The 58,608-nt window shown below is 51.6% G+C and overlaps 2 protein-coding genes across 5 annotated transcripts; both read right to left on the reverse strand.

Annotated features, from left to right (window-relative positions):
* Window positions 1-723: 723 nt before the first annotated feature.
* Window positions 724-20,573, reverse strand: TERT (telomerase reverse transcriptase; the record flags this gene model as incomplete). The annotated part of the gene is made up of 16 exons (XM_080679110.1): window positions 724-1,626; window positions 2,070-2,207; window positions 2,960-3,084; window positions 5,217-5,278; window positions 5,916-6,042; window positions 6,389-6,577; window positions 7,219-7,290; window positions 7,603-7,716; window positions 7,936-8,021; window positions 8,568-8,663; window positions 11,553-11,711; window positions 12,517-12,696; window positions 13,514-13,694; window positions 14,928-15,123; window positions 18,928-20,239; window positions 20,355-20,573. 16 exons carry the CDS (start codon window positions 20,571-20,573, stop codon window positions 1,523-1,525), a joined length of 3,360 nt encoding a protein of 1,119 aa, XP_080535236.1. The 3' UTR covers window positions 724-1,522.
* Window positions 20,574-32,109: 11,536 nt separating this feature from the next.
* CLPTM1L (CLPTM1 like) lies at window positions 32,110-50,128 on the reverse strand. 4 transcript variants are annotated; one of them, XM_080682443.1, is made up of 17 exons: window positions 49,689-50,128; window positions 49,106-49,206; window positions 48,079-48,268; window positions 45,607-45,752; window positions 43,409-43,487; window positions 41,932-42,049; window positions 41,525-41,619; window positions 40,747-40,831; window positions 39,163-39,266; window positions 37,826-37,891; window positions 36,982-37,032; window positions 36,078-36,160; window positions 35,345-35,379; window positions 34,704-34,759; window positions 34,577-34,621; window positions 33,788-33,903; window positions 32,110-32,721 (listed from the first exon to the last, which is right to left on the reverse strand). In XM_080682443.1, the coding sequence occupies exons 1-17, from the start codon at window positions 49,848-49,850 to the stop codon at window positions 32,637-32,639; spliced, it is 1,617 nt and encodes a 538-aa protein (XP_080538569.1). In that variant the 5' UTR covers window positions 49,851-50,128; the 3' UTR covers window positions 32,110-32,636. The 4 variants fall into 4 exon arrangements, with proteins under 4 accessions (XP_080538569.1, XP_080538568.1, XP_080538571.1 ...); XM_080682442.1 differs by having other exon boundaries at window positions 45,607-45,755; window positions 49,689-50,119; XM_080682445.1 differs by lacking the exons at window positions 48,079-48,268; window positions 49,106-49,206 and having other exon boundaries at window positions 49,689-50,126.
* Between the last annotated feature and the right edge of the window lie 8,480 nt (window positions 50,129-58,608).

The following is a 58,608-nucleotide window of genomic DNA, read 5'->3' on the forward strand; positions in this document are numbered from 1 at the left end:
TGACACCTGCCACTCCGAGGCAAGCCCTTCTCACTGGGGCTCCTCACAGGGACTGGAGGACAGGGTGGACCCAGAGGTGGGGATCAGATCAGGGACGTGGGGGTATGGAGGCTCTGGTGAGGCTGTGAGGATGGCCCTTCCTTCCCATCACCAAGGCCCCAGACTGCCCACTCCCATACAAGCTCCTCCAGGATGCCAGTCACTTCTCCCAGGTGGCCTCACCCATGCCCCCATAACCTCACCTTCCACACTCCTCCAACTCCTGACCATGGACCAAGCAAGCTGCTATCTGCTCTCCCAGCCACTGCATAGAAGAGCCCCAGACCAGTCCCCAAACCTCCCGGTGCCCCCAGTAGTGGTTCTGTGTGGGGCCCTCACCCCACCAGCCAGCAATATCAGGTCCCACCCCAGACCTGAACTATAAACTTGGGGGACAGGACCCCAAGTATGTGTGGTTCCAGCACCAAAACCCAGAGCTCTGGTTTAAATCTGCTGCCTCGAGAGCTCCCAGGTCACCTCCAAGCTGAGCCAGTGTAGTCAGCCGTAGGCAGGGGAGGGTGCTGGGCTGGGGCCTTCCCGCCCACCAGCATGCTGCACCTGCCCCGTAGGAGCGCCCTTTCCATCTACCCGCCTCCTACCTCCCTCCCACCGCATCTCCACCCCAGGAGGACCCTCCGGGCCCCACCAAACCATGGGCCCATGCACATCAACTCGATACTCGTGTTTATATAGATAACAGTACTATGTGGTGCATGTTTTAATACAAGCATAAGAGAAATATTTTAAAACTAAGAAAATATACAAAGGCTCTTCTCTCACAGCTAACCCCATCCCTGGGGTGGAGGCAGGAGGTAGTGCAGGAGGGGCGACAGGCTGTGTGCTGAGTGGGGCCAGCGGAAGACTCCGAAAGTGGAAGTGGCAAGCGGGTGGGGGGTGTTGTATGCTTGGCTCCAGGAGGCCTGGGCAGGGCATGGGGACACACAGGTCAGAAGCGTGGGTGTGGACGGTGGGGAATGGGCTCAAACAGCTGACTGGGCCCTTTGCTTCTGGGCAAGTTCATCGAGACATGGACTTTGGATGCAGCTGAGGGGTCAGCTGGGTGAATGCTGCTCCAGCGGGTGTGGACGGCTTGAGTCACAGCCGATCAGCAGGAAGGAGGTCACACACACCCACCACACGTGAGCCATCACTGCAGACCAGGGTGACCCCCCAGCAAGGAGGGGGACAAAAGTCCCTGATGCTTCCCTTCCAGATGCCAACGCCCCAACCAGGCTTTCGTACCTGCCTCCTCCTGGCAGCGGGCAGCTAAAGGACAAACCTGTCACTAGAAAGTGGCAGTGGGGGGTGGGGTGTGGTTGGGAGCTGGGTGGGCTCTGCTTCCTCGATGACTTGAGGGCCGACCCCCTCCAGGAGCAGCCCAGCCAGCAGCACAGGTCTTGGGGTCTCGGGGCACAGGGGCCAGACCCTCTGGGTTGAACCAGCTGGGAATGAGCTCGAGGGGCTGTGAGAAGCTGACTGGACATCAGTCCAAGATGGTCCTGAAGTCTGTGGTCAGAGCTGGGTCGGCTGCGGCCTCCAGGGTGGCAAGCGTCGCCCTCGGGAGCTGCCGGCACAGCTGCGCTTGGGCTGCAAGATGACTGAGATCAGACCTCTTCCCAGAGGGAACCAGAGAATGTTCACCTCAGCCTCCTGGACCCAATGAGGGGCAGGAAGAGATGGCTGAGTGCAGGTCAGGCCCCAGGTGCATGGCCGAGGAACAGACAGGGACCACTACGGATGTCAGAGCATGGAAGAGGGGGGCTGCAGCCAGGACACAGGCCAGGGGTTGGAGGTAGGGCACTCAGACCAGTGGGGCTGGAGGAGAGAGGGAGGGAGACGCAGTTCCCGCAGGAAATGTCGGCCTTGGAGGGGAGGGCTGGAGGTGGAGCAACTGATTGGGCATGCTAGGCCCACCAGGTGAGGGCGCCAGGACCCTTGAGCCACCTGTACCCTATCACCTGGGGGCTCCTGTTCCCTACACCCCTGTTACTCAGACACAGAGGGGCAGACAAGGGGTGCCTTAAGCTTACCAGTCTGGAGTGCTCCCAGGAGACACCTGTAGGTGGCGCTGTGCCGAGACAGCTTCAGCAGGAAGGCATGAAAGCAGAGCCACCTTGCGGCTTCAGAAGGAAATGGGCCTGCAGCACCTTTGGTCCCCAGACGCATCCCTGGGAACAACACATGCAGAGGCTGACACTCCCACTGGCCATGTCCCAGCGCTCCTCCCACGAGAGGCCGTGTGCTCCTGTGGACGCCAGGGGTCCCTGCCGGACTGAGTGCAGGAGCGGGGGCCAAACAGGAGACTTTGTTTCAGGAGCCACCTGATAACATGGTGCACAGAATTCTGACAACTGAAATGTTTTCAATTTCTTCAAAGAAACTTCCTCAAAACAGAAATAAACAGAAAGTTGAGTCGGTCAACCTCAGGACCACAAAGACACAGCACGACCCGAGCTGAGGCTGATTATGACTGTGCATGACGAGGCTGTGGAGCAGAGACGGGCGAAGTGGATGGTGTGGGTGTCCCTCACACCCCGCCCCCAAGACAGGCAGGGGACTTGGGGCCCAGCCTCCTCCTGACTACTGCCTGGATTTGTGCAAGCACCCCCTGAGCACCAGAGAGGAGGCCCTGCCCAGGAGAAGGCAGCTCCCAAATGTCCCCTTGCGTTCCAATCAGGACAGATGTCTGCCCACACAGCAGAGGGTGGGTGAGAGGTCAGCTAGTGTTTAGCAAGTTAAACCATGCCAGGAAGTGTCGAGAGCCCAATTCCCCGAATCCTGCCTCCGCTACACCAGGCCGGAGCTGTGCCAGCCACAGGCGCCCATGGAGCACAGGCAGCTCCGTGCTGGAATCGTGCGGTGAGCACCTGGCATTTGCCAGCACCACAAGCCACCCCAGCCCTGGGTCACTTGCACCCACCTGAATTCTTGGCTTTCAGAAGGGTGTGGCAGCGTGACGCGGTGTCAGAGATGACGCGGAGGAAAAATGAGGGGTTCTTCCGAACGAGCTGGCTAAACGGGAGCTGGAGCACACAGGCGTGGAACCTGAGGAAGGTCAGGTTTCTCAGAGGAAAGTCCCGTGGCTGCAACATGTGCATGAGCAGGTGTGTATGTCTACTGGGGCCGGTGTGCACATGGCCAATTCCCTGGGCCCCTGCCAAACAACGTGCATGTGTGTCCATCAGCCAGCAATCTGACCACTCCCTTACGCTCACCCTACTGAGGTGGAGGCTTTCCCACTCCTGGGAGAGGGAAGCCAGGCCTGGGAACTGGGTGGGGCCACACCCCTGCCCTGGAAGGGGACCGTATTCTGCAGTTGGAGGACCCTCTCCCAAAAGAGGGGTGGTGCTCAATGCAGGGTGGGGAGAGGCCTCCACTAGAGGATATCACATCTGCCAAAGGCTCCAACCTGAAGCCCACGCTTGTCTGAAAAGACTGAGTGTGGCAGGTCCTCAGACAGTGCCCAGTGAGTGTCCTGCTCTGCATGCCAGGGACATTCCCTGGGCTCAATGCCGCAGCCCTGGCTGCTATGGCCATCACGTCCAGCTTTATGTACCCCCTCCTGCCGGGGAGGGCACGGGCAGGCCCGCATGCCTAACCTTCCACATTGGGAAGTAGCTAACTCTCACGCAGTGGAGGAGAAGGCAGCTCAGCACCCACTGTTGCTTTGGGACTGCCCCTCCCTGAATGAGGAGCATGGAGCTGCCCCAGGTGCCTGCTCTGTACCCAGTTCACTACAACATTCCCGGCAGGCAGGTGTCTGAGGCCAGGGCCCCACAGAGCAAGGGGGTCTACCACCGGGGACACAAGGGTGAGGCCGGGCTGAACACCAGAGCAAGACCTTCAGCAGGCAAGGTGGCCTCCAAGGACCTGGGGCTGGTCAGGGGCTAGCCTCCCACTGACTTGGAAGCATCACCTGATGTTCCTCACCCCTGAGTGCCCCGAGAAGTGAGAGGGTGTACAGCCACCTTGTAGTTGGCTGTGAATGGCCTGAGGGCACGTTCCTGTTTATACTGAGCACATCTGCAGAGGTGTCACGGCAGCTTGCACACGGAGCAGGAGTGCATGGGAGAAGATGCAGGTGAAGGAGGAAACAAATGAAAAGCAGGAGGCGGCGGCCTGGCCGCTGGGGTCCCTGGACTGAGCCTGCGGCTCCACGCCTCCCAGACACCAAGGGAACAACGGAAGTGCACACATGGCCCTCCTGGCCAAAGCACAGGGCACAGGCCCCCGGGGCTGAAGGAGGGCTTGGTGACATTTAGCAGGCATTTCCTCCAAGAGCCCCATCCAGTTCCTACGAGACGACCTTGTCTCACATGGGCACAGCCTTGGCTAACACGAACTCAGGGGCTCAAAACATAGATGCCTGGCTTCCCAGCACTCGGGAGATACGCAGACCCCTCATCCCCCCCACGGCTTACAGCCACTGGCCCTGACTTTGGGCAGAACGCTTTCCCCGTGAGCTGCCTGGTGGCAGGTCTCCCCTGGAAACCAATGAGCAAACACCTGTCCTAAGGCCAGACGGGCAGGTAGCCAGGTTAATGTCCATCTTCCGGAGGGACCAGCACAACCTGACAGTGGAACTGGTTTCCCAGCAAAGACTCAGGACAACCAGTGAATGTGTTCTGCCCCAGTTCTCAGCAGGTGGCCGCGAAACCAGGGAATGTTCTGGAAGCACAGCTGGGCCTCAGCACACACTGATGTGTGCCAGGAGTGGTGGCTGAGCTGATTGGGAGTCCACACCAGAGCCCCCTCTGGGGGGCACTGGAGTGTTTGTGGCCACAGATGGTCACTTGCACCGCCTGGATCCTCTGCTCTCTGGGATCCTCCCAGTAGGGCATCTGCCTCCCACAACCATGCGTGGGCTGCCTTCCTCACACCCTGCAGCTCTCCTCCTCAGACCTCCCCTCCCCGCACTGGGAGACAGGGACACCCACAGGGTCATGCAGCCCCCATCACCACCTGGTGAAGGGAACAGGACCTCCAACAAAGCAGAGCCTCTATGAACCACACAAAGAGGCAGCCTCTGCCATTGAAAATGCTCTCATAAATGGAAGGCTTCAGCATGAAGGCCTGAGAGCCGGGGAGTGGGTGCTGGCCCCAGGCTCGGGAAAGCGGGACCCAGGCAGCGCGTGGCTATGCACCCGTCCCCGTGGTGGCGCAGCCAGTGAGCCCACCTGTAGGCCTGCAGCAGGAATATCTTGTAAACGTTTGTGCAAACCGTCTGAAGGCCATTCACCTGGAGCCACAAGGAAAGGAAATGTTGGAAATGCATCTGAAGTTTAAATTTTTATTTTTTGCTTTATCACCAGCTCAAATGGAGTTAAAAAAAAAGGACCATTGTGTCCTCACTGGTGGCCCCTCACCCCCTGGGGTAGAGTCAGGACTCTGCTGCAGCTGCATAAGGGAACCAGGCAGAAAGGGACAAGGAGATGAGCGCCCAGACCTGCCGGGATGACGTCCTGGGCCCTGAGGCTCCAAAGCCTGAGCCCGTTGAGGCCTGAGTCCCATACCCTGCAAGGAGGAGCTCCAGGGCTGAGGAAGATGGGAGCCAGAGGGGGGATAAGGAAAAGGACCCTCAATACACACAGGGGCATCTATGCACACTCACATGCATGTATGTACACCCATATGTATAATCACACATGCACACCCATGCACGCACACATGTAAACATATACCCATATGCACGCACACCCATGCGTTCACTCACACACATGCATGCTCACACTCACACGTGCATGCACATCCACACACTTATAAACACAATACACAACAGAACCTATAAAACAGCTCCCACAGGTAGACTGAGCAGCAGGTCTTCTGCGCTCTGAAGTCAGCTGGCTGCGTGGCTCACCTGCTGGCGGCATGCTCACCTGCAGATCCAGAAGCAAACTGTGACATTTCAGCCTTAACACCGCAAAGAGCTTTCGACGCATGCTCCTCCCAGGCTTGAAGCCCTGGCTGAAGGCGAGACTTGCTCTGATTGAGGTCTGGGCATAACTGCAACACATGACATCCAGTGAGGCTGTGGACAGGCATTAAAGTGCGTGCCCTCTCTGCAAAGAGCCTGGTGTCCAGCAGGACCTGAAATCTCTGGGTTCAGATATATACTGCTTCCCTACATGCTGGGGTCCCCAAGTCTGCCATACAATTTCCTTTTACCAAAAATACTCCAGAAAACTGCTCACCCGGCCGGTACCCTCACCCACACAAGAATGACGTGCTCCTGCTCTGGACGGGGAGCTAGCACCTAGGCCTCTGACCTTTCGGGACCGTAGCCACATGTTGCACACAGAGCAGGAACGGGGCTAGACTGGCCCACGTACACCTGACTAGGCGCACTTACCTGGAGTAGTCACAGAACACCTCCAGGGTCCGCGTGTCCAGCAGCAAGCCACACCAGGGGAACAGGCAGTGGGCCGGCAGCTGCAGGGGGGCTGTGCTGCCCACGGCATCGTCTTCCAGGGGGAAGTTCACTACCGTCTTTCGCAAGTTCGCCTTGCAGCCGTACTCAGGCACTCCCCTGGACAGGGTCCTGAAGCAGACAGGCCACTTCAGCCACCGGAAGGAGAGGGACACCACCCAGGGTCTCAGAAGCACTTGCTCGATGCTACGTAAAACCCCAAGAGGCAGCGGGGAGCAAGGGCTGGCACTGAAGGGAGGCCACACTGACCCTGTGGGCCTCCAGGTGCTGGTTTCCAAAGGCTCTGGATGACCAGTGCCAACGATCAAAGAACAGGGTGGCTGCCAGGAGGGCAGAGGTTGGCAGCAGGGGAGGGAAACACAAGGCTGAGTCCTGAAGGCCAAGTAGATGCCACATGACCCTGTTCACAGGTAAGACAGGTGAGCAAAGAGCTCAGGCTCCAGGCTGAGAACTGAGACTGGCCAGATGGGATGGCAGGCAGGGCCCATGGAGGACATAGGTCCTCTCTGCAATGGCCAGTTGTGTCCACTCTGGGGATACATGTGTCCTGGTGCCACGCTTTCAGCTCCAGGCTTCTATGCTGTATGTCCAGGGTCTCAGAACAGCACAACTGTGACACATGCCTCAGCAGGGAGGCTGGGACGCCGTGGGAAGCTTGGGCACAAGGTGAGAACTACTTTTGATACAAGCAAGGTCAGCAGCATGAGGCCACAGAAGCACCTGCCGAGACACACGTGTGTGCAGACCCTTACCTGAGAAAGGCCTTCGCTTGTGTCAGGTGAGGGGTGACCAGCAAGAAGTCGTCCACTAAACGCAGGAGCACCCTGGTAGGAAGAGAGGTCCGAGGAAGGGCGTTAAATACGAGTTCACATGCACGAGAACAAAGTAATCCGTGAGACTCGGTACTGGCTGGGGACAGGGGGCAGGGGCCCCGCGATCACGCCAGCACAGCCACCAGCCGGGTCCTCTGGAAACGCCTCGTTCTCTGGTGCACTGGGAGCCACTCACAGCCTACGTCTGAGGCCTGCTCACTACCTCCTGTGAAACCCCCCGTGAAGAAAGGGCAGCCCTGTTTGCACCAGAGCATGGGAGCGGGCGAAAGCAATCAAGAGCACCAATGACAAGGAACCTGTTACCCATCCCGCTGAAGTCCAGGGAACACCCTGCTCTCCATGTCTCCGTAGCACAAGCTGCACAGCAGGGTGGACAGGATGGAGCCCTGGGGGATCCCCTGACACTGGATGTAAAACCTGGGGGGAGACATGGGCAGAAGGGTGGAGCACATGTTCATATCACAGACATGCGTGCAGACCACATACACGTGCAGACAGGTTGCTCAGAGCACATAAACATGCATACACCACACACAGAGAGAACACAGATCACACACCCGCCCGCAAAGCCCTGCCATGGACCGTCCACATGAGGCATGACTCTCTACCAACGTGCAGCAGGTAGCCCTGACTCACTTGCCCCCGATCCTTATGATGTGGTTGTACACCAGGCGCAGGAAGATATCAAACAGGCCGCTGCTGGCCTCGTTCAGGGAGCAGCTCTGGAAAAGCAAGTGGGAGGCGCATGTGGGTGAGCAGGACACGCTAGCCAGAGACACACAGGGAGGAGGAGTGTGGGCGGTAGCGGACGAGCAGGAACAGCATGGGTCATCGTGGCTCTGGCTGGGCTCAGACCCAGGGCCACTGGCCCAGACGGCTTGTGCCACACACTGACTCTGTGGCACGTGGTGGGGCCCTTTGGCCACAGGAAAGGCATCCATCCAGAGGGCTCAGAGCCATACTTGGAGGACCGACTCAACCGAAAGCGGTTCTGCAGAAAGCCACAAACTCAGGAGCTGTCCCTGCGTAGGCACAAGAAACCTGGGTTTCCCACCTGAGGGGTCAAATCTAATGCGTCTTCCCATAGCACAGGGGCACGTTTTTCTTCTGGCCTCAAGATCAAAACTGAGGGAGAAGACATCTCTAGAAAATCTTCAAGCAGTTGGACAGTAACACAGAATTCAGTGAGGTGCAAAAAGAGAAATGCGGCTGAAGGCACAGCAAGTGTCTGCTGGCTGAGGGTGGCCTTGCCGTCTGCCCACACCTACCTGCTCGATGACCACAGCGTCCCTCAGCGAGCTCGTCTTCTGCAGCTGCTGCACAAACTGTTTCATGTAAGGCTGGAGGTCCGTGAAGGTGGACACCTGCCGGCAAAGAGGACAGGTGTGAGGCAGGTGGGTGCCTCCCTCCTGAGCCCTGGCCTGGACATCGACAAGCAGAAGTCACATCATGGAAGACTAAGTCGGGATTGGGAGCAACCCAGGGAGGCCCCGCCATGCAGCTTGTGTTTCAGGAAAAGGAGGACGGAGATGCGGGGAGAGGAGAGTGTTACAAAATCACAGGACGTCACCTCCAGTCACCTCCCCCATGACTGCTGTGCTGGTAGAATGCAGAAGGAAGTTTCTTGGGGATGCTGGAGAGTCAGGAAGCAGGTGGACTTAGAGTCCCAGTCCTGGGTGCATCCCACAATCTGAGGCCTGTCTAATCCAATGAGGTGGAGCTTAAGCAAAAAGTGGGGGTCTATGACTGAAGACACTTAGGGTTCAGGGCCATCAAAGCAACTGGGATTGAGGGTCAGGTGCTGGGAGGAGGGGGCTGCAGACAAATGAGTCAAAACAGTGAGTGATTTCTTCTCCAATCCTCACCAACCCCCAGCATCAGGCACTCCGGGGAGACTGCAGGAAACCTGGCAGAAGCCGGAGCTGAGTATGGTCCTAGCAGCCACCTGGGGCGGAGGGGGCTGAGAGGAGCCGGGGCCCACCAAGGGCTGCACCCCTGCTCTCAGGTGAGAAGCAGAGGGCCACAGCCAGGGAAGGAGCAAAACGAAGAAGACTAGCCCACACTGTAAAGACGACCCTTGCAGGATTAAGGTCATTCACTACTCCAACTTTCAGGAAAATATTATCCTCCCCAAAGAAAAACATTATGTAAAAACCCATGTTTTAAATTTTTTAACTTAAAAGTTTGGCATCTCATGAAAAAAATAGTGAGGCGTGCCGAAGAACAGGCCTGTGTGACCAAACCACAAGTGCAACAGCAGAAACAGGCATGATCCTTCAGAGCCCATTATGGGCAGGGTGGCTGCTGAGTTAGGGAATTTAAAAATCAGTAAAGATGACAGAGTCAATAAAATAGGGGAGAAGACGGGGAATTTTGCCAGAGACTTGGAATGTATGAGAAAATTCACATGGGATTTCTAAAACTGAAAAATAGGATCGCTGGACTTAAGAATTCAGTAAGTGGGTTTAACCAAAGATTAGAGACAGAAAAAGATTAGTGAACTGGAAGCAGGTTCATGAGAAATTTGGATTTAAGCAGAAACAGAGCAGTTTAAAAATACCATATACAAAAATTAATTCAAAGTGGACCCAACACCTGAATGAGAAAGTGGAAACAATAAACATCTTGAAGGAAAACACATGTATAAGAAGGGGCAGGTTTCTAAAATAGAACACAGTTTCAGCCATAAACGATGGATAAAGACTTCTTTAAAATTAAAAATTTCTCGTCATCAAGACTTCCCTTGCAACTAAAACGGTGAGACAAACCAAGGCAGACACCTGACAGAGGACTCGTACTCAGAACATACAAATTTCACATGTAAGTCAACAGCAAAGGTAGACAGCCTGTCAGAGAATGAGGAGAGGACTTGAACAGGCATTCACGCAAGAAATGTCCACGTGAAGGGTGGATAGAAAGGTCATTGGGAATGCAAGTCAAGACCATACAAGACGCCGTGCCTGCCCTTCAGGGAATCCGGGCTACCCGCCCCCCAAGTGCTGACACTTGCAAGTGTGTGAGCATGAGCATGCCTGGCCCTCCTGTACTTTGGTGTCCCCATGGCTGCCCCCCAGAGCCCAGGCCTGGCCCGTGGCCCCAGTGCTTCATGGCCACTGTGACACAGGCCGCTCAGGAACACTCTTTGGTGACGTCTAAGACTAAACAAAGCATGCCTGTGGCCTGGCATCTCCACCCGAATCCACCAAATGACACATTGCAGTAATGCTCTCAGTAGTGTTCAAACCTCCCAACCCGGAACTAGCAAAGGCCCACCAGCAGCGGAGAGCAGTGTGGGCACAGGAACACGCCCCGGGCGAGGTGAATGGCAGCTGCTCCCAGGGCCCCAGCTGCTTCTCAGATTCTCTGGGGAGCAATGGGAACCAGACAGGAAGGGCGATCCGTCTGATTCACATTCACGGAATCTGAGACAGGCAGGAGAGTCTGCATGAGGGAGGTCAGAGCAGCAGGCACCTGGGGAGAAAGGGGGAGCCTCATGGCTGCTGGTGACTTTCTATCCTTTGATGCAGGTGGTGGCACCCTCTGTCCACCAATGTACAATCTCACTGTGTTGTCCACTCTGGATCTGCAACCCACACTCAGCGGACTTGCCCAGGGGTTCTTAGGTATGCCTTTCCCAAGAATTTCTGGGGGAACTCTTTCTGCACGCTCCTGCCTTCCCCACGACACAGGTTTAGGAGGTTGGGTGCCCTCACACTCCAACATGCTCATGACAATTGCTCAGAAATTCCCATATGCCAACTGGGCCTCATGTGCAACCTGAACTCCAGTTGTCCTTTCCCTGCACCACTGAGGCCTCAGGCCGCTGGCCGCTGCAGGGAGGGGCACCCTCGGACCCACCTGGAAGGCAGAACGGTGAGCAAGGCCCAGGTGTCCTGGGTGAGGTGCCCTCTGGCCCTCTCCTCACAGAGCCAGCACAGTGCCAGCCATGAAGCACCTGGCCCCACTGAGTAGCCACAGGCATGGCCTGGACTCCCGGGGGGCAGCCACGGGGACTGGCTGTGCTGCCACCTTCTCGCACAAACCTGGGGCCCTGTGAAGGCACAGCAGGCAGGAGTGGCTTGAAGAGAAGACTGTGTCATGAACAAGAGCATGAGGATGACAAGGATGGAGGCATCTCCCAGCATGGGAGCTCAGCAAGTGGGGCTCAGGGCCCATGGGGGAGGGATGGACCACAGGGGCCGACATCCATGTCATGGACACACCTCCTCATGGCACACACCTACAGGTCTTACGTGTCTTTTGAAGGACTTCCGGACGCGTCCGTGGGCAGTTCTCTGGACCACGGCATACTGACGCAGGCAGTATGTGTGCTCTTGGGGCTTGATCACATTGGCTATCACCTCCACCAGCCTGTCCTGAGGGAGGGCGTCGTACGCACCCATCACGTCCACCTGCACGGACAGAGGTGCGTTTATAGGCTGCTCACACTCACCTTGGCCCCCCGTGTCCTGGGTCCCACCTGTTCTGCTCTGCCAAGCCGGGGCCCCAACCTGTCTTAGAAAACTCTGGGGTGATAGGACACATAGGACCCGGGAGCCCCTGAACACCCTTCCCAGAGCCCCATCCCAGCCACACACACCCACCCACTGTGGAGCTCTTGCTGAGACATCCCCACATCCACCAGACTGAGCACCCCAGGGTGGCTCTGAGTCCCTCTCTCCACACCCCAGACTGTGATACCCAGGGTGGGTCTGTGTCCCTCTCTCCACATCCCCGACTGTGACACCCCAGGGTGGGTCTGTGTCCCTCTCTCCACACCCCAGACTGTGACACTCCAGGGTGGGCCTGTGTCCCTTTCTGAGTGCAGGCTGATGAGCAACAGGTCCCTGGCAGATGATCGGGGTGCTAGGGCACCCAAGCTTTGTGAGTTGAGCCAGGTGCAGTGTCATATTCTCCCCAATAGCAGGGGCCAGTGTGGAGTTGGAGTGCAGAACTGCAGAGTCCATGCCAGCAAGGAAAGCTCAAAGCTTCTGCCCCCAGGAGTCAGATGTTCCCAAATGGAGCATCTTCTCTCCTAGGTCACCTGCCCTCCCTCTCCCAAGGCTGCAGCTCCACCACAGGGACCTCACACTGGCAGACACAGGCCCTGAAAAAGCCAGCCACACTGCAGGCTCTGGCCAGGGCCCATGATGCGGAGTCACCCAGTGGATGAGCCTGAGGGTGCTGAGTGGGGTCATGTGGGGAGGGGACACCCACCTTGACAAAGTACAGCTGAGGCACTGGGTCCTGGGCCCGCATGCGCAGCACGAAGGCACGCCAGGCCCTATAGATGTCGTCCATGCCCAGCACAGAGGCGCCCAGGAGGCCAGGGCGCTGCTCTCGCTCATAGTTCAGCACGCTGAACAGCGTCTTGACTTTGGAGGTGAGATGCTGCACCTGCAGGGCCAGTCCAGGATGGCGGCATGGTCACAGGAGGCCCCCAGCCAAGGGGATCTGGCGCCCGATGGCCCCATCCCACCTCTGGGCCCAGTGATGAGGGCGGCTCTGCTTCTGCATCCCCCTGCCCACCCAGCTTCCTCAGGTGGAAGGGCCAGATAGACAACCCACCCACGCCCACTCCAGACTCCAGGGCATCCCAGGGACGCCCCCTGGAATTCCCAGAAACATGGTATAAAAAAACAAGTAGCGACACACAGGACCATCTCTCCCACCTCGCCCCCTCCCCCAGCCCAGACGAGGAGTTCATCATCTGCACTCACAGACCAAACCAGATCCCTAATCCACAGCAACAGCTTCACTTCCTTTTGGGGGAGGGGGAGACACCAATAACAACAAAATCAGCCCCAAATGCTATAGGAAGGCACTTGGAAGGGGTCAGAACTGCTGGTGACAGAGATGCCATAGGTGGAAGGGGATGCTAACCACAGGGTGGGGTCCTACAGGGTCCAGGAACCCGAAGGCTAAATGGCCCAGTTCCTTACGTCCCTGCATCTTGGAGAGCGTGCATCCCCAGTGCCACGGCAGGACCACGGGCACTGGGTCAGTCCCACGTGTCACGGGTCCACATCATGAGAACCTTGTGGGGTCTCGGAGCCTGTGCAGCAGCTTCTAGGACTGGCCTGCCTAGGAGCTCCTCCTCGGACCCAAGAGCACGGCCCACCCATGGCACCCCGGGGCCCTCCGGCCTGTCACCGGGACACCAGGCCTGGGGCTTAATGCTGTTTGCTTAAAAAAATGAAACAAAGGTGGTGACCTTCTTGTCCCCATGGAACGTTCTGGCTCCCACGACGTAGTCCATGTTCACGATTGGCCGCAGCCCGCTGGGCTTGGGGAGGAAGCGGAGTCTGGACATCAGTAGAGCAGGCCTGGCTTCCTGGTGTCGCTTGACCTCGGCTACCGACAGTTCTCGAAGCTGCACCCTATCGAAGTGTTGTCTGAAACAGAACCTCATGAGATGTGGCTCGGCAGCCACACAAGAACCCAGGTGGTCGACCTACAGAGGTGCCCGTGTCCAGGAGGCTGCACTGACACAATGACCAGACACTGCTGGAGTGCCCTCTGTGCCAGGGGCCCCAGGATGCCCGTTCCCTCTGCTACAGAGTCCTGGCTAGTACGGCTGGGATGGAACGGGACCCCTGGGAAACAGGCCCCATGTTTTGCCACAAGGAATGTGGGGGGGGGGCTACTTGGTACAACCTCACAAGGGTCAGAAATGACTCTCTAGGGACCCCCAACTCCCTGCTGGTCTTTCCCCTGAAACCTCCTCCAGGGAGAGGCAGAGGTTAAGAATGCTCCCTGAGCTGTGGCTCTGGTAGTGAAGGGAGGTTGGAGGCACTTGAATGCCCAACAGGCAAGTTGATGGTCCCCACAGTGAGGGAAAGAGACCACTTGGGATCATATGTCATGAACTTTTAAATTATTAAACAGGATGCACTGTGCATCTCCTCAGACCCACGATAAGGGCTTCCAGACCCTCTCCCAGGTGCAGGAGGACTGGGACTGGGCCCTGGTTCAGGAGTTGCTGCCTCCCTTCAGAGATGTGTGGTTCAGGCTTGGGTTTGACCCAAGTGTGCTTGGAGCCCGGGAGCCCTGATCTGGTCCTTGCCAAGCCCTCGGCCAGGCTGGTCGCAGAGAGAAGGAAAGCTTGTGTGTTGGGCCGTCACACCCCTAACCCTGATGGATTCCAATACAGCCCACATCTGTCACAGTCCTGCAAATGTACCCGAAGCAGCCACTGAGCAGCTAAGACAAATCCACTCAGAGGTGAGTCGACCTTCTGGAAGTTTCCATCTCAGGGTCCTGCCTGACAGCAGACACCTCTGACTCCAGACACTTCCCACAGTGAGTTGTCAAGCAGGCAGGTTTATCTTGTGACACAAGTCCCACTTATTCTGTGCAAATTAAAATAGAATCTGACCACACGCCCAGGATAAGTGGTTTGCTTGCACCATTGTTCCTGCTTTCGAGACCCTACAGATTACCTAGCTGCAGACAAGGAAAGAGGCGCTCCAGGAGTCCATGCCAGCAAAGACCCCTGTGGGCCAGGACAGCCCCTGGAGTGGCTGGGTGGGGGCCCCGAGGTGGGGGCACAGGGAACCCGGAGCAGGAGCCAGGGCTGTGTCTGCAGATGGGGAAAAACGGGTCACACGGTGCTCTGACTGTGATACCTGATCCCAATGCTTTGCAATTGGCTCCAGACGCTCTTCCGGAAAAAGAAGAGCTGGTTCTTCTGAAACGTGGTCTCCGTGACATAAAAAAACGACTTTAGCAGCTCAACCACGTATGTGCCCATCAACCAGCACAGGAACTTGGCCAGGACCGCTTCTCTCAGACGGTGTTCCGTGGCTGGAACATGGCGACCCCCTGGAATGAGAGGCACATGCTCACCCCACCTGCATGGCCCATCATGGATGCACAGTCACGTGTTGGTGTGTATGACTTGAGGGATCCTCACTGAGCAGCAAGATCCAGAAATGCCTGGAGTTCTCCAGGCTGGACAACAGGTGAGTGGTGGCAGTCACACCCAGCTAAGGGATGCCACGTGCTGTGGGACTCCAAACACGCACCAGGGCTGCTGTCCTCCTCTGTGGTCCTCTGCATTTTATTCTGTGAAACATCGTGGGAAGAGGTCCACGGTGTCACCCGGCTGCCACAAGGGCCACGGCACATATGGAAACATGTGAAGGAGAAGAACAGGGACCCAGAGGCAGGTGTGGGCAGAAGATAGGATGGGGAACAACAGGGTGGGGACAAAGCTGAATGCACAGTAACCGTGGGAAACAGTAACAGTGTCTAATCTGGGACATAACCAGGCCAGTGGGGAAACAGCACACAGGTTAGGGTGGGACCAGATTAAAATATGCTAAGGCCCTTATGTTGCTCAGAAGGGAAACCACTGAGGAAAGAGAATGTTGAGTATAATTTCTAGCTAGTGGGAGGCAAAACCAGAATGAGGAGTAAGGGCATGGGAAAGGCAGGCAAATGACAAAGAAAAACATGTAGGCACAACTATAATTATAGAGAAATGAAAACAAATCAGATTCTATAGGAATGTGGCAAAGACTCACACTGGATCAAAATAAACTTAAAATGTCAGTCATAGGCGAAGACACATCTAAATTATGGAGATATAAAAAGGTTGAAAATAAAAATCAAAGAATGACAAAAGATATGAGATAAACACTAACCAAAAAGAAGCCAGTGCAGACGTTCTCTAAGCTGTTCTGACAGACTTTAAGGTAAAAAGAATTAGTAGACATACATCAGGAAGATAAAACTTCTCAAACGTGCTGTGCCTAATAAAACCACGCAAACACTGTCAGAACACGAGGAGCTGGACAAACCGCCCAATGAAACAAGCGCCACTCAGCACTGGGCCCCGGGAAGGACACAGTTTCCCATAGCACATAACAAGCCCGACACAGTGAACACAGCCACCAAGCAGCCCTCCAGGACACAAGGAACACTGGTGAAGACTGTCGATGGGATTACAAAGCACGTTTCAAATAGCTCAGGTCACTCAGACCACTACACACCTGAATCGGAAATCAGTAACAAAAAAGATAACATATCCACTCATTTGAAAAAATCCAAAATACATGTCTAAAGAACTCACTGATCAAAGGAGAAATGACAAAAACTACAAAATACTTAAATGCAGTTGATATAAAAATGTGAGCAACACATCAGAACACAGGGGCAGCTGAGCAGGACCAAAAGGAAAGGCACCGCCAGACATCCACCTGAGAGGTCAGAGGACGGGAGCAGAGGAAGGATACAACCATTGGAAGAACTAACAGAATTCAAAACAAAGGTCCGGTAAAGGCCCCACTCAGACTCTGCCCTGAAGGTAAAGGTGGCCTCTACAGGAGGGACACACTTGGATGGCAGTTCAGGAAAAGTGATGGTGTGGTCGGATGTGAGTTGGAGGCAGAGCACAACCTAAGCCAGCAGCAGTGTATGCCCAGGTTAGGGGCAGGGGTTGCCACCAGCCCAAGGATAAGACAGCCTAGGGACAGTGAGTAAGCAAGGAGCCATGGCAGCTCCTGAGTTTCCATCAGGAACCTGTCTTGCGATGTCTCTAAACAATGCAGCAGGTGCGGTCAGCTGGCAGTCTGGCCTCCAAGGCTGGGGACCAGGCAGTCGATGGGAGTCAAAAGACAGCATGGCAGGAGGGACAATGGTCAAGGTTGGCTAGACAGAAGCAAAGGAGCTGGATGCTGTGAACAGAGCGCCTGGCAGGGCAGAAGGCCAGCACAGAGGAAGGGGTGTCCCAGCAGGAGAGGGTGGAAGAGGTGACCATGGACAGCCATGATTGGAGAGGTGGCTCAGAGGCCAACGCTGTCCATGCATCATTTATTCAGCCAGTGAGCAGCTGGCATGGCCCAGCCACAGAAAGAAACAAATGCCTAGGGTACAGCTTGAGTGAGCAAGGATGCCACAGAGGTCCCAGCTGCCTGGGAAAACACCATGGTGGAGCAAGGCCTCATTGGAAGTTGGGGAACAGAGTCACAGAAGTCAGACTCTCCTTTCACAAGGCAAGCTGAAGCCCCAAATACAGTGAGCGTATGACAGCTAACTCAACTGAGTCTGATGCACCTGAGGGTCACCCACACTGCTCCAGGTGGTCTGTGGGTGTACGAGTCACGCAGTATGAACAAGTTCTAGAGATCTGCTGTGCAGCCCTGCTTACACTCAGCACTGTTGTCCTGTACATGCAAACAGTGGTTAAGAGGTAGGTCTCATGTTGTGTGGTATCTTTCCATAATTAAAATAAAAACAAAACAAAAAAATAAGTTGCTGGAGGGTCACCTTGCTGTCTGAATCACCTGGCCCTGGGGTCTCTTAGGACTCTGAGACGGTGTACCCCTCTGCCTCCCTGTAGGACACCACTGCAATTGGGATCTTTGGGGATGGAGATGGGCATTTTTAAGGCCCCCCACCCCAGAAAGCTGTAACATGCATCTGGGTGGGCTAGCCTGGCTGTAACAGAGGGCTCTGAACCATCTTTCTTCTAAAGTCCTAAATGTCTTGGGAGTTGGGGGAGATCAAGTATAGCAAAACTTGGGTCTGTTCTCACTGCTTCTACTCTGTCGGGGGGGCAGGGAGGGTGGCTGGTCCCACCACCTGGCACTGGTGCGCAGACGAAGAGGACACTGGCCAAAAGGGGGCTGAGTGGTGGCTGGACCAGAGCGACCTCATCATCAAGCCCAGAAAACCAAAGTGCTGGGGGGAGAGCCAGGCCAGGTTGGCAGAAAACTTCCTGAAGTGCCCATTGCAACCATCCACTTCCCTGACATAGGAGGAACATCTTGCTGCTCCCTGGTGACCCTTTCCTTCCTAAAGATGGAGAGGGTCCTTGTGCAGGACACAGTATTTTCACCCATCCAGCTGCCTTGCCCTGGCATAGCAGCTGCACAAGTGAAACTTAAATTGGGATCTGTGTATTGGCTGACCAGATGCATCTGGGAAGCCAAAGCTTTATCTCTATTCCCCCAGCAAAAGTGGATTCTAGCCCTAGCCGGCTTGGCTCAGTGGATAGAGCGTCGGCCTGCAGACTGAAGGGTGGCTGGTTTGATCCTGGTCAAGGGCATATGCCTGGGTTGCGGGCTTGATCCCCAGTAAGGGGTGTGTAGGAGACAGCCAATCAATGATTGTCTCTCATCATTGACATTTCTATCTCTCTCTCCCTCTCCCTTCCTCTCTGAAATCAATAAAATATATATATATATATATATATATATATATATATATATATATATATATATATAGGATTCTATTCCCAGCCTGTTTCAGCGGGGCACTATTTCATGGTGATAAACATGGATGTCAAAAAGGGGATTATGAATTAACGTTTGGGACACTCAGGAGAGCTTCTGAATGCTTCCATCCTGTTGCCATAGCCCTACTCCACATGCTCCATGTGCTTACTGCCCATTGCCAGCACCCAGAACCTGCCAGCGTCCGTGAAAAGTCTTGTAGGTTGATGCAAACTGGGTGGGAGAGCGGATCAGAGGCAGAGAAACCAGATAGAGCCATTCTGCAGCAGCAAGAAGCAAGGCGGGGGGCGGGGGGGGAGGGGGAGGGGGAGATAAGGGAAGGAGGGGGCCTACTGTATTGCCGGTTATGGGGCCTGGGCTTGCAGGTCCCTGGCACCCACCTCCTCACCTGGGCTTTGGCACAGCCAGGCGCAGTCCTGCACTTTCATTTTCCAGGTCAGCTCCTGACTCAAGAGCTTGGCGAACTTCCCCAGAGAGATGAATTTCTTCACGTTCTTCAAGAATCGGCGCTCGTTGTGCCTGGAGCCCCAGAGGCGTGCGGGCACCAGCCTGCGAAGACAGGCCCGCAGCAACCTGTACACGTGCTTAGGACTGCTGTGCTGGCGGAGCAGCTGGACCAAGCGCGGCGGGCCAGTGTCCTCCTCCGGGGCGCTGATGCCCACTCCACTGCACCCCTGGTTGCTGGACCCCACTGCCGCCGCCTCCTCCACCGCTGCTGGGGTGGCCGGAGTGGCTGAGTCTCGCAGCGGGCAGTGCTCCCTGAGCAGCGCGCCGTAGGGGCACCGCGCATGGTTCCCAAGCAGCTCCTGGAACAAGGGCCTCATCTGCCAGTAACGCGTGGGAAGGCGGCGCGTCCTGCGGGGAGCCCCCCGCTGCAGGGGCTTCCAGTCCAGAAAGATGGTTTCCACTAGTCTCCGGGCCCCCGTCAGGCTGGGCTGCAGAGAGTTGAGCAGGAAGGAGGAGCGCAGCCGTTCCTTACCACCTGAGCAGTAGAGAAACTGCTTGGTCTCAGCGACCACTCGGGGACCAGGAGCGGCCTGGGGACGTGAGGGCCGAGAGAAAGGGCAGCCGGCCTCCCGCTCGCGGCCCAGCAGTGGTAAGGGGCGCCGGGGCCTGCGCGGCTCGCCCTCCCCAGGCGAGGCTTCCGTGGTGGCTCTGGTAGGTGTCAACACGCGGCGGTCGCTGGCACCTGGGCCCCGGCATGGCTCTGGGATCGGGCCATGCCTGGGCCTCTTGGCCTGAGGCGGACTTCCCCCTGCGCTGCTCCGCCGTCGCCTCGTTCGGCAGCCGGAGGGTACCCCGGCCTCCCCGCCACCTCCGCCATTCCAGGCCTGGCGCGTGGGTACGAGGCCCGTCAGGCTCCCGCCCGCGTGTCTTGTGGTGCAGAGGTCGTAGAGTGGTGGCCCGCACACCTGGTAGGCACAGTTGGGAGGCACTAGCAGGTAAAGCGCGCAGCGTGCCAGCAGGTGTGTGAGCACGTCGTCACCCACGCGGCGCAGCAGCAGTCCCCAGGCACCACTGCCGCGCAGCGTCTCAGTCACAGTGTTGGGCAGGTAGCTGCGCACGTTGGTCGTGAAGGCCATGGGCGGGCCGCCGCGGGCCCCGTCCAGCAGCGCGAAGCCGAAGGCCAGCACGTTCCTCGCGCTGCGCTCGCAGAGCCGCTGCACGACCCTGGCCACCAGCTCCTTCAGGCAGGACACCTGCGGGAGAGGGGTCTCGAGTCGCAGGGCACGGAGGTGCCCGGGAACATTAGGGCGACGGCGTCCGGCCCTCACCCCACCCCGCAGGCCCGACCAGAGTCCCCGGGAAGCCCACCTGACGGAAGTCCGGGGCGACCGGGGGTGGCTGCGCGTCCCAGGGCACACACACCAGGCACTGGGCCACCAGGGCGCGAAAGGCCATCGGGTCCCCCGGCTGCACGAGGCACCGGCCCTGGGGACCCAGGCGCCGCACGAAGGTGTCCAGCGGCAGCACCTCCCGGTAGCGGCCCTGCAGCAAGGCGCGTACGGCGCGGCACCGGGGCGCGCGCGGCATTGCAGGAGGTGTGCTGAGCTCCCACGTGTAGTAAACCTAGGCGCGCGCGCTGCGCAGTCAGAAGGGGTCCGGGGAGAGGGCGGGCTGCCCAGGGAAAGGGGCGGAGCCGGCGGGGTCTGCGCAGGGGAGGCGGGGTCTGCGCAGAGAAGGCGAGGCTGGGGGAGGAAGGGGCGGAGCCTGGACAGGCCGAAGGGGCGGGTCACAGATGGTGCTCGGCCCCTTTACCTCCCGCTCTGGTGTTTGGTGCCTGATGTTGGCATCTGGTGTCTATGAGGCTGGTGTGCCCGCTCTGCGCCGCTGCACAGGTCAGCTCCCCACCCGCGCCCAGCGACCTCTCCCAGGGTGCAGGGCTCGCAGCGAGGCTCACCTTGGAGAGGCTCTGGGGGTATCCGAGGGGACCCCTGGGAGACCTGGTGCACTCTGCATGCACCCCCTGGAGAGAGGGTCCTTCTGGTTTATCATTTTCTCACGTGGACCGTAAACTCCGGCACAGAGGGCTGCTCTGGGGTTCGGTAGAGGGGTTTAGAAGGAGGACAATATATAATGATGTACAAAGGAGAGAATGGACCCCACTGCTCGGGCCAGGCAGGCCTGGGGGGATCGAAGGCACAGGCGCATCCTCTGCCGGCACCCAGTGGTGCTCCCGCATCATTTTCAGGGCAGGCAGCGGGCAGCAGCAGTCCTTCTCCGCTGACTTGGTCTCCTTGACCAGGACTGTAATTTCTCTTTGGCTTCTTAAGCTTCTCTTGTCCCGACCATAAACAGAAATACACACAAAAAATCCGTTCCCTATTCATCACACACCTGGTCAGTCTGCCAAGGAAGGGGAGAAAGTGGAGCCACAGGCTTCCTGTGTGGCACCACCTATGGACTCACCTGCGTGTTCCCTTCATACCTGAGCCCTCCCAACCCAGAGGGAGGAAGGTGAGACTGGACAGACCAAGGCACCTCCCTATAGCCTTGCAGCTTCAAAAATAGTCAGGATCTCCGCCTTTCAGCTCAGCAGCAGAGACCCCCACAACCCTTCATCCTCCCCAGAGGCAGGAGGACAGTTTTGACAAGGGCTGGTCATCTGAACAAGGCAGTTCAGAGGAGTCACCCCAATGAGATTACAACCAGACCCAGGCACTGCAGGTGTCCACGTTTGCATCACTAAGAAGTGGAGAAGCTTCCAGGTCTGGGAGGCTCCTTGAGGTGACAGATCTGAGTTGGCAAACAGTGAAGGCTGAACAAATGTTAACCTTGCACGACAGGAGGAAACTTGCTCTGGAAATTGCTCCCATTCATGGCCTTAGCATTTACAGGCCTCCCCTCTCCCTCCCCAGACAGATGGTGTTTCAGATTTATGGTGCCCTGGGCTGTCTGCTGCCGGGTAATCCTGGGGATGAAGGGTTGCTGTTCTCTCCTTGTGCAGCTAGAGGGTTTGGGGCTGCTTCAGGAAATTTGTTCTTTTCCAACAATGCAGTTAACTCTGGCTCACCTGGAGAAACCAGGATGAAACATAATAATAATAAAAGAATAGATGGACCCAAGGCAGAAAATGACAGGTGTGTGTGCTTAGTACCATGTCCACAGTGAGGAAATCTCCAGTTTGAATGGAATTGTTCACATCCAGAGCCCTCCAGTATTGCAGCTTCTGTTCTGGCTCTGAGGTGAGAGTGATGGATGGTCTTAAATCATTGCCTCATGAGACATGATAAATGTTCCAAGAAAAAAAGTGGCATTGTCAGCTTGAGATCAAATACAACCACAAAATCCCATTTGGGGTCTTCTGGGAGGACATGGATGGGCCTTACACTCAGAAGTTTCTAAATGGAGCAGATCTGTGCCAGGAGCCAAGGATACCGATGTACCATTTGCTCACTGGGAGATGATGAATAAGAGACTGATGTCCCCAGATTTGCAACAATGTGCACAATACTGGACAATGGGTTCCTCCTGGGGAGAGTCAGGAGTCCTGACTCAACTGTGTCCCAAAGCTGCCCTGCAGCGTTGCCCACTGTGGCTGCCAGTCCATGAGCGATTACAGAAAAGCCTGTAGAAGAGTCATCTGAGCAAAGGGAGGGAGACAGAATTCCATAAACTCCAGATCAGTGAGTGTGACTTGAGCCTAGGGAGATGTCTAAATAAGTGATTAGGTTGTTGGGCTTAGCACTGAGTGATAGCCCGTGGGGGGAGGGAAGGAGCCGCAATGAAGTGCTCTGGTACTGCCTGTGCCTGTGCCCAATGGACAGCCTGCCAAGTGCCCAGTGCATGCCCCACTTGGGCACCCCCTTGTCAGCATCCTGGATGACACATGCAGCTCGTGTCTTAGACCTAAAGGCAGGAGGAGGCAGGAAGGCCAGATTGCAGAATCAGGATCCAGCCGGCTCAGTGGGTCAGGATGGGGGCCAGATGAATGCAGTGTGACATTATGGGATGCATTCAAATCGTCTTTATCAACCTGACCACAAAGCAGTGTAAAACCAAAACCTGGGCAACAGTGTGCCCTTGCCTGTGAAAACGCCAGCACGATCCCAAACCCAGCACCAGGCATGAGGACAAGACACTGCGAGAGCCTCCCAGCTCTCTGACTCAGTCTCTTCCACTCCCTCTCCTAAGGCCCCCTCAGACTGACTGATTTAGGGCCAACTGGATAATCCAGGGCCACCTGCCCCCCCCTCCCCCCCAGCCCCAACATCCTTAACAGAATCCCTTCTGCAGAGTCCCTTGTGCTGGATCAGGTCACACTGACAGGTTCCAGGACCAGGAGGTGACATCTTGGGGGCATTATTCGGCCCAGGACACTCAGCGCAGCAGAGAGTACAGCTGGCAGGGGTCCTCAAACTACAGCCCGCGGGCCACATGCGGCCCGCCAAGGACATTTATCCGGCCCGCCGGTGCCGCTGCCTGTCCTGCTTAGCAGCCAACTCGTCCCAGGCCCGCAGTGCGCATAGGAATTTGTTCATAGTTGTTTTTTTTAAACTATAGTCCGGCCCTCCAACTGTCTGAGGGACAGTGAACTGGCCCCCTGTTTAAAGAGTTTGAGGACCCCTGTTAGAGGAACCATTCAGCTTCGGGTTTCTCTCCCTGCGCCCCCAAGTGGTTAAACTCCCATAAGTCAGTCAACACTAAGCCAGAGCCAGGATGCTGACCCTGGTATGTGTGTGGGTAGTTTGATGTCACTTTATCACCCATGTAGAGTGGTGTACCCAGATGTGGTTTCTCTGTGTCCCTGCCTGCATTTGGTGGTGTCACTGTTCTTACTGTAGCCACTCTGATAGGTGTATAAGTGAGATAGAGGCTCTCTCATAGTCCTGAGAGGCCTTGACAACCTCAGGGCTGGGGGACATATCCAGTAGGGGGTCTGGATTGGAAGCTGACAGAGCCAGAGTTTGAGGCCACAACACAAGGACCTGCATTTGGGCTGTGAGGTAGGTTCCAGCTCAGAGAATGTTGGCAAAGTAGAAACATGTCAGGAGAGCTGTCATTCAAACTAGGCAGGGATTGAAAAGAGGCAACAACCTTAAGGCAAGTTTAGAAAGTGTTTTCTGGAGAAGCAAGGAGCAGAGGGAGAGCCAAGGGACCTGCTGGAGAGGGGATGGAGCAGAGGACACAGCCGTGTGAATCTGTGTGCCCGAGTCTCGGGTGGGTGGGTGGGAGGAGGAGAGCTATCCCATAGAACCTCTGCGCTTGTCTGTCCAAGAGCTCATTGTTCCAGCTGCTATTGTTACCCCAACCTGGGGGGTTCAGGGCAACCCCCAGTTCATTTTCTATCCTGGGTTTATCTAATTTATCATTGGGGAGTCTGGGCAGGTCTCCGTGAGCACAAAAAAAGAGTAATAAAACAGTGGTTGCTCTGTGCCTGTTTTATTATGCCAAAGAGGTTACTGGAATATTTAGTTCTTAGTGGTGAAAATAAATAACAATATGAATAATGTCTTTGTTTATAAAGAGCTTTACAATTCACATGCAAATTCATGCACATTAGCAAATTCGTTATCACTGAGTAGCCCTGGGAGGTAGCTAGGTAAGTGCCATTGTACTTTCTTACAGGTTCAGAGGTGGTGGCTTCCTGAAAATCCCCATAAGAATTTGGGGCAGAGCTTGGACACAAACCCAGGGTCTCCGAGCCCCAGGCCAGAGCTCACCCAGTGCCCCAGGGCGGGGACTCTGGGGGCATGGCCCTGACAGGTCATAAGAGTCACAGGAACTCAGATGCTGTTGCCTCGCCCAGTTTGACAGCTACCAGGGAAAACCAACGTTTCCCACTTTCTTAGTTGGACGAAACCTTTGATCTTTCCCATGGGCAGCTTCATCACGTTAATCCTTCTTGACCTGTTTCCATCTCCTGTGTACTTTCTCTTGCACCTTAAACCTCCTTATGAAAACCAATAAAAAAGCTCAGGGCTCAAAACCCCTGAGGCTGTCAGTGTTTACTCCTCACATCTTGGCAAACAGGTCTAGCCGCCCACGTTCAGATTTCTGCACTCTTAAGAGGTATTTGATGAAATTTAAGAAAGCAGTAAGTTAAAATTATCCACTGGGATGCCAAAAGGTGGAATTTACTTAGAGAATTAAGTCCTTTAATCACTCCCTCTGTGAGCACCATGTTCCCGGCCTAGCCACGTGCTGGTTCCCTGCCAGGAAGGCACAGGGACCAGAGGCCTCTGTGAGGCGCGTCAGAAGCAGGGTCCTAACTAGGGTCTTGGAGAAACTTGGGGCTGGGAAACTCAGTGACCCCGGGGCAGTCTATTCCCACCAGCAAGAGTGAGGGGAAGATAGGGACAGAGAGGAGGCAGTGACCTCAAAGACAGAGCTTCTTCTGAGAAGAGTGCTAGTGATTTTATAAAAGGAGGAACTAAACTCGAACTTCCTTACAAGTAAACTCACTCAGTCACTGCTTAAGATGAAAGCCAGATATAAGCCACATGCCAGGGAATGTCCTCGATTCCTCTTTCTGGCATGTGCCACATTAGCCACTGTCATCTCTGCCATGATTGCAACAGGCTTCTAAGTCCTTCCATTCCTGCTAGCCCTTCTCCAGGGAGCATCTAGAAGGATCTTTGAAAAACATAAATGCACCGCTGGCATGGCTTAGTGGTTGAGCATCAACCTATGAACCAGGAGGTCACTGTTTGATTCCGGTCAGCTCAGGTTTCGACCTCTATCCCCAGTGTGGGGCGTGCAGGAGGCAGCTGATCAATGACTTTCATCATTGATGTTTCTATCTCTCTGTCCCTCTCCCTTCCTCCCTGAAATCAATAAAAATATATTTAAAAAAAAGAAAAAGAAAATCACGACTAAGAGCACGTCACATCCTCCTCATACCTGCTAAGACCTGTCATTGATCCTAGAATAAACCCAGGCTTTTTACTCTGGCCTTCAGAGATGCACATTGCCTGGTCTCTCCACGCCCGCCTCCCATGCTTGCCTTCAGCCAGGACCCTTGAAAGAGTCATTTTGTGCCCGTGTTTGCCAAGCAGATATGACATATGGGATCATTCTGGAAGGACTGACATACATTTTAGGTCTGGAGGTTCCCACAGATGAAGTTTAACTTATGAACACACCATCAGAATCCTCCAAACACAGAAAACAAAGTCCCGTGAGAGTAGGCAGAAACACACAAAACACAGTGAAACAGATGTCCAAATTCTGCAGCAACTTAAAAGATTTGTCGTGTAGTGCAAATTTGTTTCATCTATTTAAAAACAAAAGCAGGAGGGTAAGGTATGACTGAAGAGCAAGGCTATTATAACTGACCAGGAAGATTTAAAGAGAGTCCAACAGAATGTCTAGAATTATGTGTATCAATGAATGAAATTCAGTAAGATGAACTAAGTACCAAAGTAGAGACAATTAGCAACATGGAAATGATGTAACTGAAAAAACTACACAGACTTCAGCAGAGACAAAGAGGCTAAAACAGGAAGAGGTTAAGAGATTAGAACAAAATCGCAGGAGAGAGTCAGAAAGTGTGGAAGCAGCATTATTTGAGAGAAAATGGCTGAAATTTTCTATTGTTGACGGAAGACACAAATGCAGTGTTAAAGTGCATTGCGTACCTAAAGAAGGGGCTACACAAATGTCAGAAAGAACATCTTAAATTCAGATGAAAGAAGACACATCACCGACCAAAGCGACAGTGGCTCTAGGGAAACACCTGCAGATAACCAGGGGAAGTCGCCATTTGACTGAGTGGCCCCAAAAAAACATCTCTCTCCAGAATGAGAGTGCAACAAAGACATTTTATCTGAATAAATCTTGAAGGATTTACCAGGAACCGAATTTCTAAAGGAAGGAAAGAAATGTGAACAAGGAAACATGCACATGTATAAAATAAAAGGGAGATTTGATTGGCGAGGCTCAAAAAAAGAAAGCAAGCTAGTAAAAGACTGACATTCACAGCACTGAAGTTTGAGGGCTGATCCGAGGTAAATGGCCTCACGGGCCAAGCTGGGAGGCCTGAGGTCACTTCTGTTCCCAGGTGTGTGTGGCACTGGTATGGCTTCTTCCCTAAGAGTCAGACGGACTCCACTGGTCCCTGAGTTTTCTTTGTGGGAGGGCCTTAATGACAAATTCAAGTTTTTAAATAGATAAAGGGCTACTCAGGTTACCTGTTTCTTCTTGAGTGAACTGTGGAATTTGTCCATTTTGTCCTGTTGACAATAATGGCATAAAATTACCCATAATATTCTCTTATGATGCTTTAAATATGTGTGGAATCTGTAATGATGTCACTTCCCTCATACCTGGTACCATAATTCATGTTTTCTCTCTTTTTCTACTTATCCTGGCTGGAGGTTTACCAGTTTTATTAATCATCTCTAGGAACAACCTTTTGAGTTTATTGATTTTCTGTATTGTTTTTATTTCTATTACATTGATTTTTTTTCTCTAATATTTATTATATTCCATTTACTTTGGGTTTAATTTGCTTTTTTAGTTTCTCACGGTGGATGTTGAAGACACTGAAACCTTTTTTCTAGCCTAGGTTTTCAGTGCAATGAATGTCCACCTTCTGCTTTAGCTGTACGTTCATCTATACAAATATCACAAAAAATTAAAAAAATATAAAATTTATTTCAGAGTGGAAGGGAGAAGGGGAAGAGAGATAGAATCTTCAATGATGAGAGAGAATCATTGATTAGCTGCCTCCTGCCCGCCCCACACCGGGGATGTTCCCTGATCAGGAATCGAACCATTACTTCTTGGTTCATAGGTCCATGCTCAACCACTGAGCCACACCAGCGGGGCCAAATATCACAAATTTTGATAATTTTTGTTTTAATTTTGATTTAGTTCAAAGTACTTTCTAATTTCCCTTTTGATTCTTCTTTGATCTAGTAATTGTTTCAGAACGTGATATTTAATTTCAAAATATTTAGAGATTTTTTTTTTCCCCAGAGATCTTGTGCTTTCAATTCCATTGGGGCTAGAGAACATTGTAGTTTTAAATTTATCTAGGCTTGTTTTATGGCCCAGAATATTGTCTTTCTTGAGTAAATATTCTATAAGCTCTTGAAAAGAATGTGTGTCCTTCTGAAGCTGGCTGAAAATTCTTGCAGACTTTCTGTATACTTGTTCTATCAATTACTGAGAGACATGGGGGAATCCCCTGCTGTGGTTTCCACTGTTTCTCTTTGCATTTCTAACAATCTTTGCTTGATATATTTTGAAGCTCTGTTATTGGGTACATAAATATTTAGAATTGTTATGTCCTTTCAATGAACTGATACCTTTATTTTTATGAAAAGACTTTATTTTTATATTTTTATACTACTTTATTTCCTAGTAATGTTCCTACCCTAAAATCTGCTTTTCCTTATAGTAATACTAGAGGCCCAGTGCATGGATTCATGCACCAGTGGGGTCCCGTGGCCTGGCCTATGTTCTCTGGCAATTTGGGTCCCCTCTGGGGATATTGGACTGCTGGTTTTGGCCCGATCCCCGCAGGCCAGGCTGAGGGACCCCACCGGTGCACAAATCCATGCACCAGGCCTCTAGTATGAATGTAAGATCCTTGATTAATCTCTCCCTGCCTTCACCCCTCCCCCTTTCCCTCTGAGATTCATCAGTCTGTTCCATGTTTCCATGCCTGTGCATTGAGCGTCTGCCCCCTGGTGGTCAGTGCACGTTATAGCTACCGGACAAACATTCACTTAAGCTTTTATATATATAGTCAGTCCAGCTTTCTTTCTATGGTGAATCTTCTCTTAATGCGTTTTTTAACCTATTTGTGTCCTTGTATTTCAAGTGGGCTCCTTTTTAAAAAAATATATTTTTATTGATTTCAGAGAGGGAGAGGGAAAGAGAGAAACATCAATGATGAGAGAGAGTAATTGATCAACTGCCTCCTGCATGCCCCCTACTGGGGATTGAGCCCAGAACCCAGGCATGTGCCCTGACCAGGAACAGAGCCATGGCCTCCTGGTTCATAGGTTGATGCTCAACCACTAGCCACAACAGCTGGGCTCAAATGGGCTTCTTATAAGCAGCATTTACTTTGGTCTTGCTTTTCCATTCAGTCTGGCAATCTTTGCCTTTTAATTAGAATGTTTTAAACCACTTACATGTAATGTGATTATTGATAAGGCTGGGTGGGTTTCAATCTACTACATTGCTATTGGTTTTCTATTTGTCTCATCTGTTCTTTGTTCCTCTTTTCATTTTTCTGCCTTATCTTGTGTTGGGTGTTTTTTATGATTCAATTCTATCTCCCTAGTGTCTTAATAGCTATAACTGTTTTATTTTAGAGGTTGCTGTAGGGTTTACAGTATTGTCTTTAATTGATCTCAGTCAACCTTTGGGTTATATCACATCATCACGTTTAGTAGAAAAACGTTACAACAGTTTCTGCTATGGCCCCTGCCTGCATTTGTACTACTGTTATCATACATTTCACTTCTGTGTATGACATGAATCCCACAAAACAGTTACTATTTTTGCTTTAAGTGGTCCATTATCTTTTAAAATAATTTAAATAAGAGAACAATCTCTACATTTACCCACAGTTACCTTTTCTGGCTGCCTCAATCCTTCCTGTGGGTCAGACTTCCACCAGCTGCTGCTGGGAGGATCCCTGGCACAGTTCCTGTATAGCAGGTTGCCTGTGATTTCTTCTAGCTTTTATATGTCTGTGAAAGTCCTCAATTTTAAAATACATTTTGAAATATATGTCACGGAGTAAAGAATTCTATGTCAGATTTTTCCCCCTTCAGTATTTGAAAAGTGTCTTCTGGCATGGCTTGCTTCCTACAAGAAATCTCATCATTTCCTTTGTCCTTTGTATGTCATGTTTTCTCTTGGGCTGCTTTAAACTGGTACTAGTGCGGGATTCTGCGCAGATGCAATACAGGCAGGGCCATAGCAGAAACTGTCTTTTTAGGCACAGGTGCGTGTGTTGAGGGGCCCACCTGCCCAGGTATGGAGCCCACTGGCCCAAATCAGGAGCTTTGGTGTGGCTCTGGGTCCTGGTCCCTTTCAAGGGATCACTTTTACCCAATATTCAACTTAACAGCTAAGGGTTCTGAGACATTCTACTGAGTGTTGGAAGAATGCTCCACCCTGAAGCTGGAAGGGACTTTAAGGTCTCATGTCAAACTTGTTTGATTTAAACTCGTTTATCTTAAAAAACGGAGGCAGGCTCTGAAGTGATCCCTGCAAGTAACTTATTAACACATACGACTACAGCTTTTTAAAAGGAGCTATTGATTAAACATTTCTTTTAAAAGAATGTGACTTCAACAGCCACAAGACAAGACTGGTCAACGTATAATGGGATTTGCAACCTGGAAAAAAAGTCACTGAAATGCCAGTGGAAGCTCTGAGACTCTTCAGAAACGGAACACAGTGTCGCCGCCCTGAATGCCAGCCCTCAGGGACTTCCCAAAGACCACCTAGAAACCTGTGTTTGCCTGGCTAGTGTAGCTCAGTGGTTGAGCGTTGACCTACGAACCAGGAAGTCAAGGTTCAATTCCAGGTTGGGGCTCATGCCCGGGGTTGTGGGCTCCATTCCCTGTGTGGGGCGTGCAGGAGGCAGCCAATCAACGATTCTCTCTCATCATTGGTTTCTATCTCTCACTCCCTCTCTGAAATCAATAAAATACATATATATATATTAGTATATATAAAGAAACCCATGCTGCCAGGTTCCTGCACTGTGAGAACTTTGCACAACCTGTTGGCAAAGCAATAGTCCTCCTAACCTCTATTTCATAAGGAAACTGAAAACGAGAGAGCAGCAACAATCTCTAGAAAACTTCCTGTCTGCCAAGTATTAGGCTTCAAGTGCAAGGAGTAAGTTCTAGGTCTAGGACATCACTGCTGTGAGGGCTGGGCCCAGGCGCTGAGAGCCTGAGGCCTGTCTTGAATTGGCACCAGATCAGCAGAGCCCCTCAGGCCCAGCCAGGTGGTCATGGAGCTCCTTTACTCAGAGCCGTGTTTGTGTTCCACACGGGCGGATGAAATGAACCCTCAGAGAAGCCTCCACTCCCCCAAAGAAAACACATTATGTAAAACTTGTGGGTGTGAGAGGGCCAGCCCACTGGGTGGCCCAACCTTAAAAAGCACTTTCCGTGCAGGTGACAAGTCTCAGAGACCGATGGTGGGACCCTGGATCCACCTCAGTGTTCTGATGATAAAACTAAAAACGAGTAACTTGAAACCAGTGTTCTTTCAAATCATCGAGGGAGGCTCACATGCCTTAACTAAAACCTGCTAATTCCTGACAAGCTTGACAGAGAGTGGAATGTGTGGGAAGAATACAGGCTCCCCTTCAAGCAGGGCCCTTGCTCTGCCCCACCTTCTCCCCAGAAGCGGCCCGTCATGGACCCGTCTGCAGAGGCCAGAGCACCCAGAGGACCCTTAGTGGCAAGAAGACTGAAGTCCAAGCTTGACCCAAGTGCCATTGGGGCTGAGATACTGATGTCCTTGCTGCAAGCATGGACAGCTATCCACTGTGCTCACACACCTGGACACATACACTTTGAAAACAGATCCTCAATAATGCAATTTCACTGAACACAAAAATAACCACATTATCCCCAAATCCATGGCTGCTCTCTGCCTCACCTGTGCTATTTCTCTACATTAACCTAGGGCTGTGGTCGGCAAACTGCGGCTCGCGAGCCACATGCAGCTCTTTGGCCCCTTGAGCGTGGCTCTTCCAGAAAATATCACGGCCTGGGCGAGTCTATTTTGAAGAAGTGGCGTTAGAAGAAGTTTAAGTTTAAAAAATTTGGCTCTCAAAAGAAATTTCAATCGTTGTACTATTGATATTTGGCTCTGTTGACTAATGAGTTTGCTGACCACTAACCTAGGGCATTTCTGTAACAAAAACACCATCAATCTGACCAGTCATGACCGTATAATAATTTAGTCATTTAGTCTTCAATACCAAATATAAATACTTAAGAACATTCACGACTCTAAGGTTAGGTAGAAGGTCTTTTACATTTGTCCTTTTAGCAAACACAAATGAACCCACATCGTAAGTTCATCTCTGGGAACCAGAGAAACGAAAGTATCTGAAAGTATCTGTAGTAGAACAAGAAACTGTTACAGCCAAAGAAATTTATTTTAATATAGAAACATACATACATTAAGCTTTAAAATAGTCAAGTTTTAAACAAAAAGGAAAAAAGCCATTTGATCCCAGAGTCTGTACAGCATGGATTTAGAGGCATTTGAATTTCACGTAAGGAGCACTTACAGACAACTGGAGGTGGAAACCTGCACCTCCCTGCCTCCGGAGTCCGCCAGATCGGGGGACACCGGTGACGGTGATAGCATAGCCACTGCCGACACTGGACGCTCCTGTGCTGAGAGCCACCAACGGCCAAGGATGACCATGAGCGCCCAACATCTCAGTGACCGAGATGGATGTCTTCACGCTGGGGACACTGTAAGTGAAGCCAGCTCCTCTCAAATGGACTCAGGAGACATATGAGAAATGCTCAGAGGTTTTGGCAATGTAGAAGGGTAACGTCCAGGAATTCACCAGAAGCATTAAAAAATACTCAGTCAGCTGACCATCCAAGATGTGCTGCATAGTGGCTCGAGGGCGGCCCAGGCCAGGGCTCACTGTGTGTGGGGTTTCTGCTGGGGCCTCTCCTCGTAGGATTCCCCAAATTCGTTCACTCTGCTCCTATCTACAGGGTAGAGCCTGCAATGATACGATGGATGCTCTACTGCTTTTGAAGGGAGGAAGCACATGCCCTTGAGCCCATTAATAAAAAATCAAATGTCTTATAAATGACAAAAAAAAAAAAAAAGCAGCAAATTGTCAGAAGTTTATTGCATTAGAGCAGCCGTGGGCAAACTACGGCCCGCGGGCCGGATCCAGCCCGTTCGGCTGTTCTATCCGGCCCACGGAGCCAAAAGAGCGGAGGGTTCTCTTGCTCTCCCCTCCGCTCCTTTACTTTGAATTTATATTAGTTCACACAAACACTCCATCCATGCTTTTGTTCCGGCCCTCCGGTCCAGTTTAAGAACCCATTGTGGCCCTCGAGTCAAAAAGTTTGCCCACCCCTGCATTAGAGGAATTTGGGGGTTCACCTTGTGCCCTCCTATTGATAATTTATTTTTTATATTTCTTTTAAATATATTTTTATTGATTTCAGAGAGGAAGGGAGAGGTGAGAGAGACAGAAACATCAATGATGAAAGAGAATCATTGATGGGCTGCCTCTTGCACGCCCCCTACTGAGGATTGAGTCCGCAACCTGGGCATGTGCCCTTGACTGGAATTGAACCTGGGACCCTTCAGTCCGCAGGCTGATGCTCTATTCACTGAGCCAAACCAGCTAGTGCCTATTGATATTTTTAAATGGTCAGACTAGAGCTCTGTGCTCCAGGCGGATCAGAGGACAAGGACAGCTGTGCCCAAGTGGGAGCTGGGGCTGGAACACCATGCCCAGTGAAGGCCTGCCCCTGGGGACTGGTCCCAGCTCCTAGAGGCTGGGGCAGCGACCTCCTTTATGTCGCACCAAATTCGACTATGGAGATATGAGCCCGCAGTGGCCGATCCCATCATTCAGACAAAACAAACACTTCTATACCAAGAGACAGAATAATTTCTTCCACCGCCTACCACTGGCAACCAGAATGCAAGCTTGGGCAACACACAAAGACCACTACAAGCTGTATCTTTCCCCTCAGGATGGCCAGGTGCACATCAGCAGGAATGGTGAGATTCCACCTGGCAGTGCACTTCAGAGACACCACACTCACCATCGCTGGTACAGGTAGATGAGGAACACCACGTCGTCCCTGAAACAGGCCAGGCGATGGGAGGTGGGCATGGTGATGATGAAGGCGAAGACGTCATCAATGAAGGTGTTGAAGGCCTGTGCCGGGTGGGAGAGGGGATAGGGTGAGGAACGGGCTGTGGGGCTCACCTGGAGATGCCCAACTACCTGAACCCTGTTCATACTCACAACGCGTCTCAGCAAATCATAGCAGACATACCATGGGCAACAGAGACTCTTGTAGTGACAATAAAAACAAAATGAGCAGGTGGAGGCTCTGGATTGGCCACAACATACCCAGATAGCCTTCAGGGCAGCCCAACCTATGGGATGATGGGCTACCCTCTGGACAGCAGCCACTGGGTCAGGGGTGTCCAATGTTTTTTTTAATGAAAATTTCAATTTATTTATTGATTTTGTGAGAGAGAGGGGGAGGGAGAGGGAAACATTAATTTTATTGCTCCACTTATTTTATGTATTCATTAGTTGATTCATGTGTGTGCCCTGACTAGGGATCAAATCTGCAACCTTGGAATATCGGGACGATGCTCTAACCAACTGAGCTACCCAGCCAGGGCCTGGGTGCTCGTTTTGATCCATGTTGTCAAGTAACATGGCATTTAATTCAAGCAAACGTCTTCTGTTGCTCTGAGAGTCAGAGCTACTGTCTTTTAAAGTCATTGCTGGGGTTCTCGTGTTTAAAGGAGAGGCCCCAACTGTGCCAGGAATGTGGCCCTGTACACACAGCGCCTCCTGCAGGCAGAGCACTGACCTTGTATGTGAAGGCCTTCCAGGGCAGGTGGGCCACCGACTTCATCTGGGGACAAGGAGACATGTGCAGGTAAGGAACAGGTTGCACAGAGCACATGGGTGACTGTCCAGCTGGGGATGTGTCTTACCTTATAGTTCACAAAGAGCTGGGGCAGCATAAAGAGGAAGCCAAAGGCGTACACCCCTGGGGAGACAAGACATGGCTGAGAGCATGCATGGACTATGCCACCCTGACAGCCCCAGCAGAGTGACTTCAGAGAGCAACATCCTTTTCTTCAATCACCGTAAGTCTCCCCCACAGGGGCCAAGTAGTGCTGGGGGCTGTGAGGACAGGATACCCACCCCACATGGTCCCCTCTGGGGGCTATGGCCAGGTTTGAGACCCACACCCAGTGAACATGGCATACCGGGAGCCCATCCCCTCTGCTCTGTGCCCTTAGCTGCCTGCAGAGACCCAGTGCTGTGGTCAGGGCCAGCCCCAGGCTGGCAGGCCCCACGCAGAGCTCCATGCTGTAGGGCTGTGGCTGTAGTTGCCCTAAGGAATCAGATGTAAGAACAGTGCTGTTTACTCTTCAGGTTTTCAGACAGAGGAAACAGACCTCTCAAGGCTCTAGTCCTGGGAAGCTTGCATGGGACTCTCGTAGGCAAATGGGCACCCTGAGGCCCAGCCGAGTGCACAGGGCCTGATAGGGTAACCTCATGTTACAGGAGCAATGAAAAGGTACCTGCTATGTATGCCATTACCAGAACAGAAAACCACATGACTCACCATTGACGAAGCTGTTGATTAACCAGGAGTACCAACTGAAAAGGAAGAGAGCTGTCACTGTGAAAGGCTCAACTTCCCTCTCATCAGTGTCTATTTAAACTGAACCAATTCTTTGTGGGAACCCTCTGTAAACACCAGCTCTCACAGGGACCCATAACAAGGTGTGATTACAGGTTCCTGGAGATACTCTGCACACTGGAGGCCCTGGACCCTGGTCAGGTCCCTGATGCTGCAGGGGTTAGAGACTCTACACCAAGCATATCAAACTCATGGCTGGCGGGCTGCACGTTTGACATGCTTTCTCTACACTGACAGATACTGTCCTTCAGAACTGCCAGGCAGATGGAAAAATCCCAGGCCTCTCTCAAGCCCCTGCGACCCCGAATGCAGCAGCCCACACTGCTACTAAGTTTTCCCTTACCAAAAGCATCCAACTTCACCCTAGACACCAGTGCTGTGGGTGCCGGCCTCTATGTGCCCGCTGATCTGGAAAAATGGGAATGGGGACACCCCCATTTCAGCTGTGTCTCAAATTTAAGGTTACTCCCATGAGCGCTCCAACCCCTGACCCCCTGCTTTCCACACTGCAGATGAGATAGAGCCACAGAATTGGCCAGTCCGTAGTCCCCACAATGGCAGGCAGACACGGAAGGAGGCTGAGAGGCATGGTCTGCATGGCTGCCAGAATAAACTGGTGATAGTGTGGCAGGGGAAGTCCTAGTGGTGCCTGTACCTCTTATACTTTATGTTTAGCAGTGAGTAGACAGCGCCGCCGATGCACAGAGGGTAGAGCAGGTAGGACAGGTACTTCATGGCCTGCAGGGAGCAGAGTACTTCCTGTTAGAGCCCAATCCTCAAACCTCTGTTAACGTGCACTTCATGCAACTAACTCACAAAGATGGAAAATAAACAAAAAGGACAAGAAACTGGCACGTGTGGGCAGCTGTCTGACCTGTGTGATGTTGTAATGGAGGACACATCAGTGTGCGTTTATCAAACCTACAGAACTCAGAGCACCCACAGCCCACTGATGTAGACAGTGATGTCAATAACATACTGGCTCACTCAAAACAAACTAGCTTACGACAGATCAGTGAATAAATGTGGATAAAAATCTGAAGAAACGCTCCTAGGTTTGTGTCAAGACGGCTATCTAAGTCAACGCGGCTGTATCCTTGAGTTTATTCTGATTTGTATTTTATCGTAGCCCCAATAAAAGTTGGGATGCAGGCTGATGCTTATTAGCCAATAAACATACCCATTCCTGTATAGGACACGCTGTATGGTCATACTGCAAACTGCTGCTCCCTCACAGTAGCCTCAGCACACAGGCCTCCCTGTGGAGTCACTCACGTCCAAGTGACAGAGCGAGCTCACAGCAACCCCAGCAAACCCCCAGGGGACAAATCTGCTTATGAAAAATGTCCTGGGAGACAGGCACGAGGACACGTGCAGGGACCCGGAAACAGGGAGAAGACACCTGTTGGCCCCTTTTCCAAGCCAGAAAACCACTTAGGATCGTGATCACCCTCCGAGGAGATGGTCTTCCTGTGCTGAACGTCACAGTCAGGTGCTCAGTGACTTGTCTGCTGGACATGCACGCTCCCCCCATCTCCCCCTGCCCACCTGCTGCTCACCTGAGTGTCATACTCCTCAGTTTTCCTCTCAGACTCACTGTAGGCGCCAAACTGTTGTAAAAGTCAATACAATCATGTTAACTAAGTGACTTAAGGCAGGTGTCTGAGCATGACTTCGCTAGGACTGAAGGGGTGACAAGGCTGTGTGCTGATCGGCAGAGATGCCTGGCCTGGCCACACTGTGTGAGGTACGACCCCTCCATCAAGGCTGAGGTTGGCATGACCACACACCTCCCTCCACCGGGAGGACCAGCGGGCAGCACTTCTGCTCCACTCTGGCCTGGACTCTGCACCACATCGTGTGTCCATGTGGCAGAGCAGCCCTGTCCACATGTGTCCCACTCACCAGGCTGCTCCCTGTTCTTCCCCTGGTGGTGTTTTCAGTGAAAACACTTGCTCTGTGCAGATACACGGACAGTGCGCTTAGATTAGTCAAGGAGACCAGTAAAGGAGGGTTTACTGGTCTAACGTAGAAAACAGTGAACTGTACTATCTGCTAAGTTTCCTGCCCTTGGTCTGTTTGGACATGGACATGGGAGGGTCAAAAATCCCTCAACTGAGGTGTCAGAGAGCAGTGAGCTTCATGCCTGTAAACCTCAAACGCCACTCAGCTCCCAGCCCTGATCTGGGAGGGAAGCTACTGCCGACCATAGCTGGGACAAGTCTGGGCTGTGGCTGGCTATTTGGGAAGCTGGCCTGAACTGCCCACAGGAGCATGGGAGCTGTCAGACCAGCGTCCCGTCTGGTGTAGAGGCAGCTTGCCTTTAGTGCAGGCACTGCTCAGTATGTGATTGGGGCGAGGAAGGAAGACAGAACCCCTAGAGAACACAGCAAAAACACTCACCTGAAACTTGGGCCTGAGGCCTCTCCAAACAACAGTCATTTTCAGAGCCTTTTTCACTTTCCACAGCTGAGGAAAAACAAGAAACCGACATTTATGATTCTAAGAGCAAGGAGATGCCAGAACTCACCATTCAAGCCCTCATGGACCAGGCACCTGCCTGTTCAAGCCCAACTGGGTTAGCTCACAGGCACAGGCCCTGGGACCTGACCCCTGGCCCACATGCCACCCAGCAGCCTGTCCCCCATGTGCCGTGGTCGGCAAACTGTGGCTGGCGAGCCACATGCGGCTCTTTGGCCCCTTGAGTGTGGCTCTTCCACAAAATACCATGGCCCGGGCGAGTCTTTTTTGAAGAAGTGGCGTTAGAAGAAGTTTAAGTTTAAAAAATTTGGCTCTCAAAAGAAATTTCAATCGTTGTACTGTTGATATTTGGCTCTGTTGACTAATGAGTTTGCCGACCACTGCCCATGTGGATGCCATCACCACCTATCGGCACTAACCAACCAGCCCTCAGCCTGCTGCCCTCCTCTGGGCTGTCTCCTTCCCAGCTGTGTGCACTTGGTTGGCTCACCACACCCTGCCTGCGTCTTTAAATTCACCCTGGCACCCTCTTCTGGCACTGGAAGGCCCCAGCCTCTGCTCAAGCCCTGTGCTTTTGGGTCTCTCTGGGACCCATGCCCCACTTGCTGCCTTGCTGATAGGAGAGGCGTCACGGCCTTAAAGAGCAGTTTCTATACTGCAGCTGTGGCCAGTTTCTATACTGCAGCTGTGGCCAGTTTCCATACTGCAGCTATGGCTCCGGGAGTGTCCCCAGCTGGCGGCCTTCTTCCACAGGCATGGAGAGCACAGTCCTTGACTTGACAGCCATGTGCAAGGAGGGCTGCGACTCGCAGAGCAGGATGTGCAGGCTGCCACCTCCCTCCATTATTCCTGTGTCCCAACTCCAACTGTGTCCTTAAGGACTGGCCCCAAGGCTGCCTGCCCCACAGGGCTCCCTTTCCTGAGCCCCACACAGCAGGGCCGCCACAGGGCACTAAGCTTTTGGAGCCCACACCGCATACTTCTGTTTTCAGTGGCATCCAGCACAGCACGAACCACATGGAACTTTAAACATGTCAGAATACATTCTGCAATAGATGTGATGAGCTGGGGCCTTTTAATAATAAAAACTGTATGGCCACCTAAAGGACCTTCTGAATTCTCACTTTGGTAAACACTCGCAGCAGTTGCGTCCCTGCCTGCCCATGAAGGTGGCCCCATGCCACTCGGGCAGTTACGCAGGTTCTGACTGCACTGAGCACCTGTGCCCAAGGACCATGACAACTCAGACGACAGCTCACCTCGATGGCGGCTCCGACACCCGCTGGGACCAGGACCAGCAGGCTTGTCTGCTCATCCAGCAGGAACAGGAAGATGACCACAGTGCTGAAGCAGCGCCAGAGCACTGGGGACAGAGGGGGTGGGGGTTGCTGAGGGGGGCCACCACCCCACTCACACACACACCTACACGTGTACAGACCACAAGCACCCACCACCCACCCCGCACCCGGCTCACACACACCAGCACATGCACAGCCCCTCTCCCACATACCCATCCCACTCACATATACCTATATTTATACAGCCCCACATACATCTGTACATACATACACCTGTATATACAGAGCCCACACGCACATCTCCACTTGACTAAAAAACACACTTGTACGTGTACAGCTCACACATGCACATCCCTGCCCCAGCTCCAAACACACATACGTGCACACACGTGTGGACCTACAATATTTCTCCCCCACTGTCCATTAACAGTGAACAGTAGGCCACACATACTAAGGAAAATGTTAGAAAAGGCTCCAGAACCCAGCAGAAGTCAACCTCAACTACATAAATATGATCAAGTTACACTTGCAAACACATAATCACACAGCAAATACACTGAGAATAATGGGTTCTTGACTGAAATTATGACAATTTGCTTTCCTGTAATCAAATTACACTTTCTTGTTTTTATACCAATTCTGTGATAAAGACACCTGTCTTTTAAAGCTGTACCCTTTTTCTTTTAAAGTCATGCTGCCCAGACTGGTGTGGCTCAGTTGGTTGAGTGTCATTCCCTGCACTGAGAGGCCACTAGTCTGATGCCCAGCTAGGGCCCATAACTGGGCTGTGGGCTCAGTCCCCAGTAAGGGGCATGCAGGAGGCAGCAGGCCTAAGTTTCTCTCTCTCCCTCTCCCTTCTCCTCTCTAAACTCAATAAATAAAGTAAGTTGTGCTTTAGAAAACACCGTAGCTGACTGAAAGTGTCCGACTGCCTTAAGTACTTCTCTCGGCAGCAGCGGCAGAGCCAGCTCTGCAGGGCGTTCACCAGGAGCACTGGCAGGGGGTTGGAGGGTAAGACGCCTGCTTGCCTTCCATGGGCACAGACTCAGGGACCCTCCCTCTCCTCTCACCTGAAAAGGTTGGGAGCAGGCAGGAGGACTCGGCAAGGGAGGGGCATCCTCTCTGAGGATACCAGAGGACAGGAAAGAAGAATCTGAGACACGGATGACAGGGGCAGGGGAGCACCCCAGCATCCCAGACCAGCCACTGGGGAGTGTCATTTCCATGGGAGACACTCGCCTGGCTGACACAGACGGCACTAGGAACGTCACTGAGATGGGCCCTGGCTGCGTGGCCTCCATGGTCCTCTGTGCTCTGTGGACACACGCTTGCACGACACTCACCGAAATCATGGTGACAGCTCCCTCCCAGTTATTACCATACATGACCTAAGCGGACCCTCTGACCAGGAGCAGGGGATGGGGCCTGCAACCAGCATGCATCATAGACAATTATAACTTTAGGTTCCAAAATGAACATTCTAACCCATTTTTATAACAGCATAATACGCTTTGGGAATGGGTCAAAAATCCCGAGGGCATCTACCTGCTTTGGTGGACATCCCAATCATGCTCTTCTTTTTCTTCCAGAAACTGATGTCATTTTTAAATGCCAGGAAATCAAACAGAAGCTGAAAAAGAGAGAGGACAGCAGTGTGCATCTATCTCCCGTGGGTTGGCAGGTAGGCAGTGGACGCAGAAGGTGAACCCCAAGTCTCATGTACCGCGCTGCGGTATGCACTGTGGGGTCACCACGACCAGCATCTCCGCCTGCAGTGGCAGGGAGACCACAGGCGCCCAGATGTTCTCCTCCCCTCTCATGGCAACAGCGCACAGTGTGTCCGTCTCAGAAGCACAGAAGCTCATTCTGAGACATGAACTTTTGATAAAAAGTGCTATTTTTCAGCAGTTTTGGAAAGTTTTAGCTGGACTGGCAGCTGAGTCCCAGGCACTCAGAGCCAACTGTGGCTCAGCTCCCTGGACCTGTGCTACCTCACCTTCCCACCTGGACCTGAATCCAGCACAGCCACCATCCAGTGATGGCTTTCCTCCACAGCCTGCAGACCCCATGTTCAAACAGGGATTCCACACAGAAGACTGGTGTTTAATGTTGTGATCACCACAGTAGGGCTCATATAGTCATTAATTCATTTCCACGATAAAGGCCAAGCACTGTGGCCTGTGGAGTCTCAGGTCCGTTGGGAACCAAGGAGCTGCCAGGTGGGACACTGCTACACCAATCCCCCAGCTGAGGATGGCTGGCGCCCTCGGAGCCACCACGCCTACCACTGTCATCACCAACAAGGACTCAGTGACCCACTCACATGAAATGCTGCGACAAAGAAGGTCAACGCTAAGAAATACAAGTTGGTATCAACAAAAATTCCTTTCACTTCATCAGCATCTTTCTCTGAAAACCCTGAAAAAAGAAAACATAATGCAAAATGGGCAATGTCAGCCTTACTTAATGTTACATAGGTTTCTGAATGTTGTTGGTAGTAAGAGCTCACCTGAGCAAAACTATGGCATTTCAAATACTATGTTCTAAATAAAGCAAACTTTCAGGTAATCAAGAATTTTTCAAAGACAGGACACGCGTGACCCTCTGATTAAAATTACATGGAAGAACCTGCACCACAAGGTACGAAGGCTACCAAGTCTGTGTACATATCTGGACTTGCAACTACAGGACACTGCCACCCAGGGTCTGGGTTGGCACCCACGGCCTCACCAAACTGCTGCAGGGAGTACACGGCATCCTGCATGTGGATCCAGAAGCGGAGCCTCCCCAGTGAGATCTTGTCGTAGGACACGGTGAGGGGCAGCTCGGTGGTGGAGCGGTTGATGACCTAAGGGAGTGACGACACAGTCAGAACCTGCCCACCAGGGTGCACCCAGCTGCCAGACCGCACCCTCTGCCTCGTTCAGACCACTGCGTACCCTGGGCTGCACCCTGTGCACAGACACTGCACCTCTGTCCCCAAGTTCTGCACCCACCAGTCTGGGCACAGTGGAAGCTGAGGCTTCAGGCCCAGGCCATGTGGCTGGTGGGCTTTAGACACTCCTACATCCTGGGCATGATGGTCACACTGAGGCTGACCTTCCCTCCCTCCCTCCTCTGGGGCTCCAGCACCCACGTGCTCTCCTCTCAGAACTGGGCGGGACTCCTCCTGCACACACTGCTCTGAGCTCTTCCTGAGGAAACTCTGCACATCTCTCTGGACCACATCCCCTCTGCTCATCCTTCCCAGCATGAGTGGCACCACCACATGCCAGGGACTAAAGACACATGTGCCACTGAACCAAACACAGACCCCTCTCCTAGAAGGGCTGGAGACAGAATTGCTCTGCCCATACCCACAAGCCGAGTGCCCGGCATGGGCAGTCATTCCATCTGGGCTGGTAGAAAGCTCCAGGAAGAGGCAGCATTCAGGCTGGGCTCATGAGGAGGCACAGAATTGAGGGTGGAGGCTGCCACAGGAAGGAAAGCTCAGTCCCACTGTCAGCATACGTGGCCGCAGCGGTCAGGTCCCAGGAGGGTCCTGAGCATACAATCAGTGTCACAGTCCATGCTCACCCTGACCCCTTGCAGTGAGCCAGGCAACCAGACACCAGGTCCAGCACCAGGCCACCCCATGCAGTGCACCAGCCTCAGGCCAGGTGGGCAACAGGCCAGGCCCATCCCACGGGGGTGCCACTGTAAAGGCTCCCATAGCAGGCAGCACCGCATACACCAGTGGCCTTGGTTGTTCTCCAAATATGGCATTCCTTCAGAAAAGCGGCTCCAAGTGAGACAAAGCATTAGTGGCAGAAGGCAGCCTGGAAAAAAGCTAGCTGTATATACACACGTCTGTTTCTGAGAACAACAGCACTCTGAACAGCAGGCCTTTTACCAAACCACGCAGTGACCAGGATAACGCAGGTGCTCTGTGGATGCTGCCCAGCTCCTTCCGTGGCCCAGCCACCAACTTGTCTCTCCTCACTGCTTCCCAAGTGTTCCCTGCCGTCCTTAATGAGGAACTTCTGAAGCCCTACACCAGTGAGGGCACAGGGGCTCGAGGAGGGGATGGCTCGGAAGGACCCCGCCGCTGACCAGGAGCAAACCCAGAGCACACCCATGCCAAGTGAAAGCACAAACGAGCCATCAGGGCAGGACTGAGGAGGCAGCCACACTTCAGGCCACGAAATACAGAGGGGAGCATGCTCACCATGAGGTCCTTCACCCGATTGCTGAGCTGGTCGATGAACAGGATGGGGAGGTAGTGCACGGTCTTCCCAAGCTGGATCCTGGGGTGAAGCAGTTTTCAGTCACTGTGAAGTTTTGTCACCTTAGATGACCTGAACGCAGCTCCAGACACTGCATTTACCTGAGAAATCCCTCCCAGCACCTTCAGTTGCTTCTGGTTACAACAATCCCAGGCACACCTTCCCAACGGAAGCAGGGGTCTCACAAGCTATACTCATTGCTGACACACTGGACACCAGGAGGGGATGGGTAAATAAACAAGGACTTGACCACGCTGTGGAACATCATCCAGGGCGTGAAAACGTGTAAGAGGCCCCTCTGTGCACAGACATGAATGGTTCAGTGAGGCAGTAAGAACAAAAATAAAAATCTACCTGCTTTTCATGCCTGGGAGGGGTGGGGGCCAGAGAATAGGAGTGGGGGGGGGGGCTTTTTACTGAATGATACTTTCTACACCTTTCACATTTTGACCTGTGAGTGTATCATGTATTGAAAAATAAGGTTTAAGCCAAAACCGGTTTGGCTCAGTGGATAGAGCGTCGGCCTGAGGACTGAAGGGTCCCGGGTTCGATTCCGGTCAAGGGCATGTACCTTGGTTGCGGGCACATCCCCAGTGGGAGGTGTGCAGGAGGCAGCTGATCGATGTTTCTCTCTCATCGATGTTTCTCTCTCATCGATGTTTCTAGCTCTCTATCCCTCTCCCTTCCTCTCTGTAAAATATCAATAAAATATATTTTTAAAAAAATAAGGTTTAAATTTACAAAAGGAAAACCCCTCCTGACAATACCAGAGGAACTACTGACAAATGAAATAAGAACACTTATTATAGTGGCCACTCATAGATGCTATGTGATGACTTTATAATAGGTCTTAACCTAACAGCAGGCTCCCCAAAGCCTGGAGACACAGACTAGTCTAAATGGTCAATCAATGCTAATAGTTATGCTTAACTAATAATGGCAAATGACAGTGACAAGATCTAACAGTTTATTTTATTATTATTTTTTTAAATTTATTGATTTTTTTAGAGAGAGAGGAAGGGAGAGGGAGGGAGGGGAAGAGGGGAAAAGAAAGCAGGGGAGAGAGGGAGAGAGAAACACTGATTTGTTGTTCTACTTATTTATACACTCATTGGTTGATTCTTGTATGTGCCCTGACCAGGGATGGAAACAGCAACCTTGGCATATCTGGACAATGCTCTAACAACTGAGCTATCCACCAGGGCCAAAAGTTAATTTTAAATAGTAAATCAGTCACATTAAAACTGACCATGGTGCCCCTAACAAAGGTAGTCAGAATGCAGACAGGACAAAACTCAAGTGACATGGTCTCATCATTGCTCCCATTTTCTCTCCAAGGGAAGCCTTTGCCAAGAACAAAGTGCAGGCCCTGGCCAGTTTGTTCAGTGGTTAGAGCATCTCAGCCCTAGGACTGAAGGGTCTCGAGCCCGATTCCCAGTCAAGGGCACATACCTTGGTTGCAGGTTTGAACCCTGGCCCGGTGGGGTTTTGCTGGAGGCAACCAGTTGATGTGTTTCTCTCACATTGGTGTTTCTCCCTCTCTCTCCCTCCCCCAACCCACCCCTTCCATTCTCTTTCTATAGATCAACAGAAAAAATATCCTTGGGTGAGGATTTAAAAAAGACAAAAACAAAAACAAAGGGCAGGATGACTCCCAGTTTCATTCATTCCAATGCTCTGATGGCAATCTTGGTCAGCAAGACTGCCCAGAGAAAAGAGACAAAGCTTGAGGGTGTCCAGGCAGCACCTTAGGCTCTTCTGGGCCTTCCATCCCAGGGACAACTCAAAGATGCAGGTGTGTCCAGCTGGTGTGGGTTAGTGGTTCGATTCCCAGTCAGCTCACATGCCCAGGTTGTGGGCTGATCCCCAGTGTGGGGCATGGAGGAGGCAGCTGATCAATAATTCTCTATCATTGATATTTCTATCCCTCTCCCTTCCCGTCTCTGAAATAAATAAAAACATATTTTAAAAAAAATGCACGTGCGACCAATCCATTTTTGGATTTTGGTGGGCCACCATCCTGAGGGGCTTCCTCCAGCCCTACACCATTGTGGTCGCCTCCTCTGCTGTCAGCTCAGGGCAAATTGATGCTAAAGCCAGGCAAGTAAGCCTCAGTCACCGGTTAGACTAGTGCACTTACATCTTCATGTATCGATGCACATCGGCAGGCAGGGAGGACCCGTCAAAGACAAAGTCATCCACCATCACATTCAGTGTCAATCTTGGTCTCCAGTGAGAAACAGGCTCATCCAGGGCACTCATCGGCTTCTTCTCAGCTTCGATATTCTGCTAAATGAAAAGGAGCGACTTAGCATGAAAAGAGGCCAATGCTGGCTGGGAAACAGGGCCTGAAACAGGTTGAGGTAACAGGGTGGTTGGCACCTTCACCTAGGAATAGCCCACATGCCAAGACCAATTGGGAAGCAGAGCCTGGCAGAGCGTGGGGCGCCACAACTGCCAGTTGCCCAAATTCTTATACCCCTCACTTCCTTCTCTCCATAGAAGCACCATGTGGCCCTAGATCTCACTGACTCCTGTCCTGGGTCCTCCACCTAAGCAAGGCACACTTCTCAGGGAACCTGGGGAGGGTGAGTCCTCGAGACAATTACAGGAGGTGTAGGCGAGCTAGAGCTAACTGTCCTGCATGTGCAATGAAACTGAAAAGGAGACTGCTCCTCAATCAGGAATGTCAGGTTGTCTGGAAGGAGTTGTGTCAATGTCTAGGCATCCACCAAGAAACTGATTGGCAGGAAAATCTTTATTTGAGCTCTAACTGATATATTCTAGGAAACAGTGTCCTTTATCTCCTACTTAAAAGATACATTTTTGCCCTAGCTGGTTTGGCTCAGTGGATAGAGTGTCGGCCTGTGGACTGAAAGATCCTTGGTTCGATTCCAGTCAAGGGCACATGCCCAGGTTGTGGGCTCAATCCCCAGTGGGGGGCATGCAGGAGGCAGCCAATCAATGATTCTCTCTCATCAGTGATGTTTCTATCTCTCTCCCTCTCCCTTCCTCTCTGAAATCAATCTATAATAATAAAAGCATAATATGCAAATTGACCAAATGACCAAACAGCGACTTTCCAGATGACCACACTAGGACACGCACTGGCGCCAGGCCAGCCAAAGCGGGTGCAATGCAATTGGTCAGGGGGCCCCGCCATCATGCCACGATGGCCCCCGTAGAGGGAGGCCCAGGCCACCAGCTGGCGGGGCTATTGATGGGGGGGTGGGGAGGGCTCCACAATTGCCCCAAAGAGGGAGGCCCAGGCCACCCTCTGCGCAGCGATCTATCACAGAGCCCTGGCCAGGTGAGCAGGGCCTCCCTCCGCAGGGCGATCGATCACAGGGCTCGGCGATTGATGGCTCCCTCTGCGGGGGCGGAGGGGGGGGGTGTTGATCTGGGGGCCCTGCGATCAATCGCCCCACAGAGGGAGGCCCAGGCCACCAGCCAGTGATGCTGTGGCAGGTATGCGGGGCCGGCCAGCGATTGTGCTGCAGAGAAAGGCCCAGGCCAGCCAAGCGATCATACCCCATGCCTGTCGCCTACAGAGGGAGGCGACCGGTGGCAGGGGAGTGGGGGGGACAGTGCCACACAGGTGGCAAGCAGTGGCAGTGGCAGTGGCGGGGGCAGGGCTAGCTGCCAGCAGCCTGGGGAAGGAAAATCCTGATAGGCCCTGATCACCGGGCAGGCCTAGGGACCCTACCTGAGGGGTCCCGGATTGCGAGAGAGTGCAGGCCAGGCTGAGGGACACCCCCCTCCCCCATGCACAAATTTCGTGCACCAGGCCTCTAATAAAAACATATTTTTAAAAAAAGATATATTTTTTATGTAATAATTTATCTCCCAAATAATAGTAATAGCTAACATTTGGCATTTATACGTTCCAAAGACCTCTCATTCCCTTTATACTTACTGCCTCCTTGATTTCCCAGGAAGGCCCCATGAGGCAGGGCCATACTTTGCCTGTGGAAAGGAGGTGAGGGGTCTTCTCAAGGACCCACAGCAGGAAGTGCAAACTGGGAGAGGCCAGAGCAGGCTATCAGGTTTTTCAAAACCTACCTGAACCATTGACAGCCCTGTCCCTGTGCAGGGAGCATCACAGAAACTTCCTGAAAAGCTGCCATCTTTCTTGTTTGTAAATGATCTCACATTCCGTTCAACACAGACCCAAACACCAAAATTCCTAGGTTTTGTCAATGGTCACTTATGTAACTCCCAGTGTTTCTTGGTACATATAGTTTTCTACAGATGTATAAAATATGGTCTGTACATCTGCCTTTTGAATAATTTTAAATTATATTCTTAGAATAAATATATTAAGTGCAGTAAGTTTCCCAAGTCTTAAGAAATGAATGCAGCTAAGCTCCATAAAAGGGGCTCCCTGTGAAAAAACACGCATAGAAAATGTCAGTGGATTACTTAAAGTGCACGTCACTAACTTGACAAAATATTTATGTGTAAATCATGGGAAATTATTCTGCTGAAACACAGACATGTTTGCTAATAACCTAGCCCTAGATCTCAGCTGCATGTACAGGGACATGCAGGTGTGAATTCCAGGAAGCAGAGTGCAGGCTCCTTTGGCTAATAATCTGATGAAGATGCCCACCTGTGCAGCAGATTCTCCAGTGAGCAAATTGACCTCTTCTGGTTTGGGGACCATGTAGGTGGTCAGAGGACTAACCAGGTGCACCTGCTTCCCATCGTGCCAAGGCAGAATGCCAGCATGATGGAGGAAGATATAGGCATACAGCGTCCCGTTATTCCTTGTTTTCTTTGGTACAGAAACATTAACTGTCCTAAAACAAGACAAATTACAATTTCAAACGTGTACACTTACACTGTATATACATACACAGCAAAGATTACTCAAATATCTTTATAACAACTAATTTTAGTTTAGAGTACTAAAAATGAAACCCACCTGCCTTTGATTGAGAGTCCTAGGTACAGAGGTTTATGGAATGTTTCCTAAAAGCCTGAGCAGCTATACCTGAGAGCAGGAAAGCCTGCGTTTTCTGCCTCCATTTCCTGGCATTCAGAGAAGTCAGTTCACTCACAGGCCAACCCCAAGTGTGCAAGGCCCCTGCCCGCTGCACTGCCTCTGCAGCTCTCTGATGGGGCTGGCCAACTAGAGGACATTCATTCCAGCACATGTTCCCATCATTCTATCTGATACCTCCCGGACGAGGTAGAGAGAAAAGGTAGATTCTTGACAAGCACATCATTTTTCAAGTTGCGCTTGTTGAAATCTTAAGACTGTCTAGAGCCATAGTTATATATGAAACGCCTTTGGTTACAAAGAGACAAGTAGTTTGCTGTGGGAAACCGCATGTCACTCCCACTGCAACATCCACTCCTTCAAAAACCCCCCCTAGCTGCTGCATGTCCCACAGCCATAAGATGCAGGTGTCAGCTGCTTCCTAAATGACAAACATATCTGCTATTTTCAAGTAAAACGAAAGTTTGACTGTCTACATATCACACATAGGTCTTCCATGAAAACTTTCTCACAAGACGGTAGGTAATACTGCTTTTCTAAGGCAACCTTGTTACATACAGAACGCTAACTTTTAAACAATCTAAACATTTTATTATGTTAACCTTATCACTGGCACTTTGTCATATAACCACACCTTTCAAATTTGGACTCCACATCAAAGTCTTCCACGTTCAAGACAAGATCCACGTTGTTCTCAGCACCAAGGTTGGACCGTGTGGTGGTGTACACACTCAGCTGGAAGCGATGTCAAGAAAATTAGCTTGGCAAGGCCCTGGCCACAAAATACACACATCAAACAGCTACACAAAGGAGAGCAATCTGAAAGGTGAAAGGTTTCATTTTTTAACTCCCAAAGGGACAAAACTCTGACCTGTGAAAGAATGGTTGTATCTGATGTGTCTGCTGCAAAAGAACAACTTGCTAAAGTGTGTAGCTGACTGGATCAACAGAGCAGGGGTACACTGACTCTGGGTACCTTGTAATGGGGTGACAAGGGGCAGCGTCTGGGGCCTGCCTGCGGCCACTATGCACGCAGAGTCTCTAGGATATTAGGGCTGGGGAGGTCAGGGATCAGGCCAGGAGAGCTTTCAGCCCAGCTCCAGCCTGGCTCAGATGAGAAGCGACCCCTAGCCCACCGGACTCTGCCCAGCTCAGGTGAGACTAGCTCCTGGCCCCCGTCCATCGTGGAGACCCCTCTCCCCAACCCGGGAACTCACCTGCAGCTTGGGCCTCTGAGCCAGGTAGGGCTGAATGCAGTTACCGTTGCCGGAGCACGGGCGGGTGTAGACGATGCCGTACATAACCCAGCAGGTGTGCACCACGTACACCACAAACACGCCCACCACCAGGCTGGTGAAGGAGCTGCGGCCGCTCCACATGGTGCCGTCGCCTCCCGGCAGAGCGTGGGGCCCACCCGCCCCGGTCCGTCTTGCTGCCGCGGGCCCCACAAGCCTCCCTCCCAGCGCCCGCTGGATGCTCTGGCCGTCGCCGCTCACGCGAGAGCCGCCGCGCGCCGCCGCCGCCGTCGGGGAACTAACGCGCCGGGCGCCGCGGACCACCGGTCACCCTGCATACTCTTGCCGCCGCCGTCTACCTGTCACCGCGGGATTCGCCGGCGCGCCGGCAGCTTCCGGGTCCTTTGCCACCCGACGGAAGTGGGCGCGCCGCACGGCCACCTGGGAAGCGTAGTCTAGTCCCCTCGCGCGCGTATTCACGCACAAGCTCGCGTCCGAGGCGAGGCGGTGACGTCATTTCCCCGCGCCGTCCTTCCTAGGAGCTCCGGGGATTCAGGGCTCTCAGGCTTTTTCAGGTCGGGGGCGGGTCTGGGAACCAGAGCCGGCGGACCAGGGGCGCCCAGAGGTAGGAGGGTGCCATCTCAGAGCCTACCACCACCCGAGATCGCCAGCGGACCCTCGGCCTGGAACCACGCCATCCCCCAGGCTTGGCCAGATCCACAAATGAGTGAAATGTTAACTTTTGAGGAAGCTGGATGGAGGCGATACAGAGATTCTGTGTTGTTTCAGTCCTAAATCTGGAAACGTCAAAATAAAAGCTAAAGAGAAAGAAGTAGTCAATAGATTAACAAAAATGAAATACTTGATTTCATGTTGGTTTTGTTAGATAGGACAAGGGTCTCAAGGTCTGGGCGGTTCTAAATGTGGAAGTAAGAAACGTCTAAACCTGTAGAGTTTTTATGAGTTTATTTGAGCCACATTGATTACAATTGCCAGGAATCAAAAACTTAACGGATTGAGCCCTAACCGGTTTGGCTCAGTGGATAGAGCGTCAGCCTGCGGACTCAAGGGTCCCAGGTTCGATTCCGGTCAAGGGCATGTACCTTGGTTGCAGGCACATACCCAGTAGGGAGTGTGCAGGAGGCAGCTGATGGATGTTTCTAGCTCTGTCCCTCTCCTTTCCTCTCTGTAAAAAAATCAATAAAATATATTAAAAAAAAAAAAAAACTTAACGGATTGAGAAAATGCTCTGGAGAATGGCAGTTTTACAGCTTGTCTTATACATTAGGATCAAAGGCGGAGACATAAAGGGGGGTGGTGGTTACATGAAATCCCGGGGTGGTAGATGAAACGTGGGAGAAAGGAAAGCAGGGGAAATCTCTAAGATTGGATAAAAAGCAAAACAGAGAGACAAATACTTGTTTTACATTAGTATGTGGGCAATAAGATAACAATGATGGGTTCTGTGGTCTCTTGCTCTGTTGGGAGTTGTGCCCTCAGGGGTCTGGGAAAAGATGACTGACATTTCAAAGGTATGTTATCTCAGTTGCAAAAAGACAGGCGCACTTAAGGTAAAGAATGACCTTTGTTAAGGAAGCTACCAGCCCCGGATGTGACTCCCTGCTATGACTTGCTTTCAGTTAGGACATTTGTAAGTTCAGACCATCCTGTGTGGTTACTTTCTGTCCCACCATGCAGACTGCTCCCCCACCCTGCCCCCAGCTTTAGTCAGGTTTAGTATGTGGCCCCTTTTCCTGAATGTGCACATTACTAAATGTTAAAAGGTAGCACAGTATTTTGCAGGTCTGCTGTAAACAGGATAAGCTTGATAGGGACCCAATCAGGTATGTGTAGCCTACTACGGGTAATTGACCAAATAGTATATATAAGCCAGTGAGTTTCTTTTTATTTCTTTTTATTTTTTAAAAAAAATATATTTTGATATTTTACAGAGAGGAAGGGAGAGGGATAGAGTGCTAGAAACATCGATGAGAGAGAAACATCAATCAGCTGCCTCCTGCACACCTCCCACTGGGGATGTGCCCACAACCAAGGTACATGCCCTTGACCGGAATCGAACCCGGGACCCTTCAGTCCTCAGGCCAACGCTCTATCCACTGAGCCAAACCGGTTTCGGCTAAGCCAGTGATTTTCAACCGTGTGCTGCGAGAATTTTAAAATCATGCAGTACCTGACTATTTAGTCAGGGGCACTGACTTCTTTTTCCTTAGACTGTCAAATGAAAAAGTGACAACAGCCAACACAATGATAGCAGTCAGTGTGAATGAATCAAAATTATACCTATGTTTTTGTCAGATCGACAAAAAATGCATATTTTTTGGTGTGCCACAGAATTTTACTAATTAGTTTTTGTGCGCCATGAGATGAAAAAGGTTGAAAAATAGTTGATACAAGTAATGGCTAGGCCTCCCTTGGGAAGACAGAGCTTTAGATGTGAATCCCTTCTCTTTTACTTGCTGCAAGTAAATAAAACTACCTGGAGACAACCAAGTCTCCTTGAACAGAACAACCCACAACGTGAACCCCTTGAGTTTGGTAACAGTTTTTGTTGTTTTTTCAATATAAACTCCATGGGGTGGGTGCTGTTGAAGAAAATACAAAATTAACTGGAATAAAATGGTTAGGACCCCTCTCAGAGGCTCAAAAGGAGCATACTCATTTAAGATTATGCCCTCTTGATAAATTGGCCATTTTGGAATTCTGAACTGTCCTTTATCCTGGCGATATTATTTTCAATTCTACTTTCAGTAACAGAACTACTTCAGCTTTCTTTTTATATATATATATATATATATTATTGATATTTTACAGAGAGGAAGGGAGAGGGACAGAGAGTTAGAAACATCGATGAGAGAGAAACATCGATCAGCTGCCTCCTTCACAACCCCCACCGGGGATCTGCCCACAACCAAGGTACATGCCCTTGACCGGAATCGAACCCGGGACCTTTCAGTCCGCAGGCTGACGCTCTATCCTTTGAGCCAAACCGGTTTCGGCTACTTCAGCTTTCTTTTGATGTATTTCCCTAGCATATTCTTTCATAATCTTTTACTTTTTAACCTCTGTGTCTTTGCATTTGAAATGTATTTCTTATAGGCAGTTTAGAGTTCTTGCTTTTTAAAAATTCTGGTTGATAATCTGTGCCATTTAATCTGGTGTTACATCATTTAAATTTAATGTAATTATTGGTATGTTTTTCTATTTTTGCTCTCTATTATTATTATATTATTAATTATTATTAAACTAGAGGCCCGGTGCACGGATTCATGCACCGGTGAGATCCCTCAGCCTGGCCTGCGGGGATCAGGCTGAAACCGGCCCAGTGCACAGATTCGTCCAGGTGCGTGTCCAGCCTGTCTTGCCCAGTCTCGATTAGGGCCTGCCAGCCAGGGAGGAACCGCGGGAGGTTGGCCAGCCAGGGAGGGACCGCAGGAGGGCTCCAGGGTGTGTCCGGCTGGTCTCACCCAGTCCTAATCAGCTGGACCCAGGCAGCAAGCTAACCCACCTGTTGGAGTGTCTGTTCCCTGGTGGTCAGTGTGCGTCTTAGCGACTGGTCAAACGGTCGAACGAACGGTCGGACACTTAGCATATTAGGCTTTTATTGTGTAGGATGATTTAAATGTATTTTTTGTTATAGGCCTCTGAGTGGGACCTTTTTGAAAAAATATAATTTTCCAGTTGTCAATATGTAGCTTTACCTTAGGACCATGGTCGGCAAACTGCGGCTTGTGAGCCACATTTGGCTCTTTGGCCCCTTGAGTGTGGCTCTTCCACAAAATACCATGGCCTGGGTGAGTCTAATTTGAAGAAGTGGCATTAGAAGAAGTTTAAGTTTTAAAAATTTGGCTCTCAAAAGAAATTTCAATCGTTGTAATGTTGATATTTGGCTCTGTTGACTAATGAGTTTGCCGACCACTGCCTTAGGACAATCTACCTTCAAATCATATTATATGTCACATAGGTTGCAACAACCTGAAACAGTCAAGTTTCATTTCTACTGTCCTGTTCCTTTTTTATTATTATACATTTCACTTCTATTATGCCATCAGCTCCATGATATATTGCTATTTTTTGCTTTGAACAGTCAATTATCTTTTAAATAAGTTAGAAATGAACAAATATGTTTAAAATGTAAACCCTGAAGTGGGGTGGGGGAGAGACACACCTATTAAGAAGGGCTACTAGTGACTAACTGCACTCAAATTAAAAAAAACATAGCCTAGCAACCATTGCCACACAGGGGCCTCTCACAGAAACTGCACTTCACAGAGAAGCCTGCACTGAACTGCCTGCCTGCACTGTGTTTCTGCCATTGAACCAGCCCTTATGAAGGAATTTCTGGAATCCTATTTCAACTGATAGGACTGAGGTTTTCTCCATTCTACTGAAGCTGTGCAGCTCCAGCCAATCAGAGTGGCTCTGTTCTGACCAATCAGGCTGTGGGGATTTGGAATCCTCATTTGCATGACTATGGGCCAACCAGGGACCACTTAAACCAGTTCTCCTCTGGCTAGGAGAGATAGAAGCCGTTTCCCTGGCTGAGGTGAAACACTGAAGATATCTTGCCAGAGCAGAGTGGAGCTAACCCAGGAAGAAGTAGACCATAGAGGAGCAGAGTTGCGTAGCTGGAGAAGGACCTGGCTGGCCCCAGAGCTGTTCCACAGCTGTGCTGTATCACAATTGAGCTGTTTTGCACTGAATAAAGTTTACTTTCTCCAAATTGGGGACTTCTGTTGGCGTTGAATTGGCACCAACAACCACCAGTTGACAATATATATATTTACCTGCTCTTGGCTCTGTTGTATGTATCCTGGCTTTCAGCTAGTTTTTATTCCTTTAGCCTCAATTACTTCAGCATTTCCTGTCATGCAGATCTAATGGTGGTGAATTCTGTCAACCATTGCCTATATGGAGATGTTTTTATTTTTATTTTTTTTATTTATTTATTTTTTAATATATTTTATTGAGATTTCACAGAGAGGAAGGGAGAGGGACAGAGAGCTAGAAACATCGATGAGAGAGAAACATCGATCAGCTGCCTCCTGCACACCTCCCACTGAGGATGTGCCCACAACCAAGGTACATGCCCTTACCGGAATCGAACCCGGGACCCTTCAGTCCGCAGGCCGACGCTCTATCCACTGAGCCAAACTGGTTTTGGCATGGAGATGTTTTTAATTTGCTGTCATTTTTGAAAGATATTTTCACTAATTACAGGATTCTAGTTTGATCAGCGTTTTTTTTTTTTTTTCAGCACGTTGAAGCACATGTTTTATTGTCTTATGGCTTGCATTGTTTCTGCTGAAAAGTTAGCAGTTATCCCTGTCTTTGTTTCTCTTTCTATAGTGTGTTAGTTTTCTCTGGCTGCTTTTAGGATATTTTGAAAAAGTGTAAGAAATTAGGTGAAACCCCAAATTCAGGGGTCCTGATAGAACACAAAACACTCGGGAGCTAGGCAGCAAGGCAAATATCTTTAATCCTGCACGGAAGGGTGCGCATGCACATGGCCTGGGAGCAGATGGTCTGCTTGGCTCTTTAATCCTGACTCATGTGAACTGCCTCTCACTCTTGATTGGAGCTCAGGCCCACAGTCTTTCGAGATTGGCTAATTTGAAGGGAGGGGTTGGCCTTTGCTGTTTCAAGATGGCGGCCTCCAGGGAGCTGCAAGTCATGCAGCCAACATGGTGGCTGCCAAGTCACGCAGTCCAAAATGGCGGCTGTCTAAACTGTTCTTTGACAGAAAAGATGACTTTTTTATTCTCACAAAAGTGGGTTTTCAGCAATTTATTGATGACATGCTATTGTGTGGTTTCCCTTGTTTGCCCTGCTTGAGGCTTATTGAACTTATTCAATGAGAGTTTTATCAAATTTGAAAATGCTGCAGCTGAGATTTCTTCAAATAAATTTTTTCTGCCCCCTTTTTTGGGGCTCCAGCTATGTGTATGTTACACAGCTTGAGGCTGGTTTATTTTTCCAACTTCCCCCCTTCCCATGCTCGGGTTTGAATACTTTCTAATGCTGTGTGTTTAAATTCACCAATATTTTCCTGCCGTTTTCAAGCTATTAAGCTCATTCTGTGTGTGTTTTTATTTCAGGTGTTATATTTTTTATCTCCAGATGTTTGAGTTTTTTATTTTTATTTTTTTATATATCCTGGAGAAAATGCTGTGCAGTAGAGACATTTCTTATATCTTTTTACAGTTGCACATTTCTCCATTTTGTGGCTGTACCACAGTTTATTCAACTATCTCCGTCTTGACAGACATATGGGTTGTTTCCAGCCTTCAGCTTTAAAACTGGGCTATCTATAATAATAAAAGTGTAATATGCTAGTTAGACCGGATGTCCTTCCAGACATCCTTCCAGAAATCCTTCTGTCCTCTGGACAAAGCTGGGGCTGCGAGGGAAGCCCGGGTCCCGGGTGCCAGAGAGAAGCTGGTGGCAGCCAGGGGAAGGAAGGCCTACTCCTGCATGAATTTCGTGCATCAGGCCTCTAGTAATGGATAAGCTTGAACATACATGTTCTTGTATTTTTTACTGTTAGGATCTGCTGTCTGAGCAGCTTTCCTATATCCCCCATGACACTGTGACCTGTAGTCCCCGAGCTGTACTCGACACGCCCAGGACTTAATTGATCTTATGCCTGAAAGTTCGTACCTTTGACCCCCTTCCTCTAATTCCTTCTGTCCCACCCCACACCTCTGGTAAATGCAAATCTCTCTTTTTCTATGAGTTTGCGATTTTTAAGAAGATTATACATATAAGTGAAATCACATCGTGTTTGTTTTTCTCTGTCTGTCATTCCTTCTGTGTTTATGACCAATATTCACCTTATCCAACCTTGAGACTCATTATCCACATAGCTTCCCGCGTGGAAGGGCTTGGTTTAATGTTCTACTGTTGCTGTCCTGAAATTGTTAACGAATTCTGAACAAGGGCCCCATGTTCTCATTTTGTACAGGGCCCGAAAATTATGCAAAATTATGTATCCAATTCTGATTATCCAAAACATGTTTGCTCGCTTGCTCAATTCTAGAAAACAAAATAACTCCAGGATTGCTAACTCATAGCTCTGTGCAAAACAAATTTCCTAACTGGGGCACATTATCTGTGTACAGTTCTACTTGTCTTACCACATATAGTCAAAATACTGTCATCCTGAGACCTGCGGTCGGGTCAGGTGTCCCTCTGTCTCATCCTGGCTGAACTGACACACCCCTGGGCCAGTGGACAGTTGGCCAGCCTGGTGGGGAGGGACAGTGATGGTGGGTGGAGGGGTAGGGGGGTAAGTGCAGGGCCAGAAGGGAGAGGTGTGTACTTGGGGCTTGGGCCAGGGGTTGGGAGCCCAGGTTCCAGGAGATGGCAGTGCTGGTACTCAGTAGAGATCTGCCTAGACAGGAGCAGGAGCCAGGCTCCGGCAGGTATGTGTGTTGCACCTGTCAACCAATAATTTGTTGGCACCAATTCAACGCCAACAAGAATCCCCAATTGGGGTGCAGTGAAGGAAACTTTATTCAGTGCAAACAATACTACAGCATGGCTATGAAAACAGCACAGCTGTGGAACAGCTCAGTGGCGCTACAGCACAGCTGTGGAACAGCTCAGTGGCGCTACAGCACAGATGTGAAAACAGCACAGCTGTGGAACAGCTCAGTGGTGCTACAGCACAGATGTGAAAACAGCACAGCTGTGGAACAGCTCAGTGGCGCTACAGCACAGCTGTGGAACAGCTCAGTGGTGCTACAGCACAGATGTGAAAACAGCACAGCTGTGGAACAGCTCTAGGGCCAGGTGGCCCTAGGACCAGGCCCCTCTCTGACTAGATAGCTTTGCTCTTCCATGGTCGTTTCAGCTCTAGCTGGGGAAAACTCAGTCTCTAGTCTTCCGTGGAAAGTGCACTCTCCTAGCCACAAATGCAGCCTGTTAGGTGGTGGGATCACGGAAATCACAAGGGTCTGCTCAGGCCACCGGCCCTCCCCTCCCTGGGCCTCCTGGACATGCTCTGTCTTCTTCAGTCCCAACTTAATGCAACAACACTGAGTCCTCCCTGGTCCAGGGCTCACATGCACCCAGGACTCAGCTGGAACACAGGAGGGCAGTGGTCACCGCAGGGACCCTTGAAAGCTTGCACATCTGGCCATTGGGCCACCCCTCTGGGGAACAAGAAGCCCTCTGGCCTGGCTGACCTGTGGGGCTATAAGCACTGCTCTCACCTCATGCCCCAGCCTGCTCGGCCATGGTCTCCCAGTCTGTCCACTGCTGCTACAATAGTCAGTAGAACCCACAGTGCACTGCAACTCTCCAGGAAGGCTGAGGGGACAAGCGGGAGAGGCCTGGGCTCTGCCTGGAGTCTGAGGAATGGCTGGTCAGTCGGCCCCCAGGCCAGGGAGGGCTGGGCAGCATTTTGACTCCAGTTGGAAGCAGCCAGAAGGAAACCGATCTGCACTGGAATCGGAAGTTTGGTCTGGGGCTCAGGGCCAATCGCCCTCTGGGTGGGGGGAATTGACACTAATGTGTGTGCCCCTGGGCTCAGCCAGGCACTCCGCTAAGATGCCCACAGCTGCAGCAGGTCCAGCCCGGTCCGAGAGCTTCCCCTTCCACAGGCGGCTGAGGGGTGCTGATGCTGTGGAAGGCATGTACACTCCCATAGGACACCTGGTTGCTGCTGTGGACAATTTCATGATGGGGCAGAAGCTCTCCCCAGGCAAAGCCCCGGCCCATAGTGTTCCACCTCTCAGCGCCCAGTCATGCCTGTGGGGCACGGGCACCTCCAACAAGCCTGCAGGAAGCATGTAGGAGTGACCATCATCCCAGGACACTGCCCACAAAGCCACGACGGTGCTGGGGTCAGAAACAGAAACAAATCAACGTACTGGTTCAG

This window comes from Plecotus auritus, assembly GCF_963455305.1.
Source record: "Plecotus auritus genome assembly, chromosome: 7".
Taxonomy (NCBI): Eukaryota; Metazoa; Chordata; class Mammalia; order Chiroptera; family Vespertilionidae; genus Plecotus; species Plecotus auritus.

Excerpts from the sequence above, each read along its gene's own strand:
- CLPTM1L (XM_080682442.1), bottom strand. The coding sequence starts at position 49,850 with ATGTGGAGCGGCCGCAGCTCCTTCACCAGCCTGGTGGTGGGCGTGTTT. Across the intron at positions 36,161-36,981 it reads CTGAGGAGTATGACACTCAG|GCCATGAAGTACCTGTCCTA; the intron begins GTGAGCAGCAGG and ends TGCTCCCTGCAG. Across the intron at positions 35,380-36,077 it reads CTAAACATAAAGTATAAGAG|TTGGTACTCCTGGTTAATCA; the intron begins GTACAGGCACCA and ends CTTCCTTTTCAG.